We start from the raw sequence: 72,089 nt of genomic DNA on the forward strand, positions 1-72,089 counted from the left end.
ATCTAATCCACGTGACAACCATCAGACGTTTCGATTTCAGAGATCACCAGGTTATTGCTAGTGCACTAAGGCTTATAGGTTCTTTTTGTCGTGAACATATGGTTTTTATGGAGTTTCATAGTTAATCGACACTTTCTTGACTCTTTATTACGAGAAATGAACTTTATGTGATGGAAATTCTACCCTATAACACTCTTTTTGGACAAATTGAATAGGGAATATAAAGAGCCTGTCCAAATGGGGTGCCATAGAGTCCAATTCTCGTCAAAAAATTCACTACAAATATGAATGAAATAAAAAAGTGTCCCACAACTATGAGAACCCCTGCATTGCTGAACATTTTAGGCTTCTTTATATCTATTATATTTTTCTTTTTAATTCCTCTAGCAGTCGAGCATCAAATTCTAATTTTAGTTTTTGTTGCGTGGTAGGAGATAATTGTGTCAGTTTATCGTGGAATCCCGCCACGTAAACACTGTCTTCAGATTTGGATAGCTCAGCAACTCTTTCGTTGATTTTTGTGACAGACTTTAAAAAAATTATTCATAGTTTCGTCATAAATAACGTCCACATTCTTCCTCTTTCGTGATGTTCATTGGCATTTAGTGGAGCCGGTAGCTGATGTCGATTGTGACATTTCAATTTCAGGAGACATAGAATAATTTTCTATGTATTCCACCTCCCAAGCGTTTTCATTTATGTGTATCAAATTGACGGACGAAGCTGGGACTATATAGTACCTATATAGTACTAGTAATCACATACGCCTCTGAGACATGGACACTGTCCAAATCTGACGAAGCCCTCTTAGCCGCGTTCGAGAGGAAGATGCTCAGAAGGATACTTGGCCCCGTATGTGTGGAGGGACAATGGAGGAGCCGATATAATGACGAGCTGTACGAGATGTACGGCGACCTCACTGTCGTACAGCGTATTAAGCTCGCCAGGCTCCGGTGGGCTGGCCATGTTGTACGCATGGAAACGGACGACCCAGCCCGTAAAGTCTTTTTAGGCCGTCCACAAGGACAGAGGAGGCGTGGTAGGCCCAAATTGAGGTGGCAAGATGGCGTGGAGGCGTCCGCCATTAAGGCTGGGATAACGGACTGGCAGACGAAGGCGCGAGACCGTGAGCGGTTTCGGACACTCCTGAGGCAGGCCAAGACCGCAAAGCGGTTGTAGCGCCGGATAACAGAACAGTATCAAATTACTACCGTCGTTCATATTTTGTACTTCTTCCCGTGGCTCGACAAGCTAAAAAGAATGTAGCATGCTTATGCTATACTCAGTTCACATAATTCTCATTACACCCGATGTGAAATTCTTTCAGCTCCATCGTTCTTTGCGTGTCGCGGAGATTTTTCTAACGGAAAATGCTGTCAATCGCTGTCAAAGTACGCTATCAGTTATTTTCTCAGCTGCTTTCTCGGTGTATGTAGAAACGGTCTTATACAAATATCGTGTAGTGGAGCTCCGTTTATCCTTTTATCCGTGCTGTTGAAAAATGACAGTTTAATACAAAGGAGAAATGTAGTGCTGAGGAGGATTATTGAAAAGACGGTTATTAGAGCACATTGTCATAACATAAAAGGCTATAATGCACGGAACATTCAAAATATATTCATTGGAAAAACATGAAGTCAATTAAAACTGGCTGGATTTTACCAAAACATAGTATAAATTTAAAAAAAAGTCATTATTTTCTAATAAAAAATATAATTTGACTCATTATCCGTATTATACGAGTAACTAATATGTATAGAAAGAAATCTGCTAGACATTCAATAGCCCCGCAGTCGTTTACACTTGCGAGTTGAACGCTCAACTTCAGTAACCTAAAATGTGAACTTTATTTTATAATACTAATGATTACAAACGGCCTTTTTGTGGATTTTGAAAGAAAAAATATATCAATTCATGTCTTTAACAAGCTACAGATCACTCTCAGCCTCCGACCTGTTCGGACGTGTTCGGTAATAGTGCGATATAGTTTATCTTCTGAGAGAGAAAAACACCAAAAGAGAAACATTCCAGTTAAATTACGCAAACGCCTAGGCGCTCGGCCACCCGAGATGGCCCCGCGAAAGAGAAACGTCGCTCGTCGTGGAGGCTCAACGTACTCGCTGTCCCGTTTTCATAGTATGGGTCAGCGTGCAAAACCAGAGTACGCACCTCAGGTGTCGCTCAATAACGCATACGACATCCTAAGTGAAGACGAAGAAGCCCCGTCATCGCATGTACAACCACTACAACCAAGCACGAAAAAACATCGCGTACCTCCGATCATAGTGACAGGTACGACAGTAGGAAACGTCCATCGACTGATCGTCGCTACAGGTGTAGTGCACTACTACACAAACACCTCTACAAAAGGTATAAACGTTAGCGTATTAGATACGAACGATTTCAAATTAGTGGTAGAATCGTTCAAGAACAACAAAATCAACTTCTTCACGCACCAACTACCAGAAGAACGCACAACAAAAGTGGTCATTTTTGGCCTGCCTGAAATGCCGATAGACGATTTACTCCCAGCTCTAGGGGAATGTAAAATCAACCCCACTACAGTGAAGAAGCTACCAATACGTAAAAAACGATACGATGACCAGGCAATGTATTTGTTACATTTTGCCAAGGGCTCAATTACGTTAGGCGAACTAAAACAGGTGCGCGACGTAAATCACCATAGAGTGTATTTTGAATACTACTCACACAAAGCAGGCCCAATACAGTGTAGAAATTGTCAGCAATATGGGCATGGAGAAGCAAACTGTTTCCGTGTACCGGTATGTGTGAAGTGTGCTGAGCCACATGCGTCTAACATGTGCCCTCTGAGCAAAACAACTACCAATCCAGACGGCAAAATAGCACCGACTAAACTTCGATGTGCAAATTGCGGAGAACATCATACCGCTAGCTTCCACGGATGCCCTGCCCGTAAGGTTAACAAACCCACGACACGATCAGCTCCCAAACCAAGTTTTCAATTAACTAGTGAAAGTTTCCCATCGCTACCACAGGTTAGTCGCACAAACACGAACTATCGTAACTCTACGAGTTACGCAAACCAGCTCAATAATAATGAAAACAATAAGTCTAACCTTAGTGACATTAACCTAGATGAAATATGACAGATTGTGGAGGATGTGTTTGTACATCTATCAAAGTGCAAATCTAAGAAAGACCTAATTTCTGTGATAGTCCAAATCACAGCTAAATACTGTTTCAAAAATGTATAGTGTAGATAAACTTCGAATATTATATTGGAATGCCAATAGCATTACTAACAAGCAAACCGAGTTTTTCAACTATCTATTGAAGGAAAATATTATGATAACAGCTATCTGTGAAACATTCCTAAAACCAAATATTAGATTCTCACATCCCAATTACTCGATATACAGATTTGATAGAACAGTAGGCGAGAAAGGAGGTGTTGCAATCATAATTTCTAAGCAATTAAATCACGAAGTTTTACAACTGCCTAAACTAAAGAAGATAGAGGCTGTTGGTATTAGTGTATCAACGCAAGCTGGTAAATTTAATGTTGTATCTGTTTATAATCCTGGATCCAATTCAGACTGCAATAGTTTTAGACGAGACATTATAGCTCTATGCAATATTCCAGGAAAATTTATTATTTGTGGAGACTTTAACGCGCGGCACCAGCTGTGGAATTGTGTAAAGTCAAATAGGATGGGAAAAACCCTTTTTGAAGAAGTACAAAAAGGAAATTTTTCAATTTATCATCCGCAGAGCCCAACTTATTATCCGTGTGATGCTAAGCGCTCACCATCTACCCTTGATCTTGATCGTCAGTGCGTTTGACGTTTGCGGTGAACGGTCGTGCTTGAGTTTGCTCCGTACAAATCAGATAATATTTGCGTTGTTGTGATCGCGCTTGTAGTATTCACTAGTTTGAGGATTCTGAAAGTAGAGAGTTGGCTGCAGTGGTGTGCTGTAACACTTGATTAGTGGCATTAAAATCGGTCTATTTCGGGTTTAGTTTCCTGTTTTCGTCGTGCTCTGCGTCGTGCTACTGCTCGTCAATTCACCATGACACACTGCCGGATTTGCTCACTGGACACCGAGGAAGCAGTTATCATATGTGGCGGTAACTTGAACATCTCTTCGTGCAAACAGGCTTTCCATCCAAAGTGTCTGAAAATGCCAAAATCGAGCATAAAAAGTGTTTCTCATAGCAATAATATTGTTTGGATTTGCAATATGTGCACCAACAACAACTCCGATAATGGCTTGGTTCTTGGTGAGAAGGCACCCCGCCTCATCAAAATGATTAGTGAGATGAAGAACGAAATATCTCACCTACTAAATGAGTTGAAGAGAGAAATGATTGCAGAGATTGATCTACGAATACGCACAAACCATTCCGAATATCCTCACACACTCACTAGGAACCATGCCACTAACACTTCACAGTTCAACGAAAGATTGGCTTCCACTACTACACTGAACACTACGCCTGTCCATCCCGTCAAAACTATTCACAACACCACGAGCTCTTCGGAAATGCTGCCTGGATGCTCTCATACACGCAATATCACTCACACTCTTTCATCTACTTCACCACGCGAACAAACACAACGAAGAATCGGTGTTGACAGTGCAGCTTCGGCTAATCATTCCTTTCATCATCGAAACGCATTGCTTACCGGTGCAGCAACTGATGCAAGTTCATCGTTTGAAGGCTTCGTTCCAAATGTTGAGTCACGAGTATGGTTGTTTGTCACTCACATCGCACCGCACGTTACTGAAGAAGATATGACAACTTTTATTACCAATCGCCTTGAAAATAAAAATTGTATGGTAAAAAAAATACTTCCTCGTGATCGTGATCCTGCAACGCTTCGATTCATCTCCTTCAAGGTCAGTCTCCCAAATGCACTTAAGAATAAAGCACTTTCACCTGCAACTTGGCCCCGCGGTTTCGTATATGCCGAATTTGAGTTCCGTAATAAAAAAATCAACGATTTTTTTACGCCACATACCCTATACAACTCACCAGAATGACTATGAGATCACAGATCGTCCCGAACACTCTCACACCCGAAGAGAACAACCCGAACACCGAACATCATACTGTTTCGCTCTCCGACACTCTCCCAACGATCACACACTCGCAGCCTCCCCTGAGTGAACTTTCGATATATTATCAAAATGTGCGTGGGCTACGCACTAAAACAGCTGATTTATATGCAGCAAGTTATGAATCAGAATATGACGTTATAGTTTTAACTGAAACATGGCTCGACCATGCTATTTCCTCGACGATGCTTTTTGACGACAACCGCTTCACAGTTTACCGTACCGATCGTTCCACTACTAATAGTACAAAGACAAGAGGAGGGGGAGTTCTTATTGCAGTTAAAAAAAAATTGCCTCTAGCCCTTGCACTCCTCTTTCAAACATAACTGAGAGTCTGTGGATTCAATTGAGAACCCCTACGAATTCTCTTATAGTTGGTGCTATCTACCTTGCACCGGATCGTTGCAACGACACCCACACAATAAATGCTTTATGCTCCACTCTTCGGTGTGTGCGGGATAAATATACCGATGATACAATGATCCTTATGGGGGATTTCAATCAGTCTCAGCTCGTATGGAGCACATCCAATGAAAGTGTTGCAGTTTTAAATACATCGGAATCCCGGATTAATCCTTCCTGTTCAGTTCTCCTCGATGAATTTAACTATGCAAGACTGTCTCAACTAAACTGCTACATGAATCCCCATGGTTCTATACTGGACCTTATTTTGGCTGATGATGGGATTCCTTACCACTTATTAAAGTTGGAGCTCGTTCTTGACCCTTGGATTCAACCAGACTCCTACCACCCGGTGATTGCTCTCCGCCTATTTTCTGAATCAAATCACACTACAACACCACAACATACTTCAAATATTCAGAGTCGGAACTTCCGAAAGACGAATTTTATAGGTCTCTCATCGGCCCTTACCAACGTTGACTGGAGCCATATCACCAGAGACCCGGATCTCAATCAAAACATTTTGTCGTTTACAAATAAAATCACAAGCTTTTACGATCAGTTTGTCCCTCGTTATCGGACCCCAACCAAGCCACCCTGGTCTAACTCACGGTTAAAAGACTTGAGAAAACAGAAAAAAAGACTCCATAAAATGTTCCGTCAACATAAGAACGAGGTCAATAGAAGAATATTTATTAAAGCTGCCCGTCTGTACCAGACACTTAATCGCCGAGCCTACGCCAACTACGTAAGAAAAATAGAAAACCGATTTAAAAGGGATCCAAGAACGTTTTTTAGTTTTGCTCGACAAAAACGAGATAGTAACAGACTTCCATCAATGATGCTTCTGAACGGAAGATCGTACACCGGTAATGTTGAAATCAGTCAAGCATTTGCTGATTACTTTTCATCAACATACGTGAGTAACTCGCCGCCAGTCACTAATGCTGTTACGTCCAACCATATACCTGATGCTGCCGACATTCCTCTTCCTGTTCTGTCTGAAGCTGACATTGCCTCGGCTATCAACGAGTTGAAGCTTTCATTCGCTACTGGGCCTGACGCTATACCCAGTGCTATTTTCAAACGCTGCAGAGATGCTTTAACTCCTGTCTTGACCACATTGTTCAACAAGTCTTTGCAGCAGAAACGCTTCCCTCAAGCATGGAAATCTTCATTCATGTTCCCGGTTTACAAAAATGGAAATAGAAATGACATATGTAATTACCGTGGTATTTATATGTTATGTGCAGTCAGCAAAATTTTTGAGATCACCATTTCGAAACACCTATCAAGTGGTTTTAAAAATATAATCTCCAATGATCAGCACGGCTTTCTACCCAACCGCTCAATTGAAACAAACCTTCTCTCTTTATTGAGCACCTGCTATCCTGCAATGGACAATGGTAAACAGGTAGACGTAATCTACACCGACTTCAGTGCTGCCTTTGACTCCGTAAATCATTCAATGCTAATTTCAAAACTATCAAGCTACGGAGTAAATGGGGCGCTAGTTCATTGGCTCTCCTGTTATTTAAGTGATAGGCATATAACAGTGAATATTTCCTCCTCTATATCTGCACCATTCACCAACACGTCCGGGGTTCCACAAGGCAGTACTCTCGGACCTATTCTTTTTAACATTTTCATAAACGATGTTATTTATGTTATACCAGATTGCGAAAAATTGTTTTATGCAGATGATATGAAAATGTTTCTACCGATATCAGATCAAACCGATTGTTTTACCCTTCAAAACTGCTTAACTCGATTTAACTCATGGTGTAAATCAAATTGTATGCGTCTCAACATATCTAAATGCTCTGTTATATCCTAAACTAGAAAAAGAACCCCCATTGTTTACGATTATAAAATTGATGATAGATCAGTGCCGCGTAAAAATGTGATTCGCGATTTAGGCGTCCATTTAGATAGCAGACTTACGTTACAGAACCACTATGAAGCAATACTTTCAAAAGCCTTCCGTTTGTTAGGATTCATTTTGCGTGTTGCGAAAGACTTCAAAGATCCATTCAGTATAAAAGCTCTGTATTGTGCAATTGTCCGTCCTACCTTAGAATTCGCTAGTATTATTTGGACTCCGACACAGCAATATTTAATAGATAGGCTAGAATCGGTTCAACGTAAGCTCACTCGTTCATTGTTTTACCGTCTCCCATGGTCTCGTAATTCTGTTTGTCCCTCTTACCGTACAAGGTGCCTGCTATTTGGACTAGAACCTCTGCAACATAGAAGAAAGACGGCACAGTGCTTATTTATACACAAACTTGTTACCGGATCTTTAGACGCCCCGTCAATTCTGAGTAAATTGAACTTTCAGGCCCCCAGTAGAATGTTAAGAACCAGGACATTATTTAACATAGAATTCAGATCGACTAATTTTGGATCAAACGATCCTTTATTAAAAATGTTAAGTGCTTATAACTCGCTAGGAAACAATGTCGACTTGAACTCAAACTTAAACAATTTACGGACCTTTTTACATAGCTTAATATGACGCTTCCACAGTTTATGTTGTTTTCTTTATTTTTATTTGGTTGATTGACAGTTAAACTTGTTATGTTTTTTGATGCGTTTTTGTTAGCACTGTTCTTTAGCATTAACTATAGAAATAAGTATGTTATGTAAGCTTATGCCAGCTGGATAACTTTCGGAATAAATAATAATAATAATAATAATAATAATCTTGCTATTACAAACATTCACCATGATTTTTCTGCATTTCAAACTATCACGAATTTTGACTCCGATCATCTTCCAGTTGGTTTTGAAGTTAGTACATCAAAAATATATGTCCGTAATCATCAAAGCATTCCGGATTACCAACACGCAAATTGGAAAGAGTTTAGAAAATTCGTTGATAGTAAGTTAAATGTTACTAATACAAATTTGCAAATAATAACAGATCATTCACAAATTGATTTATTAATTGAATACTTTACCAACTTAATAAGTAATGCACATGACTTATCGGTCCCATTAAAAACACCTGACCACTATAAAATAATCCTTCCCGACATAATTTTAAATAAAATTAAACAAAGAAACTTGATCAGAAAACAATGGCAGAGAAATAGAAGGTGTTTATATCTTAAATCTTGGTACAACGCTTTAGCTAATGAAATCAAGAACGACATTAAAAAAACTCGCAACACTGCATGGCAGAGTAATTTATCCAAAATGAACAAAGGCAAAAACAATGATAGACTCTGGAAATTCATAAAAATAATGAAATCCGATTGTAAAATTATCCCTCCCCTAAGATCCAATGATAAAGCATACTTAACTGACAAAGAAAAATGTGAAGCTATCAAAACAAATTTTGAAAAAGCGCATAACATCACCCACTCACAAAAAAGTTCAATAGAAAATCAAGTGAACCAAACAGTGCATGCTTTTAAAGCCTGGCAACTCTTGGTACCAAATACAGACCCAACTCTATTTTGCAAGCCCAAACATATTCAAACCATAATCAAAAAACTAAAAACAAAAAAATCTACCGGTTGTGATAAAATCAACAACCGCTGTTTAAAACAACTTTCTAAGAAGGCAATTATCTACCTATCATTTATATTTAATTGCTGCTACAAATTAAACTATTTTCCTAATGCCTGGAAAACTGCAAAAATAGTCCCAATTAAAAAACCCAACCAAGATCCTAGTAATCCAGCAAACTATAGGCCAATAAGCTTACTAAGTGGCTTATCAAAAATTTATGAAAAACTTATAGGTAAACGCATCTTAACACATGTTCAAAACAATAACATCATTCCATCATATCAATTTGGATTCCAAAAAGGTCTTTCAACCACAGATCAATTGAACCGATTAACAAAAACAGTTAAAGTGCAACGATGCCTAAAGAAATCAACAGGATTAGTACTTCTCGATCTAGAAAAAGCCTACGACACCGTGTGGCACCAAGGTCTAATTTATAAGCTTATTCAATTAAAATTTCCTCCCAAAGATATTCTCTTGATTGAATCCTTTCTCTTAAACCGAAAGTGTATAATTCAAGTGAAATCAAAATACTCAGAGCCATACACCCTCCCTGCCGGTTTACCACAGGGCAGCGTTTTGTCACCTTGCTTGTTCAACATTTTCATATCGGATATTCCCCCAATGAAATCAGCAAAACGTTTTGCTTTTGCTGACGATTTTGCTATATCGTCCTCAGCCCGTTACCCTAGGACTATATTACAAAACTTAAATCATGGCATTAAAAAATACGTTGGTTATTGCACTAAATGGAAACTAAAACTAAATGAAAATAAGACAGAGGCTATATACTTTACCCGTTTCACAAGTGCCAGGAAAAAACCTAATACAAACCTAAAAATAAACAACTTGGAAATTGCATGGAGCAACAATGTAAAGTACTTAGGTATAAATCTTGATAAAAGGCTAACCTTCAAATACCACACTGAGCAAAAACAAATAAGTGGTGAAAAAGCAATGAAAGTATTGTACTGTTTTATAAACAGAAAATCAAAACTTAGCAGAAAGAACCAGTTTTTACTCTACAAAACAATCATTAGACCAATTATTGTGTACGCATCCTCAGTGTGGGGAAACTGTGCTATTTCTCATATAACGAAGCTGCAAATATTTCAGAACAAATGTCTAAAACGGATCCTTAATTTACCACCTTGGCATAGAACAACAGATGTACACAGACTAGCAAATTTACCGAGTTTGTTTGAATACATAAAAAATACTATGGCTAAATATAATGACAGACAACTAAGACTAAGGGAAACACAATGAACTACTTTAGACGTAAATAAAATAAGTTAGTATAAGTATTAATTAGAGAATAGTTAAATACCTAAGAACGTAGAATAATTCGTTAGTTACGTAAGAAGGAAATTTAAAAATAATAGAAAAATAAACAGGTACCAGGGTTTTTTGTCAATTTTTCCCAAAGGTTGGATCATCCTCCATAATCATCCCATAATAATTAATTTCAAAATGGCATAGCACAAGAAAGGAAAGAGCTAGTATTGAGTTAAGGTGCGAATAATGGAATTAAGCGACCAGAACCAATGTAATGAATTGTGAAGAAAATTAAGTTTATGTATAAATAAATACTACTACTACTACTACTAACAAGCTATAATTTGCGCTGTTAGCACTATTCGCGAGGTGCTCTAATTATAACTGCTAAAACTAAGGGCAGAAAAACTGCTTACTCTCACAACCTGCTTTCATGTGAGGTCACTGGGGCTATGAGCGACTAAACTATGGGCAATTGCGAGGCGTCAATGCGACTGCTCGAATTTGTTGTGCGGGGTTTCAACGCGAGTGTAAACTGCACTTCACACCGAGTGTCGAAGTGTTGTATTCTACAACAACAATATTGTCCTTTGTATGGGAGTTCGAAAACTGCAATTAAGAGAAGCTTAGTGTTGTAGTGTTGAGGATGCATGCTGGTTCTTGAGCTTGTCCTTAAGAATTGACCACAGATTTTCAATCGGATTGAGGTCAGGACTCTACGCAGGCCACGGTAGAACTTAGTGATGGGCAAAACGGCTCCGAAGCCGGAGCCGGCTCCGACCGGCTCCAGACAATTTCGGAGCCGGCTCCGCTCCGACACCGGAGCCGACTCCGGAGCCGGTTTTAACACAAAGGACCAAAATAACTTTTTCAATGAAGTTTCAATCGTGAAAATCCGTAAATAGCGGAGTAGGTCATGTTTAAAAGAATTTATCAAAAAAAACATCGATGACTTTTGAATATTGTTAAGAAAGGCGAGACCAACGAATGCTACACAACGTCATGCATGTCAATACTGCAATCACATCGTGTATTGGTTTCCACACGTGTGAGAAGATATATTCGTTTTTTTATTACGCTATCATACAATGATGTCTTTATTGAACCGTTGGTTCGGAGCCGTTGGTCTGGAGGCTCCGACCGGCTCCAGACAATTTCGGAGCCGGCTCCGGAGCCGGCTCCGCACCCACGGCTCCGCTCCAACGTCTCCGGAGCCGGTTTTAACACAAAGGACCAAAATAACTTTTTCAATGAAGTTTTAATCGTGAAAATCCGTAAATAGCGGAGTAGGTTATGTTTAAAAGAATTTACCAAAAAAAACATCGATGACTTTTCAATATTGTTAAGAAAGGCGAGACCAACGAATGCTACACAACGTCATGCATGTCAATACTGCAATCACATCGTGTATTGGTTTCCACACGTGTGAGAAGATATATTCGATATATATTATCCGAACTAACGAGCCGTTGGTCTGGAGCCGTTTATTCGTCGCCGGCTCCGGAACGGTGGGCCTGAAGCCGGCTCCGCAGCCGTTGGTGTGGAGCCGGCTCCGGAGCTGTTGGTGCGGAGCCGGCTCCGGAGCCGTCGGAGCGGAGCCGGCTCCGGGAAAACGTCGGAGCCGGCTCCGGAGCCGTTAGTCCGGAGACGGCTCCGGAGCCGTTGGTGCGCTCCGAAACGCCCATCACTAGTAGAACTTGCACATCCTGGTTTGCCAAATAACATCTAACTGTTCGTGATGTGTGCTTTGAGTCGTTATCATGCTGAAAGATGTAATGCTCTTCGTCGCCAATTTTTTGTCGAGCGTATGGCAACATCTTACGACTAAGTATTTTTCTGTACCCTTCCGAGTCCAGTGTCCCGATGATACGGACCAAAGGACCCGGACCGTGCCAGGAGAAGCAACCCCACACCATTACGTGGCCGGTTCCGTGACTAAGGGTTTTTATCGTGTTTTTCGGATGATACGCCTGATTGGGAAGGCGCCAGACGTATTTTATGCCGTCCGAAGCATCCAGATTGATTCTGGACTCATCCGAAAAAAATATTTTTATCCACCAAGTGATGGATGCAGTTAGATGTTCTTCGGCAAACCGAATGCGCGCTTCTACGTGGTGCGGCTGCAGATTCCGAATCTTCCGTGGTCTCCGGGCACAGAACCCAGCCGCGTGTAAACGGCGAAACACCGTCTTCGACGAAACTTGCAATCCAAGCTCCTGCTTGATGCGAGTGCAAGTAGTGAAAGGGTCCGCCCTGACCTTTTCAACAATCTGCGCGTCAACGTTAGCCGTAGTTTTTCGCGGACGACCGGTCGACTTACCCGTAGCCTTGCTACGAATGGCGTTGTCCACAAACGTCCGCGAACGGCCGAACGCCTTGCAGATTGTCTTGATTGGGACGTTCTCACGAAACAGCCCCTGAATGTGTTTCCGCCCCTCTGGTGTGCAGTGCTTACCGCGACCCATGATGATTTTGTGGAATTTTTTAACAGCAACCTTACACCTTGACCACTGACTGAAGAATGAAGTGCAAAACGATTTGGCTCTCCTTTTATACTGCCTCGACACGTCATCGGCACTCGTAACTCAGGTTAGTAGCGCATCAAAAATGGGAGTATAAAAGGCAAAAATCGGCGATTGCAACTTCAGTACGCCTCGCACTCTTGTCGATGACACATCTAGCGCATGCATTGAGCCAAAAACAAAAAAAAAAAAACACACACAAATTTTTTTCCTATTTTTATGTCCAGCGGTGAAGGATAATTAATGTATATACTGCCTCATCCTTTCGCAGATATATTTTACATGACACCTCTCCACAGGCAGCAATCATCTGGTTTCCGATACCCTGATACCTTGGTATCACAGTAGTTTTACAAAAGTGTTAGGAACTATAGTAGAGTCGGTAAAGCTAACTGGGCTTCCTGTATCAAAAAGTGTACGCACGCATGTCAACATATAGCTCTGATCATTTTGATTTTCGAAGGCAACACTCGCCTGTTCAAACTCTTCTTAAGTTGTACCCTGATCTTCATTACCCTGATCTTGAAAATGCGCGGCAGTCCATAGGATGATGATTTAATTTGGACTGCTTCGAGCAGCATGCCCAACCTGATTACACTTTCAGCACGATCCTGGTGGTTGACGTGGCATAGCGCAGGAATTCTGAGTGTTTAAAATAAGTTTCGTGTAAGATTTTTCAATTAAAATAGGGTAAGTGTACCAATTATGGATGTAATATGTCATCAAGATACCGATTTTACTGCGGTAAAAATAATTTATGAGGTGCATTGCAAAAAACTGATCATTTTCTGGAAGCCTTAAATGTGTAGAACATGTGGATATTTTTTATTTTGACTCACTGTTCATAGAAATCGGGAAAAAATTAAATAACAATTGCATCTTTAGGTACCCATTATGGCTATAGTGTTCCGTACCCATTAGTATTCATTTCAGTTGAATTTGATCGCAAAAAAGAAATAAAGTAGTTTTTCCATTTTATAAACCATTTTTTTTTTTTATTCAAGAGTAAAAGATTTTTTTTAGTGGCAAGTAGGTAGTCTTAATTCTACACACAAGAACCAAAAATATCATAATCTATAATCTATGTAGAAGTCAAATTCATTAATTGCTAATCATAACTAGTTCTGGTTTTTGTTTTGCTTTGATTTTTTTGGTTTTCCTCCTTTCTTATGTTTTTCGCGTTCCTCCAATCTTGCCCGTTTTGCTTCTTCTCTTTTTTCTTTGGCTTCTCGGCGTTCTTCAGCCTTTCTTTTTCTTAGTTGCTCCTCTTTCTCTTTTTGTTCTTTTTTCTGGCGGATTGCCTCCGTACGCTCTCCAGCCGTTAGTACGGGGTGAATATTTGTTTTGTAATTTCGATGTTTAATACTACGACGCGGCGTTGGCGGTAGAGTTAATACCTCGGGCAGGCTAAGTGTAGTATTATGTCCGTCCAAGATGTCTATCTCCACTGTAATTACAAAATTAATATCAGTTGGGAAAATGTTCTATAGTTCGTTTGGCAATTTTTTTTTGCAAACGTCAGTTTTTTACTTACCATGCTCGAAATCCTTAGGCTGTTCTAACATAATATTGCCAGTTCGTGGTTGATCGAATAGATATTCATTTAAAGGCAATATATTTGGCAACATTTCACTGTCTTCAATGTGAACAATTTCACATTTGCTTACATCGATGTCCGTAGAATTGGTCTCAAAGATATTCATTGGAGATCTTTGTTGATCGAATACAACATGAGGACGAACAAATTCTCTGTAAAAAAAATCGAATGACACGTTCTTCACGAGACAAGAGGTTCACAAGACAAGAGGTCTCCTTCGATTTTAGATCTCATATCAACACCAATCAGGTCGTATGCCTCAATTATACGTTCTATGCTTATTTTGACGTTGTCCTCACCGCTATCTTCCTGTCTAGCTGTGCTATTTGGCTCCATAATTGATGTATGAAGAGCTTCGCAAGAGTCATCAACTTCAGAATGTTCAACTTTAAAAGCAGCTGCTGTCTTGGCAATGCACTTGGAATAGTCTACCGCATTAGCATCAGATGGATGCAATCCGCATGCCCGAAAACCATTGATAATCGATGGCTTTTGAATTCCTTTTTCAATAGCCTCACATAAAACTGGCCCAAAGTGCAAGATGTTAAGAGCACAACCTTGATTTTTCAATCTCCAACCTTCTACTGCACGCTTCCATTCGTTTTTTAATGGCTTAAATATAGCCACGTCTGCGGGCTGTGTAATATGTGTGGTATTAGGATATAGGCATATCAAAATTATGCTCAGTGATTTGCAGAGCTCGGCTACTTCTAGTGCATTGTGCGATGCATGGCCATGAAATGGCCATAATATTATAGGAAATTTCACCCCTTGTTTGATGACAAAAGGGTGAAATATTTTATGAATAAATCCTTTAAAATTAGGAGAATCCATCCAACCGCGTTCGCTTTGACCAAGACCCCATTCGGAAGGAAAACTTTGCACTAACTCTTGCCGCAAACGTTTACCTGGCAGTATCACAGTATCACACGTTCACCTGGCAGTAACGCAAACGTTTACCTGGCAGTATTGGCAGGATGTACAATAAAATGGCTCCGAATGCAAACATAACTGTTACATTATGTTCGGCAGCAGCTTGCTCTGCTTCGTAAACATTGCGGGAACCAGTACGAGCAATAACCTCTTTTGATTTTGGATGAAGGAAAAATGAGGTTTCGTCTGCGTTAAAAATTCTAGCTGGATCATTCAATATTTCTCGCATTCCATTCTCAGTTAGCCAACCATCTATCAAATTAAACGATCCGCGGATATCTTTCTCACTAACTCGGCTACTAGCACTAGACAAAGCTTCCGGCATACGGAAGGAAAAACTGTTGTTGCGCCTCATAAAGCCGCGTAACCATTTGCGACCTGAAGTGAGGAGATATTGTAAATTATTGGTATTTAAACACTGACTCATACGCTTCTTACCCGGTTTGTTGTTACGAAAAGGAGTCACTCGATCTGGATTAGCTTCTAGAAATTCTTTTAACTTAAAGAGCAAAACTCTTCGAGTGACTGGAAATCCACGATCCTGCATTTCGTTCAACCAGTCAGCAATGTTTTGTTTCTCATCTGCTGATAGTACAGACTGTGGACCCGGTTTAAACTTATTTCTCCAATTACCACTTATTCTGTAACGGATGGTGGACATTGGGATACCAAATTCCTTACAGGCAGCGTACAATGTTTTACCGGCATTAATAGAATTAATACAGTCGCTAATCGCATCTTCGGTGTACGTTTTCAAATTACGTGATGGAGCCATTCTAAAAAAAAAACACAACACATAAATTGAACAAACGTTTTCTTTTCAATCTAAACTCTACATACAGTATCGGACATAAAGATAGAACCCTGGTGTTTTCAACGCAGCATGCACCTGTTGGGACAGGTTTATGTGTGGTTTGTGTGTTTGTGTTTGTGTGTGTGTGTGTGTGTGTGTGTGTATGTGTGTGAATATGTGTGTGTGTGTGTGTGTGTGCATGTGTGTGTGTGTGTGTGTGTGTGTGTGTGTATGTTTGAATGTGTATTGGTGTGTGTGTGTTTGTTTCACAAGTATGTCGTTTCGTATAGATTTGTTAGTAGTTTTTCTGTGTTTTGGGTAAGGTTTTTGATGTAATAAGCAGAACCACCGCCCTCGCGATCAGTGTTTTTTCGATCTATTAACAACTTTACGGTCTTCTTTCGCCGTGGTCTTCTGAGGACGTCCGGTTGACTTGCGCGTTTCGGTTGTCCAAGCGCGTTTCAGTTGTCCAAGCGCGTTTCGGTTGTCCAAACACATTTCGAATGTCCGAAGCGCGTTTGCGACAAAAGTGCGCGATCGTTCCATTACAAACTCGATCGTTTTGCGCTTAATGCCAGCAGCCGCCAGTCGCTTTATTATATTTCATTTCATTTATTTCATACAATATCCGCCATCAAGGCTAAATATAATAGACTTAAAACTAATTTAATACTAACAAATAAACAAAAAAATTCATGAAAAACTAAGCCTAACTAACCTAGTCTTGACCTAGCAAAAAAGAAAAGAAAAAAAACAAGAGTAGAGCGTAGAGACTATCATAAACTTAACAAAAACAAAAAAAAAGAGAGTAATAGAAAACTAAGGAGAATAATTAAAGGGAATTAGAAGAAAAAATACGGTTACGGAAAGAGTTAAGAGAGGAGTCGAAATCAAAGAGATAGTAAAAGTGGTTAAACAACCTGAAACAGGACAGAAGAGGGTCATTGAAAGTATAAAGAGTATGACGTGTTTCAATTGACAGAGGATCACGTGGACGAAGAGAACGAGAGGGAACATACAGCGAGATGGACGAGAGTAAATCAGGAGCATCAGTAGCAGAAAGTAATAAGCCACCAATAAAACAAGCCTGAAACACTTGGCGGCGGAAGCTTAAGGAGTGAAGATTGAATAACTGCAATCGCGTTTCATAGGGAGGTAGTGAGGCAGCACCGAACAAACGACGAAAGGCAATCCTGGTAAAGAGGCGCTGAATGCTTTCAATTCTCGAACAGCCATCAATAGTGGGAGGATTCCAGATGATACTTGCATATTCAAGAATAGGCCTTACCAAAGCACAATAAAGGATTCTTAGGATGCTTTGATCTCTAAAAATAGAGGTAAAACGTAAGATAAACCCAAGGGTTCGATTTGCTTTTAGTAGCACCTCATCAAGCTGCAGTTTAAAGTTAAGACGACAGTCAAGTATAATACCAAGGTCACGGATGGACATAACACGAGAGAGGGAAGCGCTAGAGAGAGTATAGTTAAATAAAATAGGAGAAAGAGAGTGAGAGAAAGAAATAACAGAACATTTTTCGGGACACAGGCGAAGTAAATTGGATGAACACCAATGAGCAAATGCATTGAGGTAATGCTGAAGTCTCAGACAATCAGAAGAAGAAGACACAGGTAAAAAGATTTTGATATCATCCGCATAAAGGAGATGACCATCAGGAGGTAAAACATTACAAACATCATTGATGAACAAAGAAAACAGAAGTGGACTTAGCACACAACCCTGAGGGACACCTGACGTACAAAAAAACTCCTCAGATAAGTACGACCCGGTTTTAACCCTGCATGATCGATTACTTAAATATGAGGACAGCCAGCTAATAATGCCATCACCAAAACCAAGTTTAGACAATTTAGCTAATAATAAAGAGTGAGGTAAACTATAAAAAGCAGCATGAAAGTCGGTGTATATTGCATCAAGTTGGGTACCGGCCTCAAAAGATCTAAAAATATTGGAAATAAAAGACATGAGATTAGTTGAAGTAGACCTACCAGGCATAAACCCATGCTGTTTAGGGCTAATAGCGGAACTACAACTATGAAGTATGGTTGGAAGGATACATAGCTCAAAAGTTTTGGCTGTGGCGCAAGTTTGGGTTATCCCACGATAATTAGAAACAATGCTACGGCATCCCTTTTTGTGTACCGGAAAAAGCCAACAGGATTTCCAAAGAGCAGGAAAAACCCCAAGAGAAAGTGAAAGGTTGAAAATTTTAGCAAGGTGTGGAGCAAGCACGTCCTTACAGTTTATTAAAACAGAGGCAGGAATGCCATCTGGACCAGGAGTAAAAGAACGTTTCAACCCAAATAACACCTGTACAACTGTTTCAGAGCTAACCGAAATATCGGAGAGATTAATTAAGTTCTCTGGCGTGTAGAGTAGCCCACCCTCAATAAGGTTAGGGTCACTAACCGGTGGCTCAAACATTTCGGAAAAATGTGCAGAGAATAGCTCACAGATCTCAACAGGCGTAGAGGCAGTTCGAGAATCAAGTACCATTTCATTAGGTAACGTATTGCACCCTCTTCGAATCCTAACAAATTGCCAGAAGGATGCTGGATCAGAACGGAAACGCGATTGCAGTCTACTCGAATAGGCCTCAAAACGAGCCCTGTTGTATAGTCGATGCGCAGAGGTAGCGTACTTAAATAAACGAAAGTTGAAAGCAGATCGGTTCAAACGATACCTCCTAAGATATTTCATTCTATCCTTTTTCAGGTTGCGAAGAGTACGATTGGACCAGGGAGGATTAGGAGGGGAACGAAAAATAGGTGTACATGAAAGGAGTGCAGAGGTTAACAAAGCATTAAACGATTGGACAGCCTCGTCGACCGATGTACATTGATAAAAAAAAGACCAGTCAGAACGAGATAGAATTGAATTAAGTTTACGATAGTCTGTGAGCCGAAAATTATAACGAACTCTCAATGAATTAGGAGCAGAAGGTAATACATTCATAACCCTACTAGCCCTAAATAAAGAAGACGGTAACGCAATTTCTAGAGCAGGATGATGGGCATCCTGGGGCAGGAGCAGTGACGAAGCAGGATACACAGAACAACAAGCAGCTGCAGCAGAGTTGGAGAGCACCAGGTCCAAATAATGATTTAAATGGTTATGCACCCCGTTCAGCTGATAGAGTTCATGCAGGTTTAACATATCCAAAAAGCAGGAACTGGATGTATTCGAAGAAATATGTGGCACATAATGTCTTATAGCTGAAGATGAATCTGGCCTTACTGCGGTAGAAAGCGACCACTCTAACGCAGGTTGATTGAAGTCACCCAGAAGGATAAGATGATCATTCGGTTTCATTTGCATGTATGCATCACTGATGAAAGCAGAAAGGGATTCCAAATAGTTGCGGTCGCTGCTCAAATACGGTGGCACATAAACAATCCCCACATAAAGACGAAACTTAGAAAAAGAAACACGTATACATAAAGCTTCAAGCGTGGGTTGATTAATGTTAAGTGCCACAGAAGGATATCGAACGGAACATGCAAGTAGCACACCACCCCCACGCGAACGATCGTTGTTTAACCTGCTTCGATCACAGCGGTATATGTTGTAGGCATCACTATCAAGGACCATGTTGGATGGAATCGATTCATTTAACCAGGTTTCAGTAAGGGCAAGCATTTCAAACCCTGATTCATTCGCAGAAAGGCGCAATTCATTGTATTTGGTGCGAAGGCCTCGAACATTTTGGTAATATATCACAAATGGGTCTATTAATTGTGAGCTATCCGTTTGGCAAACGGGCTGATCTGTGGTGAGCGGTTCGTGTTGCTGAGATTGGATTGTGATTGAAGCCCCACCCCCGGTGATAACTGAGGCGGTGTGGGAGGAAACTCCAGTTGAATAGTCTCTAGGATCTCGGTCATCTGGGATGGTGATAGAATCACGCGCTGTGGGGGTGGCGATCGATGATCCAAAAAATTATCCGGATGAGCGGTAGTTTTTGGCACAGCTGAAGAGCAATTTTCACTATTTGTACGATGCGAAATAAGCTCAGAAGGGTCAAATCGAGCCCTTTCATGTACACGTTGCTTTGGTAGGCCACGAGCAACAAACTCCCGAACAGTAGGTGAAACTGGCCAAATAGTAGACTGCAGCGCAAGCTCCTTAAGAGATTTAGGAACACTCACTTTGAACGATATGAAGGACATCGAGTCCAGGTTCACACCCTTTTTCGTGAGACGGTAAACATTAATGTCGTCCGTTGGTAGCACAGCTTTAAGCCACACACGCATATCATCAAGCCGAGACATGCGATTTGATGTTCGTGAAGTATAACCATACTTTCTCGGCTATGCCCGTGTTGGTGGTGTTTTGGTTCAAAACAGGATCAGAAGATGCTTGTGTATTTGTTCGATAGTTTCCAGCACTAACATCACTAGTCGGCTTAGTACGATGATTGTAGTGGTTACAGTTGTCAGAATCATCCACAGTGTTGGTATCGTTCGCAGCTTGGATATCATCAGTGAGCTCCGTTGAGTTAGTAAATGTACGGCGAGCGGAAGCTGTTTTAGTCGTTCTGGATGTATTTGTGGCATTGAGCGACGATACATTAGTGGATGTGTGCGATCGCGATGCGTTGCTAACAGACGGCTTAGCTAATATGGGTGTTAGCGCTCGCTTATCAACGAGAGCGAGGATCTCAGGAAGCAAATCGCTCTTGATAGCCGATCTAAGAGAAGAGAGAGATGCGTCAATTGTGGTGAGAATATCTGCTTTCACCAATTCGAGTAGGGCTGCTATCTCACTTGTGAGAAGTGAATTTGTGCCAATGCGAAACTCGTGACATGTTTTGCACAACCACAACAATTGATTATTACGCCCAAGCTCACGAGTAGAATCACGGGACAACCCCGTGCAATGGGTGTGATGCTTGGAACCACAAACACCGGCACAGGACACCGAATTAGCACTATCGGTGGGTGCATTGCAGGTTGAGCACTGCATAACGATGACTCAGCACAATCTGATGAGTGACAGGAGCAGAAACGAAGCCAAACACTTTCTCGGCAAAAATGTTGAATAAACAGAGGCAGCTTTATATTAATCGAAGGCACGCACTAGCCAGTACGAACAACTCAGCAGCACCACTGTTGCAAATGTTGAGATTCCAGAAATAACACGGCAAAACAGCGTATAAAATCAGGAGCACGAGGAAGGCACATCCACTCAGTTTGACAGTCAATCTCTCTCTGAACATATGGCGCTGATCATCGGTACAATGTTTACCTCGACCCATTGTTACTAACATTGCTTGCTTGGACCGTCAAGAACGCGCTGGTTAAAAAGTTGGACACGGCTGATCCCGTGCTCAGCCTGCGTTCTGCTTCTACACGTGATGAATTACATTGTTGCAGAGCAGCAAAAAAAGCGTATGGATAAAAAGTATCAATGAGTAAGCGAGTGAGTGTCTACCCATTTAAATCGAGAACCGAATACTGCCGCGCTCATGAAACAAAACGCCCATTGAAAAGAACAACTGCGCGCCAGCTCAATGTACGCACAAAGTTTAACATGCGCACACAACGTTCAACGCAGAGATGCACGCAGGCATTTCTATGGCGTGCACTGGAGAAACACCTGTAAGGGAATGCCGAGTTCATTGCTGTTGTGCGCGTGTCCATTTCACATCGCTGCGCATGCACATTCATCAACCAGCACACCTGCGGTTTCTTCCGAGGAACAAGCGCTGCTGTCGATGCAAACTTTAGCTTTTATCCAAGTGCAAACGCACGCTGTCTCACATGATAACACACATTATCAGAATACTTTCCATGCAATATGAAACCATAGCAAGCTACGTTTTTCAAACACAAACCCGCGCACTTGCAAATACACATTAAAAAGCACACTCTCTTTCTACTACACACACACACACACACACACACACACACACACACACACACACACACACACACACACACACACACACACACACACACACACACACACACACACACACACACACACACACACACACACACACACACACACACACACACACACACACACACACACACAAATAGCTACCATCTCTGCTGGCGTACCGCAAGGATCAGTACTTGGCCCCACCTTGTGGAACATTATGTACAACGGAGTATTAACCCTGGCCCTACCCACAGGAGCTGAGGTCATCGGGTTTGCAGACGATATTGCACTGACTGTCGTAGGAAATAGTGTAGAGGAGGTCGAGTTGCTGTCTACGGATGCTGTCGGCAGGATTGACTATTGGATGCGAGAAATGAAGTTGGAAATAGCACACGCCAAAACGGAATTTATTCTCATAAGTAGCCACAAGGAGGTTCAAAAAGCGCACATAATGGTAGGCACTAAGCAAATAGAATCTATAAGAAGCCTCAAATACCTTGGAGTTATCATAGATGACAGATTAAAGTTCCGAAAGCACCTTGAGGAAGTTTGCATAAAGGCCACAAAAACTGCAAACGCGTTGGCTAAATTTACACCCAACATAGGTGGTCCAAGCAGCACAATAAGACGCTTACATGCCAACGTAGCCATTTCTAATATAAGGTATGCAGCACCAGTATGGGCACACATACTAAGAAATAAACAGAACCAGTACGCTATAAATAAGGTGCACCGAAAAATGGCCATACGCGTTGCTAGCGCGTACCGTACCATCTCATATGAAGCAGTATGCGTAATTGCGAGTATGATGCCCCTTTGCATCACCCTAGAGGAGGACTCCGTAAATTTCCAGAGCTCACGCGCGGCAGATACTCGTGCTATATCCCCAAAGGAGGCAAATGAGGAGTCCATGCGAAGATGGCAGGCGGCTTGGAATAACGCTTGTAATGGGAGATGGACCTTCACGCTAATCCCCGATGTAGCAATGTGGATAAACCGGAAACATGGTGACGTGGATTATTTTGTCACGCAGATGCTCTCTGGCCACGGGTGTTTCAGGAGCTACCTCCACAAATTCCGGCACGCTTCTTCACCTCGATGCCCAGTATGTAAGGACAATGACGAGACTGCGGAACATGTAATGTTCTACTGTCCACGTTTCCTAGAGGAGCGCCAGCTGCTTGACACGAAGTGCAGAACCGCCGTAAGACAGACCAACCTAGTGCAGCTGATGCTACATAGCGAAGAGTTGTGGGAAGCTGCAACAACATGTATGAGACTGATCCTGACAAGGCTGGACCAGCTGTGGAGAGGAGATCAGGACCTGGGACGCGTGTGAACGTGGTACGGTTTGGAGTGTTTTGTATGTGTGCCCCATGGAGCAGTATGCGAAGTGTGAAGTGCTTGGTGTATTGATTGTGAGCTCTATTGCTGTGTGATGTTTGATAGTACTTTTGATCTGTCTCGCGAACTCTGGTTCATTGTGCAATAGCGAGGATGCAATGCTAATGCATAAGCCCTTCCCCAAGAAGCATACCGAAAGGTGAACCCATGGGGAAGGGTATATGGCCCAAGGAGGGGGTTTACTGGGTAAGAATCCCATGTCAACACCCGTGCGACAACGGGAGTCTTTCGAAGATTCCCCCTCCTTGTAAAACAAAAAAAAAAAAAAAAAAAAACACACACACACACACACACACACACACACACACAAACACACACACACACACACACACACACACACACACACACACACACACACACACACACACTCACACACACATACACACACACTCACACACACACACACACTCACACACACACATACACACACACACACACAAACACAAGTAACGTGGTAAAACAAGTGCAAGGTGCGTTGAAAACACCAGGGTTCTATCTTTATGTCCGATACTGTACCTGGTGATTGTTTAGCAAATTATACAAATTTTACGGAAAACTGACACGAACAAAGAAATTGCAACACTCGTTAGCTAGAAGTGTCCAAACCGACAGTATTGAAAAATGCATTCATAGCATGCTGCGATAATTGGTACCCTGATGTTTAGTTTGTGGCGACCACGTTATAGCCTCACCACAGTCCGGAGCTGACGTCAACCGTCAATTCAAAATATCGGGCACTCTAATTCGAACACCCTAATTCAAGCACCCTAATTCAAGCAAACTTATTCGAGCACCCTAATTCGAGCAATAGTTACCAACTTAGCCAGACTAAACTATTTCCCGTTAAAAAAGATTATAAAAGCCGTCGTTCCCACCACGCATTCTCTTCTCTTTTCTTTCTCATCCGCTAGTGGACGTGCTCCCGTAACTGCGTAACCCGTGATAAAAAACATTGTAAAAAATTGTATTTTGTGACATCTTGGGAATCCAAATAAAAAAGTGGTCTACCCACGAGGTAGCCAAAACTGGTGACCCCGACGTGATTCCCGAGATTCCCCGATCGACAGATTCATCATCGGCCCGCTTTCGCCTTTCCACGCTACGCGGTTCCCGTTCGCCCAGGTCCGTCAACGCCGCGAGTAAAATCGGTACGTGTAGTGTGTGTATCAAGCGTCGCCGAGTGTCGTGCCTTTTTTTTTTTTTTTTTTTGCAAGGACAAAAACCGTGTTCGATCGAGTTTCCGCGCGTGCATATAAGTGTCGCGAGTGCCCTACACGCCCGCGTGTGCATAATCGTCGCGAGTGCCCCTCACGCCCGCGTGTACATAAGTGTCGCGAGTGCCCTACACGCCCGCGTGTGCATAATCGTCGCGAGTGCCCTACACGCCCGCGTGTGCATAATCGTCGCGAGTGCCCTACACGCCCGCGTGTGTCCTTCACGCCCGTGTGTGCGTAATCGTCGCGTGTGTCCTTCACGCCCGTGTGTGCGTAATCGTCGCGTGTGTCCTTCACGTCCGCGTGTGCGTAAGTGTCGCGAGTGTCCCGTCCCGAGTGCATTGTTCTCCATACGCACCGACGTGTTTCCCTTGCATCGTGAACCCGCATCGCTACACAGGATCGAGCCGCGGGTTACATCGCCGTCCCCAAAGAGAAGGAAGAGCAACGATCCCATCGTTCCAGCCCGGACAAAAGAAAGCGCTCCTTGTAAAGCCGTTGACTGCCGCCATTTTGCACGTTCGACGCCATTGACAGCCGCCATTTTTGTCTCGCTGAAGTAAGCCCAACTCTCGACTACCACGTCACTTCTTTTGTTCTCGCTTCTCGTGAAACCACGTGCTCGCAAGCGAATAAAAGATGATGCAACATAGTCCAGAACGTCAACCCGCTCCCCAAGCGGCAACGCACGATGCACCCCCGGTGAACACGGAGAAAACTGGCACGTCCCAAGCAACAAATGCCATGCCAGCAGCAGAAACGGCAAGTGATCCTCGAGTGGAAGCAGCACAGGCCGTTCGACTGAGTGTACCCGAAATGGACCTGCACAATTTGCCTGCGTACTTTTGTGCACTGGAGCATTGGTTCGCCGCGACCGGAATCACCGCCAAAATGGACCATAAGCGCTACCACGTATTGATGGCCCAAATTCCTCTTCGAGTGTATAACGAGATCCAGCCGATAATCGAGAATGTACCTGCAACGGAACGGTACAATTACATCAAGCGGAACATCCTCCAGCATTTCGGGGAATCCCAGCGTAGCCGTCTCCATCGTCTCCTATACGGCATGGACTTAGGGGACCGCAAGCCATCCCAGCTGCTAGCTGAAATGCACCGAGCCTCCAGCGACACGTTGGCCAGTACGCTCCTCACCGACCTTTGGATCAACAAGCTTCCGCCACATGTGCAATCGGCCGTCGTTGCTGCACCCGGAAGTGTAACTGAGAAAGCTGCCGTCGCCGATACTATGGTGGAGTGCCTGTCCGCATCCAACAACACCAGTGTGCACCATGCCGTAGCCGGGGTGCGCACCACACCGAACGATTTCGAGCAACGCATTTCGCGCCAGGTGGACGAACTCACACAGCAACTTAACGACTTCATCACAGAGTGTCGTAACCGTGACCAACGCCAAAGTCGACCGCGCCCACGTCCACCAGTGTCATCTCGTGTCGGTACAGAACCATCTGAAGGAGAGTGCTACTACCATCGACGTTACGGGACAGCCGCCCGGACCTGCCGCCAGCCCTGTTCGTTTCCAGCCCCTGTCAGCCAGCGCGTCGGCCAGCCGTCGTCTTCAGCCTGAGGATACGCTGGAGATATCGGATCGCAGGTGGCTACCATCTCACCTGTGAGCAGTCGGTTGATGGTGATCGACCGACGAACCAACCAGCGTTACCTGATCGATACTGGTGCCGATGTCTCCGTGTTACCGAAGCCAGCCAACTACACCCCCCCGACGCCGTCCACCATGCGACTGTTTGCAGCCAACGGTACTCCGATCATGGTATTTGGTGAGTCCCTCCGTACACTTGATTTTAGTTTACGCCGCCCCTTTGTGTGGAATTTTATTATCGCGGACGTAAGCTCTGCTATCATTGGAGCGGACTTTCTTCGCCATTACCATCTTCTAGTAGACCTTCGACAGCGCTGTTTGGTGGATGCCCAAACCAATCTACGTGTGCCAGGACTTCCGGATACCACTCGACAAACCGCCGTCAAGGTGTGCGACGCAAATTCACCGATGGCCGACCTGCTGAACGAGTTTCCTACACTCATCACAAACTCACCGGGTGTGCGGATGCAATCCGAGGTGGTACATCGTATCGAAACAACGGGTCCTCCAACTTTCGCCCGTTCGCGTCGTCTTCCACCCGACAAGTACCAAGCAGCCAAAGCAGAATTCGACTCCCTCGTGCAGCTAGGAATTTGCAGACCGTCCAGTAGCAGTTGGGCCAGCCCGCTGCATATGGTTAAAAAGGCTGATGGTTCCTGGCGTCCGTGCGGTGATTATCGGTCCCTCAACGCGCGTACCACCCCTGACCGGTATCCATTGCCTTATCTACAAGACTTCACGATGCAACTGGGAGGAAAAACCGTTTTCTCAAAGGTGGATCTACAGAAAGCCTACCACCAGATCTCCATCCATCCAGAGGACATTCCGAAGACAGCGATCATCACTCCTTTCGGCCTATTTGAGTACGTGACGATGCCCTTCGGATTACGCAATGCGGCGCAGACGTTCCAACGGCTAATCCACGATGTGCTACGCGGCTTGAACTTTGTGTTTCCCTATATCGACGACATTATAGTGGCCTCGAAGACACCAGAAGAACATCGCGAACACCTGCGACTGCTATTAACTCGCCTCACGCAGTACGGTTTGACCATCAACCTTGCGAAGTGCGAGTTTGCCCAGCCTGAGATCTCCTTCCTGGAACACCGTGTTACGTCTGCAGGCATCCTACCACTGGAAGAGAAAGTCGTCACCATACGTCAGTTCCCGAAGCCAAACACTGTCATGGAGCTTAAGCGATTTTTGGCGATGATCAACTTCTACAGGCGCTTCATCCCTCACGCACTGCGAGCACAAGGACCGCTCCTGGAGATGATTCCCGGCAACAAACGGCGAGATAAGTCATCGCTGACGTGGACCCCAGCTACCGACACGGCCTTTGAGGACTGCAAACGGCAACTTGCACAGGCTACCATGCTGGTACACCCTGTACCATCCGCCGAACTATCACTGTGGTGTGATGCTTCAGATTTCGCTGCGGGCGCCGCCTTACATCAGGTCATCGACGGGCAGATGCAGCCGCTCGGTTTCTTCTCCCGAAAGTTCGACAATGCACAGCGCCGATATTCCACGTACGATCGCGAACTAGCAGCTGTTTACTTGGCCGTCCGGTATTTTCGTCATCATTTGGAACGACGTTCTTTCCATATTTACACGGATCATAAACCTCTGGTTTATGCTTTCCGCCAGTCGCTGGATAAGGCCTCTCCTAGACAAGCACGGCACCTCGACTTTATTGGCCAGTTCACCACCGACATCCGACATGTTGAAGGCCAGGAAAACGTCACTGCCGACTTGCTGTCCCGAATCGAACCCATCCGGTCATCAACATCCATCGACTACGAGAAATTGGCCGAAGACCAGACCCGAGATCCCGAGCTCGCTGACATCCTCAGCGGGAAAACAAGGACGGACCTGGTCCTTCAACGAGTTCCAATACCTGGCAGCAGCATGGCTTTGTACTGCGATTGCCCCACCGGCATCATTCGTCCGTATGTCACGAAACCGTTTCGTCAACAACTACTACGCGCGGTTCATCAGATGAGTCATCCCGGAGCGAAAACTACCACGAAGCTGATGACGGAGAGATTCGTCTGGCTGAACATCCGCCGAGATACGCGAGATTTCGTCCGCCACTGCTTAGCGTGTCAGGCTACGAAGGTGCAACGCCATACCCGCAGCCCTCTAGGACGCTACCCGGTACCGGATGCTAGGTTCGCACACATCAACCTGGACCTGGTTGGACCGTTCCCGATCAGCAATGGACACCGTTACTGCCTCACCATCATCGATCGCTTCACACGCTGGCCAGAAGCTATTCCCATCCCTGACATAACATTAACGACTGTAGCCGCAGCCCTACTCAGTGGATGGATAGCTCGCTTTGGCGTTCCATCGTTCATCACCACGGATCAAGGCAGGCAGTTCGAGTCGACGCTTTTCGCGGAGCTGAACCAGTTACTGGGCATCAAACATCTACGCACAACGGCTTATCATCCGCAGGCCAACGGCTTGATAGAACGATGGCACCGTACGCTGAAGGCAGCTATTTGTACCAAAAACACCGCTCATTGGACCGACCACCTTCCCATCATACTCCTTGGATTGCGCACAGCGTACAAAGACGACATCAAAGCTTCGCCAGCAGAGCTGGTTTATGGAAGCACGCTAAAGATCCCAGCGGAGTTTTTCAATAGCAGCCCGATGACCAGCCTGCCAGACACCACCGAGTTCACCAAGTCGCTTAAGTATGCCATGAACACCATTCGCCCAACACAAACGGCCTGGCATGACAAAGCAACACCCTTCGTCCATTCGGATCTTCGGACATGCAGCCACGTCTTCGTCCGGAATGACACCGTCCGCCCAGCCCTTACCCCGCCGTACCAAGGGCCTTACAAGGTGCTTAGGCGTAGTGACAAGTCATTCGAAGTCCTGATCAACGAGAGGGCAACTAACATCTCTATTGACCGCCTGAAACCGTGCTACTCACTCCAGCAACCCGAGCCAGTGACACAGCTTACGCCACCATCTGCAGCAGAGTATACGCCACCACCACCAGCGCTACCACCACCAGCTTCACCACCATCAGCGCCACCACCACCAGCTTCGCCACCACCGACAGAGCCGTCACCTCCGAACGACTTCTCGACCGGAGTTACGCGTTCACAGCGACGTGTCATCCCCGTTCGTTACCGGTAACTCCAGTCTAGCAGGGGAGCACTGTGGCGACCACGTTATAGCCTCACCACAGTCCGGAGCTGACGTCAACCGTCAATTCAAAATATCGGGCACTCTAATTCGAACACCCTAATTCAAGCACCCTAATTCGAGCAAACTTATTCGAGCACCCTAATTCGAGCAATAGTTACCAACTTAGCCAGACTAAACTATTTCCCGTTAAAAAAGATTATAAAAGCCGTCGTTCCCACCACGCATTCTCTTCTCTTTTCGTTCTCATCCGCTAGTGGACGTGCTCCCGTAACTGCGTAACCCGTGATAAAAAACATTGTAAAAAATTGTATTTTGTGACATCTTGGGAATCCAAATAAAAAAGTGGTCTACCCACGAGGTAGCCAAAAGTTGTTCCAATTGTGGACTATGGAAAATTACGCCCTTTTTCGATGAAATGTGAGAAAAATTTGAAGTGAAGTGATTAAATAACTAATATTTTGTAAAATGATGTTGTTTTTTCGAAGAAATACTGGTCTCTAATACTAAATATTCCTTATTACTCAACGGTATTCCCCTTAGCAAAATGGTAAGAGATGTCAAACATCTTGGCAACACATTTTAAAAGGGTGATATTTAAGAAACGGAAGTGCCCAGCATGGAACTAATGAAGCACAAATGTTTTAAAATGATCATATTTGAAATAAAAAATACTACCGTGGTTTCAAAACGCAAATTGACTGTTTTAGAGCCAAAATATTGTTCGTTATAGCCATAATTGGTGACATAGCCACAATTGGTACACTTACCCTAAATGTAAAGGCAAAAGCTGTAGAGAGAAATAGAGAAATGTAGAATTAACTGCGGTCGTTCAACATGAGTATGGTCATTATAGTAAGCTATACAAAAAAAGCATAGTCCCCCGATCTTTTTAGTATTCGATCGTCAGCAATTGACGTCGTATTCCAGCTAGCACCACGAGGAAGTAGGATTCGGAGTTTCAAGACAGCGGTTGCATAATAATACATCTGCTTCCTGGCATTAGCTAGCCAGCTGGAACGAGCGCGATGAATTTAAAATGTAAAAATAAGAAGAACAACATATAAATACATACTCAACCTCCTGAACTGTTTAAAAGGCACGCAAGATGGTTTGGAAATTGTTTGACTGGGATCGCTAAGTTGGTACTCGCGTATATTTCCTATCAATGGTCCCGGGTTTGTGCCTTTAGAGCTTAAAAAGGGCTTGACCCAGCGCCATAAATTCCTGATGGTCTGAGTGTGTATTGATGGAACGCTTGGGTCGACAACTCGCCAACTCGACATCTCGCGCTCATAGCCTTTTCCGTCCAATCCGATGTATGCGCGCCAACCATCCGTCACAATTGTCGTGCCGGGGGCCACATTGTTTATGATGATTTCCTGCAAGTTTCCAGCGTTGCGTTTCCGAACCAGCTCCAGAAAAATCTCCTTTGTCTCCCGACAAATACCACCGACCAGCCAAACCTGGTTGTTATCGGCGATCCGTCCTCTGTGGTACTTCCGTTTGGTAACGACGGACTCGTCGATCTCCACTGTGAGCTATTTGCCTCCAATCGATTGTCGGTGGGTTTCCACTTATTCAGCGCTAATTTCTCGGAGTATTTTGAACCATTTTAGAATGGCTGTCTTACCTGCAATGAGATAAAAATAAAACAGAACAAAACAATATTCAAATCAAATAATATAAAAAATCTTATAATAAATTGCCGGCTGCACATTCAGCTTCCGCAACCATTCGCGTCGTATCACGAGACCACTAGAAGGTTATCTCTATCAATTGTGATAGAGACAGCCTCGAATTTTTGAAAATACTATGCGTGCGAACAGTACATTCTCAGCCGGTGCAGCTCGATGTAGGCTTGAAAATCCATTTGCAAGCATTGAAGCGCTTGGTTACCTTTAGTTTCATTTGCCTATTCTATTTGCTGTGTTGTTGTGTTGGCGGCAAACCAACCGAAAAACTCTTCCTCATCCGCGGTTATTTTCTTCAGGTCACTTGAATTGTTAACTGCTGCAAATACATCCATGGTAAATGGTTTGTCCTGAAAATAAAACTTTCAAAAAGAGAGAATCTTTAATCAGTACACCACTTGTTGATCAAAACATTCAACTACATACGGAACGATATTTTCTCGCGCGATCAACACTTCCACACATAACCGATTTTACTCATTCGTTAGTACAATACATTTAAAAACACTCAACTGATCTCGAAGATTGATAGTGTGATATGTGAAGTAGTGATTGTTGTGTCTTTGATTTACCACTCAGGTACTTTATTAAACACTTAAATAAATAGTACACATAATAAATATATCTGACAAGCACAATTACACATTACAATATTCGGCCGCGCCAGCCGTACCGTGCCCTGCCGGGAGCTCTGCTCGACTTGCTGCTCGCAACAGCTGCTGCTTGTTCGAGCGCACGACACACACTAAGCAGCCCGCGCTTAGTGTGCGTACGACAGTGTGCGTGACACACTGTCGTCCCCTGGACATTGACCAGTGGTAACACAACTACCACGGCAAGTCCAGGGGTCGGCACGGCTGCCCACAACATTGTGATGTCCTGCTCTATCCGCACCGATCTGATTGGAGACATCTGTAAGCAACCCGGAGTCATTCGGAACGACCATTCACTTGGCGTTCACCATTCACTTGGCGCCCTGTAATACGGTTGGATCTTTTAGTTTGGAGTTTGGTTGGAGTTAACAGTCAATTTTAACTCGTCCAGTTTTATTTCGTATTTCGATTTTCGATCTACCACAAACTGCACTTTGTTTGCGTTTTATACAAAAAACAAAGCGTCGCGTAGGAAACAAGGTCCCAAATGACAGTGGCCAAAAAATGTCAAATTTTGACAGGATCGGATTTTGGATCGGATTGAATAGAAAATCCGATCTTCTGTCAGTCAGGCGAGCCAGTTAGTGAGAAGTGAAGAGCGAGTAGTGGGAGAATGTACACTCTCACATGATAATGAAAGAAAGTGAGAAAACACGAGGTGGATTGAAAGTAATGTAAAATTACAGGATTGCTAACCGAAAGAAAATATTTTTATTTTGCTTTTTCGGGAATTTTACATTTGGATGTTAGGAGCCAAGTGCTGTGTGTCATCTAAGGAGTTGTTTATCAGGAAGGTAAGGTCTAAGGCGGTGAGGCAGGAGCTATTGGAAGAGAAGAAGCATACATGTATAGATTAACATCAGAGGGACTTACCTTTTTTCTATAGATATCTCCGTGAACCGAACCTCGTGTGATTAAATGCTAGTCCAGCATCTTGCGTGTTACACCATTCCAGATCGTGCCAGATGAGCTGCATAGAGCTATAAAAAGGAGTTGCAGCATAATTGTCCAGTGCTTTTGCAGTAGCGTGAAATTGTTAAATATGAGTTGATTCTGAAATTTGATGTTCGAAAGCAGCAGTTAGTGTTTTGCGTATGTGAAATATGTATGATAATATCTGACTATATATAAAATCGAAAATCGCCACAATGACGTGAGAGTAACCATTCAGTGAGAGAGAGAAAGCGGTGAGAGCAGAGCTCTCTTAGCAACGCGCGTTGCTGCGAAAGGACTTGCTCCATGCCACACTGCCAGCCCGCGGGTAATGAGGGCAATGGTTACTTTGATTTTTTGTTTACACAAACCGATTTGAAAACACATGGTATTGGATATAATGATTTTTTTCAATAATTAAAGTTGCAAATTAGCCACCTGGTGATAAAGTGTCCCATCTCATACCCCTTCCCATTATAAATCAAGATATTCAAGGCAATATTAAAAAAAAACATGTTTGAAAACTATGCAAAATAGCTTAATTGTGAAATGGTTGATAGTCCATTTCATTGAATCATTAATAAAGCCAACCATACTCATTATTATTGCTTAAGCACCTCGAATACTACATACACCGTCGTCATCGGCAGATAAGTGTGGTACATAATATCCTGTAAAACGGGTTGCTATACCCAGGACGTCGAACATGTACACTCCCTCAAATCTTCTTCTTTTTGTCGTAACGTCCTACGCGGACATGCCGGCCTATACAGGTTTTCGAGACTTAATTCATTACCACGTAGCCGGATATTCAATCCTTGCTACGGGCGGACGGTCCATTCTGGGTTTGAACCCATGACGGGCATGTTATTGAGTCGTTCGAGTTGATGACCACGTACCAAGGGACCACCCCAAATCTACTACTCCCTCAAATCTACTACTCCGCAATATTGGCTGAGTCGGGACAAGGACAACGCATGACAATAAGAGGCAGCTGTAGCCGAGAGACCCTAAGCGGCCATATGCTAAAAAGCCTTGCTGAAATTCCGAGCAAGAAAGCGGAGGATGTTGATGGCTTGAAAGTTAAAATTCGATATGTAACGATTTGCTCGCGGGCGGGAAAACTACCTATTTCAGGAAGTCCGTCCGGAACAAAGCACTAAAGGGAGAGATGGTTCATTGTGCAACATAACTGCAACATACTGCGCGTTAGGTGAGACAACCGTGCGCACTGCATTCAGCCGGATTAGCATCAACTGCAGAATGATTGACAATGAAACTATGCTCAATGTAACGTGCTCAAGAGAGCTGAAAAGATTCTGACTGTTTCTATCAAGAGTGATGGCGAGTTCGATCAAGAGTGATATCTACCATGTGATGCTATCACCGTACTATGGTGTTGATCAAGAACAACCACGTTATAATTAAGGACACGTCAAATTAGAAGCAAAATCTGAAAAATGTGGGGCGGCAAGAGTAAATGAAGTAGTTAATTGGTCTAGAAAGGCTATAACAGTGTTGAACCATTCTTTTCTATAACAGTATAGATTGGAATATTAGAACTACACCTTTGGAATGGTTATATCAGGGTTATATGGTATATATGTTCACGGTTGAAATTTGATATTTGGCGCAACAATAACATTTGTTTCATACACAAATACCAATTGCATTCTTTACTTCAAAACCAGTTTCAGGATAATAAAATAAAATTTTGACGGTGTTTTTGAAAATGAACTTTATGAAATTTAAGACCGGGAAAATTTACATTGAAAATGTTCTAAGCATCTATTACTTATTATCTAACGTATGAAACATAAGTCGAAAAAAAGAGTAGAAATGGAATTCGAACCATGTGCGATATCATATTTTTATAGTTCAATCTTACATTTATGGGCACAAAAAACACAAAATGGATTGAAGCAGAAGTGAGCATTTCAAAAATTGTATGTTTTTAAGTACACTATTTGGATTGGATCCAAACATGTTGTATATGTATTAGCGGCACCCTATTTTTTAATCCACTGCACGTTATTCAATGCACACGTTGTTGAGGTTTCCAAAAAATCACGCCGATAACTAAAAAATAATAATCAAAAAATTATACATTTGTGTCAACAGAGGCATGGAATGTATCAGTTCGAAAATTACAAAATTGCGTGACTTGGCTCAAAAGTAGCCTCATCGATATTTAACGGTTCTGCAAAGTACAGTAAGAACTGTCCAGGAAGTTACAAGGTTAACGCATTTGTGGTGTAACGCATAAGAACAAATAGGTGTTTGAGTTATGGTTGTTGCCACTGAACGTGTAGAGTTTGAAAATAATTCCAAATTTGAGGACATCCGGTAGATTTTACCGGGCCTTAACTAGTCGTGTATAAAATATTGCAATTCACAGCGATTTATGACGGCGCGCGAGGGCTCGCACGCCATACAAGTTCGCAGCCTCAGAGCCCTCGCATCAAAGAGCTTGCGAGCCTAGGCAGTTTTTTCGTCCCTAGTTTTAGCAGTTATAATTATAGCATCGCGAGATCAGGTTTAGCAACGCGATTTGTAGCAGACTAAACACCTGAATTTTGACATTTTATTTTGCAAAAGCTAGTAAAATTGATAAATTGATCTTTTCGACGAATAACATCGCAAAAAAAAATTATGGATAAAAAATAAATATTATTTATAATACCTTAAAATTTCGAGCAGATGATACCGCATGCAACCCTCGTAATGTTTAACGGGTTTTAATATCTCGTATAACAACTGTTTTTGTTATTCTTAATAATTTTAGGAAAAATGAATTCGAGTGATCCTGGAGCTATTAAGCGTCCACAAGAATGGGGAACATATTTTATCAATAGACGATTTGGAAGATGAATTGATTGTCTGCGACGAAGATAAGGACCCATCATATTGTTCAAGCGATGTTATGGGACTATTAAATCAAATTAAAAAAAATCAAGCAGCTATACTTGATGAATTGCGCAGTCAGAAAGAAGATTTTTTGGAAATGATGGTATTATAGAAAGTTTCTATCAATCGTTTCAAAGCAATCGAAAAAAAAACCCATGTTCAAGTTTTTGTTGAACAATTAGCAACGTGGTGTGGTATGTGTAGGGAAAGGTGTAGAAGCTCAATCAAAAGTCCCAGAAGGGTTTCAAAAACTAAAAACAAAAGATGATATGGATAATTTTAACCAAAGTTTAGGAACAGAAGATAATTTCAAGAATAATATACACAAATGGCTGGATGAAAGCATAAAGAAAGCGGAAGTAAAAGACAGGGTGCACAAAACTCACGATTTGATTTTTGATCCAGAACTGTTGACAGGTTGCAACTGGAAAGGTGGTCCGTCTTATAACCCAAAAATTCCCTTAGTCACATAATCAAACATATTAGAACTGTTTGGAGCCATAGGTAGCAATTTCTTCCTACAGGCCACTGGAAAAGACGTGGAAGATTTTTTTTTAACTAAAGCTTCGCAATGGCAAAGATTGCCTGAATTTAAAAAAATCTAGCTTTAATCCTTCTAAAATGAATTGAATATAAGGAAGCTAAGGAAATGGTGGGAAGATGACGAATCTTCATTCTGACTACAATACGATAAGTGTTTTACGATAAGTAATCTAATCACTTGCCTCGTATATCCTGTTTATGGCTATCATTATAAAATCATTGGCTTTTTTAAACATATTGAAAAAGAATAGAAACAGAGCAGTACAAAATTGATGTTGAATAATAATAATGTTGTGGGAGCGATTAAAAGACGATGTAAACCGTTCTAAGAGTGAACTAAGACTAACTACATTTATTCGATATTCAGTGTAACCACCGTTGCTGTAACCAATGGCTACTTGATTACAACTAAGACATTGCTATAAGCAATCCACCACAGAGTCCCCCTCAGTTACGCCAAGAACCGAACACGGTGACCGGATGGCGTAACTTTTGTTCTTTCGTTATCTTCATTCGAATCCTTTTCACAAATTTGTTTGCTGGTTTAATACGATCAATCGAAATCCTTCGTTTCTCACCGTTCATATTTAAGTCCATATACTTTTCATGCCTTTCGATTATTTGAAAAGGTCCCTCGTATGGGTGTGTAAGAGGCCGCTTGACTGAATCGATTCGAACAAAAACGCTTTTGCAACTTTGCAAGTCCTTCGGAACAAATACCGATCGTTTGTCATGATGCGAGTTTCTGATTGGTCCAATTTGTTGCATGGTCCGGCAAAGCAGTTTGGCAAACTCTGAGCGACATATTTCCGTCTTCGAGGGTTCCAAAAAATCGCCAGGAATTCGCAGTGGCTGTCCGTATGTCATCTCGGCAACAGAACAATCGATATCTTCCCTGATAGCAGTTCGCAAACCGAGCAGGACCAACGGCAGTTTATCGCACCAACGTTTCGAATCGACACAAGTGAGCGAGGTTTTTAACGTTCGATGAAAACGCTCGATAAGACCGTTAGCTTCGGGATGATACGCTGTAGTACGAATACGGAGAGCCCCAAGAAGCCGCGTCAATTCCGTGAACAATTCGGATTCAAATTGTCGTCCTTGATCGGTCGTGATTGTTTCTGGAACACCAAACCGAGAAATCCAACATTCGCAAAATGCTTTAGCGACTGTTTCAGCTAGTATATCTGGCAAAGGAACTGCTTCCGGCCAACGACTAAACCGGTCGATCTTCGTTAATAAATACCGCTTTCCGTTCGACGTCGGAAGTGGTCCAACCAAATCGATATGAACATGGCGGAAACGACTTTTTGGAAGCTCGAATTCGTTGAGCGCCGCAGATGTATGCCGATGGATTTTCGATCGTTGACAATCAATACAAGATCTGACGAAGCGGGCGACGTCTCGATTCATTGAGGGCCAAACAAACCTTCGCGCAACCATTTTTCTCGTTGCTCGAACACCGGGATGAGAAAGGCAATGGATGTTGCGAAGAACTTCTAACCGTAACTTCTCTGGTACATACGGTCTGACATGTACATTATCCGACACATCACAATACAACAATTGATTAGTTGAAACAGATGATCTTAACTGCAAGTTCATTGATGTAGTTCGATCAGCAAGTAGCTTCTGTAGTTCTGGATCGTCATGCTGCGCTTTCGATAATAATTCAAAATCCACTGTTGAAGGAGCTGAGATGGTGTTGACTCTGGATAATGCGTCTGCAGCAGAATTGTCTTTGCCACTAATGTGCCGAATATCTTTTGTAAAACTCGAAATGTACTGCAAATATCGTTCTTCATGAGGAAGATGATTTGAATTAGAATTCAGAGCATACGTGAGCGGACGATGATCAGTATAAATAGTGAATTCTCTCCCTTCCACTAGATGTCGAAAATACTGCACCGCTAATTTCATGGCTGTTAACTCGCGACCGAAGACAGAATACTTTTTCTGTGAAGGGGAAAATTTCTGCGAGAAGAACCCCAGCGGTTGCCATGCGCCAGCGACATTTTGTTGTAGAGTAGCTCCTGCCGCTGTATCCGAAGCATCAATCATCAGTCCCATTCGTTTTGACGAGTCAGGATAGGACAATAAAGCTGCGTTTGCTAAACTTTCCTTGCATTTCACGAAAGCTTCGTCTGCTGCGATCGTCCACTGAAGTTTTCTTTTATCGTTTTTTCGATTCCCAATAATGAGTGCTTGCAATGGTTGTTGCAATGAGACAGCATTCCGGATGAAGCGTTTGTAACCATTCAGCAATGCCAAAAATCGTCGAAGATCCTTCACCGTAATCGGACGACTGTAATCAACAACGGCTTGAACGCGATTAGCTTGAGGTTTGATACCAGATGCATTGATGTGATACCCCAAAAAGTTGACTTCTGTTTGGACAAACTTGCATTTGTCCAAGTTCAGTACCAAGCCGTTTGATTTGAGACGCTCAAAGACAGTTCGCACGTGCGATAGGTGTTCCTCCTCATTAGACGATGCAATGCATATATCATCAACAAACACCTCCACAAAATCCAAATCACCGAAGACATGATGCATAAAGCGCTGAAATGTCTGGCTCGCGTTGCATAATCCAAATTGCATCTTGGTAAATTCAAAGAGCCCGAACGGAGTGATTACAGCAGTCTTTGGAACGTCGCTTTCCTCGACCGGAACAAAATGATATGCTCGTACCAAATCTAGAGTGGTAAAACAATTCTTACCTAAGAAATTGTTTAGCAAATCGTGAATATGTGGCACAGGATAACGATCTGGCACAGTTATCCGGTTTAAACTCCTGTAATCTCCGACAAAGCGCCATTGACCATTCTTTTTCGGTACGCAATGAAGTGGACTTGCCCAACTGCTTTTGGAAGGGCGACAAATCCCGAGCTCCATCATGGTCTCAAATTCTTTTTTAGCGGCTTGAAGTTTGTCTGGCGGCATTCTACGAGGTTTGGAAGCAACTGGAGGTCCAGTGGTTTGAATATGATGGGTTACATTATGTCTTACCTCAGTGCGCATTGTCGGCGGGCGGTGATTTCTCGAAATTCGACCAGCAAGTCTCGAAAAGGATGATCTTTTGCTATAGTTGTTACACCGTAAACCGAAGATTTCGATAATCCGCAAACAGTGTGTAATTTCGTACCACCATCAATAAGTTTTCTGTTTCCAAGATCTACAAGAAGACCAAAATGCGCGAGGAAATCGGCACCAATAATTGCAGAAGTAACGTCGGCTTGCAAAAAATTCCACGAAAACTTTCGGCGTAGTCCGAGATCCACTGAAACAAACTTGCTCCCATACGTTCGTATTTTCGTTCCGTTTGCTGCATGGAGTAAAAACGGCGATGGTTCTCGAGTCTTCTCTATCTTGGATGCAGGTATTATCGATACATCCGATCCCGTGTCGATTAAGAACCGAATACCAGAAGATTTGTCGAAGATTTGCAGACGGCGACTGATTCTTAATCCGCCCACCGCGCGACCATCGGCGACGATTTCGGATGGGCGGAAATCTAGTTTTTTGACTGATGATACTGGCAAGGGCTTCGACATCGCGTAGCTCGATTTCCATACTTCCGGTGATACCAACAGATGTTTTCATTGGTACGATTTTGAGAAGTGGAACGCAATCGACCGCGCTCAGGTTGCCGTGCTTTCATTTGGCGTAGCTCTACTTTCATGGCAGCAACTTCTTCTGCTAAATTTTCCGTCGTTTCTTTTTGCACAGAAGCATGGATAACTGATGTTTGAGGAGCCATTTCTATCATTTTATCTGCCATCTCCGCTAGCTTCGAAAGACTTCCATCGTGGATGCTAAGTATTGCACGTATATTAGCTGGAAGTTTTTGCAGGAATAGTCTTTTTAACAACGAATCATTCACATTCAATCCGGCAGCAAGTTCCTGCATCTTCGTTAAAAGATGCGTAGAACGAAGGTCTCCAAAATCGTACGATCCAAGTAGCTGATCCATTTTGGCTTGTTCCGTGAGCTCGAATCGAGATATGAGGCGCTGCTTAACGGCTTCATATTTTCCCGTCGCAGGAGGCTGTTTTACATAATCGGCGATATGACAAAGCACGGATTGTTCGAGTTTAGCGACAATATGATAAAATTTTGTTTCATCCTTATGAACGCCAGCCAACAAAAACTGAATTTCAGCTTGCGAAAACCACAACGATGGATCGTTCTTCCAGAATTCCGGAAGTTTAACCGAAACGGCTGCAGTAGCAGGGGAAGTTTCTTCGTTAGAAACGTTTTCGGTAGACATGTTCGTTCACAAATTTTCAAATTAGGAGAACTAATAACAATCCGGAGATCACGTCGGGGTCACCAATGTGGGAGCGATTAAAAGACGATGTAAACCGTTCTAAGAGTGAACTAAGACTAACTACATTTATTCGATATTCAGTGTAACCACCGTTGCTGTAACCAATGGCTACTTGATTACAACTAAGACATTGCTATAAGCAATCCACCACAATGTATTATGTAAAAGTTAGAACTTTACTGATTTCAATAAGTAATTGAGCTGCCTCAACTTATAATGTTTTTTCGTATTAAAAATGTAACTAACATTAATAAAAATGTTAGCTATGAACTCTGTACAGTGTCGGACAAATCAATAGGACCACTTAATAATGTTTTATTCACTTATCACATTTCATTACCGAAAGTCAATAAATATTTACCAAATTTTCATGAAAGCACTTTTCGGATGTTGGCTTAAAGTCTGCTTTGAAAGTTTGTTGATAAGTTAACAAACAAAAAAGTTATTATAAGAAATGTGAAAAAACCCCAAAAATCATGCGACAAAATAATAGGACCAGTATAGAAAATTTTATTATTTTAACCATTTATCATTATTAAATAACAGCTCCGGCTTTTAATTCGTAATGTGGCCAGCCCGTACATTTGAAAAACTAAAGAAAATAACAAAACAGCCTTATCCTGGGCTAACTTGGCAGCATTTAATATTTGGTAGCATGTCCATTGTTCCGGATGACAGCTCGCATCCTTTTAGGCATGGATTCCACCAAACTTTTGCAAGTCGATGGCGGAATGCTGTACCAAGCATTCTCTATTTGCTTCCACAGTTTCTCTTTAGTTCGAGAACCTGCCGGTGGAAGCTTAGCTTTAACAATCTTCCACAGGTTCTCGATCGGATTCAGGTCAGGCGATTGTGCAGGCCAATTCATGACGTCAATTTTTTGATCAACAAACCATTTTTTAACCGCTTTTGCGGTATGTTTTGGATCGTTGTCATGCATGAATTGCCATTTCAATGGCATCTCCCACTCTGCATGAGGCAGCATGACAGTTTGGATGATGTTTAAGTATCGGTGTTGGTCCATGATATCTTTTATCCAAAAGATAGGACCGACACCGTACCAAGAGAAACATGCCCAAACCATTATGTTGCCTCCGCCGTGCTTCACGGTTTTTAAAGTGTACTGTGGCCGGTAGGCGGTATTCTTTGGACGACGCACAAAGCGTTTCCCATCCGAACCTACCAAGTTCACTTTGGACTCGTCCGACCACAGTACATTTCGCCACTTGTTCAGGTTTTCACCTGCCCAGTCGTAGTGCTCTCGAGCAAACTGCAACCGGGCTTGAACGTGGCACCGTCGAAGCAACGGAACTTTGCGGGGATTCCGGCCGACCAGGTTGTTTTCAAATAGGCGACGCTGCACTGTCCGATCACTTACGGAAAGTTGCAGCTCGTCCCTAATTGCCCTGGCCGACTTGAAAGGATCAGCCTTGCACAATCGCGTCATCCGAGCATCATCTCTAGCGGATGTCTTGCGTGGCCGACCCGTTGGTATTTTCGTGCCCGTGCTATGCAGCGCGTTATACACGAATGTTTTGGATCGGCCAAGTATTTCCGCGATTTTACGCTGGGAGTACCCAGCAGCGGACAAACGTTTGATATCTAAACGCTGTTGTTGTGTGGAGTGTGCACTACGGCCCATCGTTGGAATTCCTTCAATCAAGCGCTTGAAGTAGTGCACCCAAAAATACACGAGCTAATGGATCGTGTGAAGTGTTCTAGGCAACGGCTTAGAACACAGTGTAAGCGATCCAGCGCTGTGACGCGCTTTTATACCCGTAGACGAAGGTACTCACCACTATTTCGTCCCTCAGTGCAAAGGGAGCTCAAAACCCTTAAGCGAGTGCCGTAATATTCTTGCATTAGTAAATTAGAGCATGTTAATTAAAAACACAGCGAATTGCCACTGCGCTAAGCGTTTCTACAAAAAAAAATGAATACGCATTAGTTCACTAATTTAAGTTAAGTTATCCGACAACTCAATAACATCAAAAACTGTGTTTTAACAATAATAAATGATAATTATTTTAAAATTTTCTGAACTGGTCCTATTATTTTGGCGCATGATTTTTGGGTTATTTTTACATTTCTTATCATAACTTTTTTGTTTCTTAACTTTTCACCAAACTTTAAAAACATTCTTAAAGTAAACATTCTAATAAAGCTTTCATGAAAGTTTGGTAAAGATTGATTCACTTTAAAACATGAAATATGATAAGTGAATAATAAATTGATAAGTGGTCCTATCGATTTGTCCGACACTGTATATCCCGCATGACAAAATGTCGCGCGACACGCATGCTTGAAATCGATGTTTGTTATCATTTTATTTCAAGAATCGTGAGTGACCCAGCGTGATTTCCGTGAGCGTAGACTATATTTTCCGCACCGAGTCTGAACTCGTTGGGAAGCGCCAAGACAGGAGGATTTTACCGTCCGACTTGGCTTGGAACAGACAAACAACTTAGTCTTTGAGTTCTTGTGCTTGAAAGTCGATTTATTCATGCTTAATCCTAACTTATATACTAATTTTCTGCTGATCGATCGCGATCAGCAGTTTTTATTTGGTCGATATTGTTTACATTAGATTTGCTTACAATTGTTTCGGTCGGTCAGTTCCCAGGCCGTGATGACCTAATTATGCGGCGCTGTCATCAACATAGACCGACCAAAAAAATCCAGGAATCCGAAAGTAAGTGTGCATTTTTTTATTCACAGTTCTATTTGGCAAAATATCTATTCTTGATAGCGCGTACTGGGCAATCAAATCGTTAGCTGTTTCCACCTATGGTGCGTGCCTTTGCAAGAAAAATAAGAAAGGTTATACGTGTAAAAAATATTCGACCGCATGTCCTCGGCGCAGAACAGTGTGTTCGAGAAATGTGCCGCAGATTCAGCATTGCATCCGATGAATTCAGGTATCATCAACGTTTTCAAGCATCATACCGCAGTCTTGGCTTTGGCTAAGACAGATTCGGGAGGATTCGGCGGTCTTGAGATAAACAGGCCTATTGTTTTACTCGAATGACATTCGTTTCCATCGGGAGCATTCGAGTCGAGTGGGAGAAAAATTGGTATCGTTTTCGCCATTCGAATCGATGAAGGTTTCATCGACATTTTTGTTCTAGCTTCTGTGTGTTTGACAGTTGGTCGAAGCAATCGACGGTCGGAGGAGTGTAAACCGGATTCAGCAATTCTTTAAAATCATTTTTTTCATAATTTTGTTTGAAATGGGGTAAATATGAGTAATGAGAGTGTTGATAAACTTATGTTAAACTTAATTACACACGTAAACAGTGGCTTAAATTCTTTGTGAGGTTAAATTTGCGCGTTTCCGACAGCTCGAGCTGCCGGCAGAAAATCTCTCGAATGCACCTTCCCAAGTAGCAGAGCCGAAGTTGTTGAGAGATTTTTCTGTGTGCCAAAGCGAGATGCCCTGTCTTCTCTCTCTAGATTTTGGACAGCAAACCGCCGCGCGTGTAGAGGTGTGTGTGTGTGACGAAAAATGATGGATGAAAAACGCGAGGAGCGGGGTCTGAAGTCTTTCGTTGGTCACACACACATGCATCTACCAGCGGATTGCGCTACACCGAGTCTACCCATCTCTCTCGATCTACCATGATTTTTTCTGCTATCGCACTCATCCGGGTGTTAGGCATCCTCAGTCTGTCCAGAACTTTCGTTGTGGAAGGATGTGCGGGAGTGATGTGCGATTTCTTGTGTCCCCTACTTTCCTTGTTTACGTTTTGCGCAGTGTTGCTTCTTATTCCATTGTGGAATGATTTATCCTAGGTAACTTGTTGAGGTAAGTTTCTTGATTTCATATTTGCTGCAATGTACCAATTCAACTAATGCTTATCGTTTTCAAAGTTACAGGTGCATGCGCCATTCATCAACGCCTACGTGTTGGCATCATCAACAATCTTCAAAATGGGTGACGGAAGGAAATTGTTTTCCAGTTTTAAAATATTAAGGTAAGTGTTGCTCTCATCATTTTCGCAAAACTATCCAAAGTAATACGTATTACATCCATTAATTATCGGTTTATTTTTATTAACAGCGTTCAGCACAACTCAGCCACAAAACAACGCACTGGATTGCGCTAAAAACCTGTCGAAACGCGCGCAGCCCCCGCGCGCGGTAGGAGAAAGGAAGAATGAGAGGAGGAAAAACTAAAACCAGCGCGCAGCTCTGATGGTACTCTGGACGCGGTAAGAAGAAACAAGATCGAGAGGAGGAAGAACGGTAAATTTGGAAGGGGGAGACCGTTCTGCCGTCTACATAGTGTGAGTATGCCAAAGCACGTGTTGGAAGGGAGAGAAAAAGTTGGAATAAACCGCATGCGAATGTGTGCATACAGCAAATGTAAAGATGTGTGCCTCATCATTTCTATAAGCAATCCGAAAAGGGGGTGGAGCAAACACATTTGTATGCGTGAGGTGCAGAAGAAATCAGAGCGTTATAGTATGTGTGAATGCGATTGTTCGGGTGGAATGTTTCTATGTGTGCGTGAGACCACATTTACACTTCTTCTGCAAGTGGGTACGTAAGTGCCCAAGGACGCAAAAACCGACGGCGGCCTGTGTAATCTGAGCTCCCTACAAAGCTCTCCACAAAGCTCTCGTTTGCAGTCTTGTCGAGAGCTTCGCCACAGGCGCCCGAACCATCCGTCACGCACACATCTAAACGTTCTGGTTTCTTCAGCCGCTCACGCATACCAATGTGTTTGCTCCACCCCCTTTTTCGGATTGCTTATAGAAATGATGAGGCTGTTCACATTTGCTTTATGCACACATTCGCATGCTGTTTATTGAATAATATCCCTCTCCCTTCCCACATGTGTTTTGGCATACTCCCGCTGTGTAGACGGCAGAACGCTTTCCCCCTTCCAAATTTACCGTTCTTCCTCCTCTCGTTCTTCCTTCCTCCTACTGCGCTCGGGGTACCATCCGTGCTGCGCGTGTTCAGCTGGCTTGAGTTTAGTGATGACGTCATGAACAGGAGCTGCGCGTGTTGAACCGGCTTCTGTTAAGTAATGACGTCCTCACCGGGGGCTGAATGAAGCAATAATGAATGTATGTAGTATGCATTATTATGGAGAGTTTAGCGCTTGGGATTAGATCAAAACTTTCTTTAATATTTTAAAACTGGAAAATGTTTTCTTTCCGTCGCTCCTTTGAAGATTGTTGACGACGCCAGCAGGTAGTAGTTGATAAATAGCGCACACACCTGTAACTTTTTAGACGCCAAGGGTTAGTTGAATGTACCTGCACAAGTGCACAGCAAGAAACTTACCTCAACAATTTGCTAGGATAAATCATTCCATAACAAAGGAAGAAGGAACACGGCACAAAACGTAAATGAACAAAGTACGTCGCACAATAAATCGCACCTAACTTCAGTACATCCTTCCATAGGGAAAGTTCTGGACAGACTGAGGATGCCTAACACCCGGATGAGCGCGATAGCAGAAAAATCATGTTGGATCGAGAGAGATGGGTAGACTCGGTCCAGCGTTATCCGCTGGTAAATGCATGTGTGTGTGACCAACGAAAGACTTCAAACCCCGCTTGCCCCGTATTTCATCCATAATTTTTCGTCACACGCACACACCTCTACACGGGCGGCGGTTTGCCGTCCAAAATCTAGAGAGAGAAGACAGGGCCTCTCGCTTTGGCACACAGAAAAACCTCTCAACAACTTCGGCTCTGCTACTTGGGTGGCTTTGAAGCTGAGTTGGCGAAATTATTCAACCGATCCGTCGGGTCCCGAAGCCGAAGTAAACCCGAAGCCGAAGCAAAACCCGAACGGGGTTCGGCACGAACCTTCCCCACCGGTCACCAGCACTCAGAGATCCGCTGAGATTGAAGCTGCCCAGTCCGCAAAAGCCGAAGTTTTGTATGGGATCGTGTCGTACACATATGGCCCCACTTACGTACCCACTTGCAGTAGAAGTGGAAATGTGGTTTCACGCACACATAGACACCTTCCACCCGAACGATCGCGTTCACACATACTATCATGATCTGATTTCTTCTGTACCTCACGCATACAAATGTGTTTGCTCCACCCCCTTTTCGGATTGCTTATAGAAATGATGAGGCACACATCTTTACATTTGCTGTATGCACACATTCGCATGAGGTTTATTCCAACTTTTTCTCTCCCTTCCAACACGTGCTTTGGCATACTCACACTATGTAGACGGCAGAACGGTCTCCCCCTTCCAAATTTACCGTTCTTCCTCCTCTCGATCTTGTTTCTTCTTACCGCGTCCAGAGTACCATCAGAGCTGCGCGCTGGTTTTAGTTTTTCCTCCTCTCATTCTTCCTTTCTCCTACCGCTCCCGGGGGCTGCGCGCGTTTCGACAGGTTCTTAGCGCAATCCAGTGCGTTGTTTTGTGGCTGAGTTGTGCTGAACGCTGTCAATAAAAATGAACCAATAATTAATGTATGTAGTACGTATTACTTTGGATAGTTTTGCGTATATGATGAGAGCAACACTTACCTTAATATTTTAAAACTGGAAAACAATTTCCTTCCGTCACCCATTTTGAAGATTGTTGATGATGCCAACACGTAGGCGTTGATGAATGGCGCATGCACCTGTAACTTTGAAAACGATAAGCATTAGTTGAATTGGTACATTGAAGCACAATGAGATCAAGAAACTTGCCTCAACAAGTTAGCTAGGATAAATCATTCCACAATGGAATAAGAAGCAACACTGCGCAAAACGTAAACAAGGAAAGTAGGGGACACAAGAAATCGCACATCACTCCCGCACATCCTTCCACAACGAAAGTTCTGGACAGACTGAGGATGCCTAACACCCGGATGAGCGCGATAGCAGAAAAAATCATGGTAGATCGAGAAAGATGGGTAGACTTGGTGTAGCGCAATCCGCTGGTAGATGCATGTGTGTGTGACCAACGAAAGACTTCAGACCCCGCTCCTCGCGTTTTTCATCCATCATTTTTCGTCACACGCACACACGCGCGGCGGTTTGCTGTCCAAAATCTAGAGAGAGAAGACAAGGCATCTCGCTTGGGCACACAGAAAAATCTCTGAAAAACTTCGGTTCTGCTACTTGGGTCTCCTCATTCTTAATGCCGCGTTTTTGGTTAATCCTCGCTCCCACCCTTTGTTTCCTTCTCCTCAACGAACCCACCATTCCCGCGAGCGTAGACAGATCAAAAAATTCCAGGAAATTCGGGCAGTAACTGTGCAGTTTTTTATTCACAGAGCTATTCAAGAATATTTCAATTCATGATGGTGCGTGCTGGGCGAACAAAATGTTGCCTGCTTGCTCCACCGATGGCGCGTGCTGTTGGAAGAAAAACACTTGCTGTTTGATGCGTTTTCCAGAGGAATGAAAGATAAATTGAGAATTAGAATGGTGAACAAAACTAGTACTATTTAAAACTTACCGATCACGAAGATATTTTAAATTAAACGGCGACTTTGTAAGCCCGCTTTGATCTGTTATCAGGAGCTTTGGTAATGAAATAGCTAGGTGTGATGGAAAATAACAGAAGAATAAATAAACATTGTAAGCAGTACGATTGTTAGAAGACAAACATCATTTGGATCATTCTTCGTTTTATGCATACACTTACCCGTAGATCAAGTAACAAAAAAATGGAATTTACGCGTGCGTTGACATCTGTCACGATTAACTTTACCACTTTTCTATTAACACTTAATGATATTCGCTGCATTTGACAGGGTCTCACGCTCAGAGCAAAACTTCTCCCTTCTTCGCAACGGTGGGAGCGATCGGTTATGGAGGGCTGGAGGAGTGCTAGTGTGTGTCTCATGCACACAGCGAAATTTTGGTCAACACCTCGATGGTGGGAGCGTTTTTCCAAGGGATGGGGTAGTGGAGTGCGAGTGTGTCGAATGATTCCTTCAAAGCTACCACGCAAACAATGAGTCCCCAAATTTTGAGTGATTCAGGCCGAGGGGTATGTGGAAGCTTGAGGAAGCAAGGAGAAACGCGCTGCGATGAGAGTTCGCATTCTGTTTTACACGCGCGCTTCACTAACACCAATACAAATACCGTGCTTTGACGAGCCGTCTGTGAATGTGTGTGTCTTCTTTCAGCGAGCTCACCAACTTGGATCTGCTCGTCACATCGTGTTGTCTCGCTTACACTACAGCATCGAACCATCGCTCCGTATGTCCCCCCCCCTCCTACGCGTACAAAACCACCAGTACCCCAACCAACCAAGCCGAGCTCTTTCGAAGCAAATCCTTCGTGATGAGCGAGAAAGCATGTCACGCATCTCACGTGTTGCCATGCGAACAGCTGCGCGTGTAGATGTGTGAGTGCGTGGAGAAAAATTGATGGATGACGAATGGAGGAAGGGGAGGAGCTTCACTCTCTCGAAGCATTTGAAGGGGGGCCGAACGCTCTCTTCACATTTTGCGAATTAGTTCAACTCAAACGCTTGGCAAAGAGGATATACTACTTTGAGGCACTAAATATTTCAGGCAATGGAGTCGTGGTCTATTAGTATTAGTATAAATTATTTCCCTTACCCCATTTATGAATTAATTTAAAGGAATAAACATTAATCTGAGTAAAATTTCAAAAGTCACTTTTAGCAAAAAACTTTTTCCAAATGTGTTTTGAAATTCTGAATCGATCTTGTAAAGACGGGTTTTTCATACAATGCGTACTTTTTAAGATATTTGGAAAAGTACGGTTCATAGGGTGCGCGGATGATATACTAGCAATGCTATTCCAATGAAATGCTATTCCGCTCTATCAAATTTTCAGCTGAGCGATTTTGTCTGTTTACGTTAGAACCGCTCCATTATTATTGCGCCTTTTACGTCCTCACGCGCGAATTCACAAATAGTTAAAGTGTTAGGCCCGCTTGTGATGAACAGTAGATCCACCATGTACCATGTTTCAATTCTCTGATTAAATCGCACGTTATAAATAAATCGAATATCTCTCCTTCCAATTTCAATTAAAAACACATAACCACTGCACATAAGGTAGGAAGATAGATGAGAGGAGGAGGAGGAGGAGGAGGGGCTATAAACACGTACGTAAATAAAAGGGGGCAGGGCGCGCGTGTGAGCGAAACGCGGCAGCAAACGAGAGAATTTTTTCTTTCTCTTTTGTAACATTTCGGCTAAACACCCGAGCTTAACTTCGGTAGGAACTGCCTATCAAAGTTGGTACACCTTCGGTAGAGAACTTCTATCGAAGCTATATCGAAGCAAATTTACTTCGAAAGAGCACGGTTTGGTTGGTTGGGACAGCGCGACGCTTTGTGGGAGATGGTTGTGCGCGTTTTGTTCTAAGTCCCGCGCGCAGTGTTTGTGCGTTGGTACGCATTTCGTCAAAGTCTCATGCGCTGGTGTGTTTTGGTGAAGTGTGAAGTAAAAAAAAAAACAGTGTGCACAGACGCACATGCAGTGCGGGCATCGACAGGTAAGGATTAGTGATGGGCGTTTCGGAGCGCACCAACGGCTCCGGAGCCGGCTCCGCACCAACGGCTCCGGAGCCGGCTCCGCACCAACGGCTCCGGAGCCGGCTCCGCACCAACGGCTCCGGAGCCCGCTCCGCACCAACGGCTCCGGAGCCGGCTCCGCACCAACGGCTCCGGAGCCGGCTCCGCACCAACGGCTCCGGAGCCGGCTCCGCACCAACGGCTCCGGAGCCGGCTCCGCACCAACGGCTCCGGAGCCGGCTCCACATCCACGGCTCCGGAGCCGGCTCCGCAATAACGGCTCCGGAGTTAGCTGCGCAAAACTAGCGTTCTTAAGTCCTTGTGCTCATACGAGGGCTGTAATTGTATGAGTGCGATGACTGATTTGTTTACAATTTTAAATCGATTCGAGCGATTCGGACGGATTCAATGTAGTGGGTTGAACCGAGAAGGCTGTGGGCAGGGTAGTTTAGCTGCAATATTTGTGAATTTTCAATAATGATTACGTGGATATTGTATAAACTGCAATCCGTACGAATTATGTAACATGTAAGCTGCATATAATTAAAGCAAAATCAAACAAAAAAAATAAAAATATGTTTTAAGAACAAAATTGTGTGTTTCAATGACGTTTTAATAAATTCTAAATTTAGTGTCGTTTGATTCTTTGTTAATGTGATTAATATCAATACACATCTCACCAGATATTGTACCCGTACGTAACATTTATAGGCGAAAGGCCATGGGAGTAACAAAATGCTGACAATTTTTTTAAAACGTGCGCTTTTGCCAAAATTTTGTAACCTGGACTAGCCAGAAAATAAAGTTAACAAAAGTTGACAAAAAGTGCCAAAACGTTCGCGAAAAAGCGTAAACAAACAAGCTATTCGGCGCAGTTGAGACCCATTGCTATGATAATAGTGCTAAAATGCATGTTTCTAATTGATTTATGTAACTATTTAGTACTTTTTAAATAAAATATCGATGACATTCAGATGTTTGAGCATTTTGATGTTTATGTGTAGATTTTTGATGCGGCCACGAAAAAAGTCTTTTTTGCATTTGATAAGCAGTTTTAACAAAGCTGATTTTTTTTATATTTTGTCACCTGCGTGGGCACGCGCCATATGGTTTTTTACCGTATCAATAAACCATGCGCAATCTCAGATTGTGCATTGATTCGTTTTGTCAAAAAATATATCAATTCGCGTAGCCAACCCTGAGCTATAAACGTCATTTCCATACAATTTCAGATTGCGCCAAGATTGCGCATAAATTTTCAAGATTATATGTCCGAGATATATAATTTTTTTTGACGGATAAATACAGTAGAACGTCGATTATCCGGCGATAGCCAAGAGGGCAACCAGTTTTTTTGTACAGCTCTGTAGTGTCTAGAGGTGTTTTCGAAATTCATTTTTGTTCATGAACAGTTGTCAAACCTATAGTTATTGATTGAAATAATATTCTACTAACGATTAATCGATTGATTCAAAGTAAATTAATTATAAAACTAGTCAATTCTATAATTTTTATATGAATTTGACATTCTTTGGACCATTATCCGTGCAAATCGATTAACCGGCAACCGTCCGGTCCCGAGCTACCCGGATAATCGACGTTCTACTGTATATCAAACCGACTCGTTTGACAGATAAATATATGCGCAATCTGAGATTGCGCATCGTCTATTGCTACGGTCAAGATCAAGGACCGTAAAGATATCAGGTCAAGTTATAAGCCCGTTTTGACAGCTAGGTGGAAGAAGAATCGACGAAGAAAACTGACAGTTAGTTTTCCGCTTTTGGCGAACGCTTCAAGTTCTCGAAGAAAAATTTCCATTTTAAATCACGGACTGTGTTCTAATAAACTAAAATATTCACCCAAATTGATCTCCACCAAATGTTGACCATGCAAAACGTAAACAATCCATCAATACATATACAAGCGGAAAACCATCTGTCAAAATCGGAGCCCATGGGGGGGGGGGGGGGATCGCCAAAAGCGCTACAACTACACCTCATTACACATTCCACCTTGTTCAAGATATAATTTTTTTTTGACAGATAAACATATCAAACCGATCCGTTTGACAGATAAATACAGTAGAACGTCGATTATCCGGGGCCAGATTAACCGGCGGACGGCTTAACCGTGCGCATAATTCTGATTAAATCTGATTATCGGCACACGCTATAACTTAATAGACCTTGCTCGGTACAAACGGCTCCGGAGCCGGCTCCGCACCGGCCATTCCGGAGCCGGCTCCGCACCGGCCATTCCGGAGCCGGCTCCGCAACGGCCCTTCCGGAGCCGGCTCCGCACCGGCCATTCCGGAGCCGGCACTGAACCAACGGCTCCGAAACAAGGTGTGTAATGCGTTGCACATGCGTAAGATAACAGCGAAATTGAGATTGTACCCAAGTGACAATTTTTACAATGGTGAGCCCGACGACAGCTTGACGTTTCCATACTGAGACGCTACCTTGGACTGCCTTCTCCATACTGAGAGAGCATTGTTTTTCTCATTGCCATCGTGAGTTTTGAAGGTTTGTTTGGCGAGTTAACTGGTAACCGAAAATTGTACTCATGAGGCGATCTGGCACGTCTGGCCCATTCAATTAACTGTTTTAATACATAATAGTGAGGTCAGATTTTGGATCGGCTCCCGTTCTTGCTCTTGTGAGTTGAACTATCTGCCGTATGATGAAAAAGATGGGTACCGTGATTACAGGGTTGAGTGACTGGGTACCGTGTGTGTGTGTGATATATAATGACACATGAAACGGCGAAAAAGGTTCGTAAAAATGGTGTTGTGTTGAAGTCAAAACTTAAGCAGTTTTGTGTTAAATCTACCGTTTTGAGGCAATTAACCCTTTGATAGTCTCGTGATTTTGCAAAAAATGGATAAAAAATTGTCACCAGTTTTTATTTCAGATTTTGAAGGTTCCCGCTTAATATATGTAAAAAAAATGTTCATGTCGATTTTTTCCTCTTTTCTATTGATACATGCTTGAAACTTGTATTACTTGTAGTGACAATAAATAGTTCAAGTATTGGTGTTTTCGAGGTTTGTGTGTTGTATGCTTTTAGCAGCGTTGCGATTTTAATAAATTTATCGCATCACGTCTGCAGTTATCATGTCGTGAATAAAATTGTGTCTTAGAATTTCAGTTTCAGTGCAGACAATAACATCAAAAAATATCGGAAGCGCTCGTGAGTCATCACACAGCTGTTTCACAGCTAAGCGCGACGAAGAACGCTAACAACGGAGAAACAAATCAACCCGAGTCTCACTCGGGTAAATCACTACAAAAGCGATCTGCTACCCTGAGCGAGACTCGGGCAAAACACTGCATGGGTTTAAGTTTTCAATTGGTATTTTTTTACCAGTGTGCAAATGTTAGCAAGATTTATTCGTGTCATTCCGATTGTAAGAAAAAAGACAGGCTTAAGGAAAAGGGCGTGGGGCAGTGTAGTGCAACATCTGTCCAAGGTAAGTACTACAAATTATCCATCCATCCAAAACAATGGAAGTGTTAAAGAAAAATAGTTGTAGAAAGATTTACAAGTTTTATTTTTAGCCCTTTAGTCCTTTCAGGTAATCCTTATTGATGATTGATTGATTTGATGAGAAAAAATGACTAAAAACAAATCAATTATGAACAGAAGACATTCGCATACTCGATCAAATTATCGCTATTGCAGTACCTACAACTTTAAAAGACTTGTGCAAGTTAGAATAATCTTTTCTTCTTCTTTGGCACAACAACCGCTGTCGGTCAAGGCCTGCCTGTACCCACTTAGTGAAGTGAGCTTGGTTTTCAGCGACTTATAGAATAATCTAAAAAATTAAAAATTGGGTCCGCATAAATTTAAAACATGAGACGTGTATACGTACAGTGCAAACAAACCATTTATTTAATTGCTGCTCTTTGGTATGCTATTACAATTCACAGCAAATTAATTTAAAAGAGGATACACACATTAACACTGGGGATATGGGAATAGGACGACAGATCTCTGTCCGGTCACGATCCTTACTCCAGGTATCATTCGCTGACAGCCCTGCTGTCAACGGTGAGCCCTCAGAATACAGGGTTTACCTAGCCAATCCGGCATCGTCAAAGCGTTATCGGTCGCCGTAAATACTTTTTCGGGCAACGTCAACCCTCAATTGGGCACTGTCATTTCTATTCGAGCCTTGTGAAGTATGAATCGGGCATAGTACAGAATGAAAGCGTCCTACTCTAATCGGTCGCTCCGGTGTGTTTGGTCCATCAAGTTGTTTAAAAATACGTATTTTGGATGTTGTTTAACTTATTATGTATTATTTTAAAATGTTTACCTAATTAAATCACCAAACATATTACAGGGTTTACCTAGCCAATCGGGCGTCGTCAAAACGTTATCGGTCGCCGTTAATACTTTTTCGGGCGACGTAAACCCTCAATTGGGCACTGTCATTTCTATTCGGGCCTTGTGAAGTATGAATCGGGCATAGTACAGAATGAATTGGGCCTACTTTATATTTTGTTGCTTTCTAGCTGCAAAACAATACTTTTTTGCGAGTAGTTTAACTGATATGTAATAAAATTCACTATTTTTAAGTTTATTTACATAAAAAATTATTCAAAATCCTTTTTTTTAATTTTTAATTCAACGCCATACAATGCAATTTGGTTTTAATATTTAATATAATATTTTTGGTGTTTTAATTAGGTAAACATTTTAAAATAACACATAATAAGTTAAACAACATGCAAAATACGTATTTTTAAACTGCTTCATGGATCAAACACACCGGAGCGACCGATTTGACACCTTCAAGAGTAGGACGCTTTCATTCTGTACTATGCCCGATTCATACTTCACAAGGCCCGAATAGAAATGACAGTGCCCAATTGAGGGTTTACGTCGCCCGAAAAAGTATTAACGACGACCGATAACGCTTTGACGATGCCGGATTGGCTAGGTAAACCCTGTAAGGCAGCTGTCTGCACACAACAATAGGTATTTACCCAAGTAGCACAATCCTGTTAAGAAACCGTTAAAAGTATGCCTAAAAGTATTACTTTTAGTTTTCCATACAGCAGTAATTTCAGGGCTTAAAACACTGCGTAACGCTTTCCTGGCTTCGTCAATGCTTCGTTAAAAATTAAAATTTTGCCGGTATTTTTAACGAAAAATATCAAACTCAACGAACAAATCGACAGAGATGGCTGTATTGCTCTTTCTCATTCTATATGCATTTTCTAGATCTTCGTTAAGTAGCAACAAAAGGTTTTTAAATTGCATTGAATAAATGCATAAATTCACCACAAATACTTTTATTCGACATTTCATCGTTTTGTCGCTGCATATTGTCACTGTATCACATAAGTTTCTTCCATTCCATGGGTTTCTTCCATTATATCAGCATGGAGGTCAGCTGCAGCCTTGGACGAAAAACATGATGTCCAAACGCTATCCAAATCAAATATGCTGCGGAATATAAAACTTATGTAGCTCATGTGAAGATAATGGTAATATCGATAAACTGACCTGTTATAAAATCATGATGACACACAAATTAAACAATAGCTGATAGAAATTGTCGCAGACGCTTGGTTTTGTTGCCATCTACACACAAGCTACACACACGAAGCTTGACGAACTTTTTGACATAAGAAATGGAGGCGCCATGTACGTGACCATGTACAGTATGTCTCAAAAATTATCGTCATCAAGAGCATATTATTTTGCCCAAGAAAATATATATTTTTATGAAAATTTTTCTCATTTGCAAATATTGCATACCCTTCATCAAACTCTTCACATCTATCATTTGAAAATATGAAATGTAAAACCTCGAATTTTACCAATTTGAATTAAACGTTCAAGTTATAACAAAGCACAAAATCGCAAAGTAGAAGAATAAACAGAAGGCTGAAGGTGTTGTCAGTACAACGATCCGTAAACGAATGATCTTTATTTTGACATTCAGATTATCGCACAGTTGTCACGGTGATGGTCATATTCTGATCCGGCATATTGGGCACTATGGTCTTATCAGGGGTCAAATCTCCAGGATATTACAGCTCGGCTATTCTGACAAACAAATTGACCTCAATTTGAGCGGCTTTGCTGTAGAAATCTTCAATACTTATTGAACAGAGCTGGCATGAGAATAACTCACATACTTTCAATCACAACTGCTTTTCTGACCAACATCTCCTCCGGAAGTCTTGCTGAAGGTTACGGAAGTTACAGCCAAGCATAAGGACGATGATGATATCGAAAGGTGTTGATCCGGATTGATGTCGTCATATGATGCGTAAAGTTGGGTCAACTTCAAGGTGGGTGTCAATTTCAATCACAGCTGCTTTTCTGACCAACATCTCCTCCGGAAGTCTTGCTGAAGTTTACGGAAGTTACAGCCAAGCATGAGGACGATGCTGATATCGAAAAGAACTGATCCTGAATGATGTCGTCATGTGATGCGTGCGGTTGAATCAATCTCATAGCGGGTGTAAGTACTGCTGCCGCTGATCGGCATCTCCTCCAGAAGTCTTGCTGACGTTTACAGAAGTTACAGCCAAGCATAAGGACAATGTCGATCAGGATGAACCTGAATACTGAACGACACCACGATGATTGTTGTTCAACAGTTCAGTAGGCTACAACCGATGCCACAGCACTCGAACATGACGCGGCGGTAGAGGGTGGTAGCGGGGTCAATCCATAAAGTGGCGGAAGGCAATACACACGATGAATCGGAGGCGATGACAACACGGCATGCGGTGCACATGCAATAACAGAAGTGATGCGCGAAGCTTTTCCAGTATTCCAAGTATGAGCGATGATGAAAGAATAGCCAGCGGCCGTATTCATACTAAATGGCGGCGTCGTCATTGTCGCGCAACATGAACAAGATGGCGGCCACACAAAATGCAAATGCTGGATGGCTGGTGTCTATGCGGTTGCAGGGATCGAGATCGTTGCGGGTGGTGAATCTGGCCATCTACCCATGAGGCAAATCGTGCCTAATCATCGAATTTGCTGCCTATACCGGCAAGCACACACAGAAGCTTCTCGTTTTTGCGCATCGCAATGGCAGATGGTAGCGTCGTCTCACACACAAACACACAAACTCTTTGATACACAATCTTGTGCCGTGCTGGATTGGACAGAAAAGCAGGTGCAGGCGATAAGACGTATCCCACTTCTGAGATGTAAAACCTCGAATTTTACCAATTTGAATTAAACGTTCAAGTTAGAACAAAGGCACAAAATCGCAAAGTAGAAGAATAAACAGAAGGCTGAAGGTGTTGTCAGTACAACGATCCGTAAACGAATGATCTTTATTTTGACATTCAGATTATCGCACAGTTGTCACGGTGATGGTCATATTCTGATCCGGCATATTGGGCACTATGGTCTTATCAGGGGTCATATCTCCAGGATATTACAGAAATATATTTTTTTTATTTTTAAATTCTTTTTTTATTATCACCGCAGATTCAAAGAGAGGAATAAAAGAAAACACATAGTTTTCAAACAGTTAATAAAAAAATAGTATGGTATAAAAATAAATACGCATTATTACATAAATAAGAATGAAAAATGATTTTCCGAATATTGAATAAATTGGAAATGGTGTAGATAAAATTTGAAAAACACTGTGTGTTATACAGTAGAACGTGGATTATCCGGGGGCGGATTAACCGGCGGGCGGCTTAACCGTGCGCATAAATGTGACAGCTGTTCAAACGTACGGCGAACATTTGCAGCGATAGTCAAGTGGGCAACCAGTTTTTTGTGCAGCTCTGTAGTGTCTAGTGGTGTATTTGAAATTTATTTTTGTTCATGAAAAGTTGTTAAACCTATAGTCAATAATTAAAATAATATTCTACTAACGATTTTTCGATGGATACAAGGTGAATTTATCATAAAACTAGGGGATTATTAAATTTTTATATGAATTTGACATTTCTTGGACCATTATCCGTCCCGAGCTGCCCGGATAATCGACGTTCCACTGTATTAACCCGAATAGAAAAAAAACGATTGTAACGGTATACGTCGTTATGATGTAACGCTGGCAAGTGTCATATTCTCTTAAGAAACACTATTTGATTTTTTAAGGCTTTAAAAAACTGTTAATAATCAAATAGAGTTTCTTAAGGCTACTTGGGTATTTATTTATTTTATAATTCTTGTCCGCCAATGATGGCCCCACAAGATATCGTAAGTTATTATAGATTAATGTAGCGCAGACCTTCACTAATAGTGGACATAGATGTGTGAAAATCAACTCCTGCATGGAATGAATTTATACTGCGTGCCATTGCTGATATCGGTTCATTTGCCGCATAATTAGTGTTATGCCTATCTACATACAAAAGGGACGATGAACGAGGACTACAGCGAGGAACGTGTATGTTCACTTTGCTTAATAAGCGAGGTGCGTCAATTTCTCCTTTTATCAGTTTGGCCATAAAGATTGTTTTTCTTCATTGTTTCTTCAAGATTGATTCTTCACCTAACAATAACCATCTTGTCCTATAGGGTAGCGTGTCACCATTTGGTCATCTAAGCTTTTTAATCGCGAAACGAGTCATTTTCCTTTGTACACTTTCAATGCGTTATCATGAAAAGGTAGATCATGAAAAGGTCAAAACAGTAGTTGGATTGGATAACATATGATCTAAACATATGTCCGGCTTCCTGCTACACGACTGCAAATACAGCAAATCACGACAATTATAGTGAAGCAAAATAGAGATTTACATAAGCCTGCCAACTACAGTTGTTCAGTCGATTACGAGCAGATAGGATAATATAGGAAACTAGTATATTTTGAAAAATGAACACATCACATCCAATACGAAGATTTTCGCAAATAGTTACATTCATCTACGATAGTCAAACAAAAATTGTAGCGAACGTCTTCTAGGCAAACAACGCAGTGAGTTTCAAACAAGTGAGTTTCAACAAAAGAGCCGAGAATTAAGTGAAGTTATAATTATTTTTTTATATAAAGGCCGGGCTAAATTGATCGTACTCGCAAGCGTAATTTTGATTTTCACTAGCGCATCTGGCGGCGACTGGTGGAAGCTATTTTTGGTCATCCAGGGAATGGTCATGCCGGATCTCAAAATTAAGTAGTTTTTCCATCGTTTTCCATTGCAAAAATGGATGCAATGCGTGCAAAACATGTGTATCTACGTTTTACAAAACTTTTCTCCTCCGTTTTTAGTAAAAAACATAGAAAAATAACGTATTTTCTGGAGCAGTCCCAAATTGTTTGGCAAAATGCTTCGGTCAGCCGCCGCCAGATGCGCTAGTGAAAATCAAAATTACACCAGAGAGTACGATCAATGTAGCCCGGCCTTAACAGTTTTTGTGTCATATAATCTCAAATGCGTTATGTCTATTCCTATGTATAACTGTTTTTATATAACAAATCCTTCTCGTAATTTACTTTTCCTTCTGAAAATAACTTTATTTATTGTATAAATTTTATTCAATGCAATCAAAGAATTATGCTAGTACATTTTAAACCTTTTTCAATTTTGCATATCATGGAATTATTTCTTAATTATTAAATTATTAAATGCCTACTTCCGAGCAATTCTGTATCTCGCTGAAAGAGTCTATTATATGCCTGAACAAAACTATAACTCGCTGAACATGTCTGTATAATATTCGAAAACCCTGTACTATAAAGACAATTAGGCATTTTGATTTACCACCATTATTTTCTAGGGGGCGGTCCCATGGCTAAGTCGTCAATTCGCACGACTTCACAACAGCCCCGTAGAGGGTTTAAGCCCAACATGGACTCTCGAAGGATAGTCTGACCATCCGACTGCGTGGTACTGAATAGGTCTCAAAAGCCTGTTTAGGGCGGCATGTCCACGTAGGACGTTACACAGACACACACGAAGCGTAAACTTTGGTGCGAATTAAATTTCATCCATACAATCCTATAATCTTTTGACAGGAAGTTTACGCTCTTCCATACAAATCAAGAGTACACTTTTTGAGTTTACGCCTCGTGTGACGTCCGTATTACGCCAAACAGAAGAAGACCTGTGTGAATTACGATGGTCGTCGCGGGTTTTGTGTTGCAGTGTGTGTGAAAAGATGCGTAACACAATCACACCCACACCTATCAAACTTTCGTTCCAAAGCTATAAGCTTACCTTTATATCCACTTTGACTTATTGCGAAAACTTCACACAGCTCGCTTATTCAAAAATATTAATACATTTCGTGAAAGTTTTCAGTCAAAATAAGGAAATGTCTTTAAAATGATTTTTTTTTACAAAATTGCGTTTATCTATAAATCGTGAAAATATACGCAATATAAAATCAAATCAATCATATAAAAAATCACTTTAAAACGTTATTCAATAGTTCGTTCTCAAGTGCGGACTAAGTAGCGATAATTGGTCGTGCGTGCATGCAGACGTATTCGTTTTCAAACTGACATCATGCACTGCAGCTGTCAAAATCTTAACATTTTCAAAAAACGCCCGAATCCCACAAGGGCGATCACTGCTACTTTTCCAAGCGTGCGATTGATCATAACTTTACTTCACGTTTTCCTTCTCATTATGCCTGCATTTTCTCATTACTGAACTGCTTCTCACCAAGAAGATAAGAATGTATCCCATCCGATCCCCAATCCGATCCCCAATCCGATCCCCAATCCGATCCCCAATCCGATCCCCAATCCGATCCCCAATCCGATTTTTACTCTTTTTGGCCAAACTTCAAGGTGTCCCATTGTCATTGGGCGATATCAAGAGAAAATAAGATTGGCGGTTCTTTTTCAATTTGACTTCACATGAAACACTCGGACACATCAAGATTTGTCTCTTCGTAGTTAATTCCTGACATATTTTCATTTCTACTCCCACCGAAATAATTCATTACGTGCGTTTTTTATCATCTGTGATGGTGCGAACAAGGAACGAAAAGAGGTAAGTTTAATTTTAAGACATTAACGCGATATATTGTAAAGTGATTATAAGTGAGAATTAGTATGTGTATGAGTGCATGGAAATTCATGTTTCATGGTGTTTCAATACAAAAGTTGATATAATGCGCGCCTCTGCTTTGTTGTGTGGATATGAATACATAGATTGTTGGTTAACACGTTCAGCCCGGTGGCAGGCCCCAGGACCTGCTAGTGAACTTTCCCGTATGTCGGTGGTCTTTTGCTAGGGAAACATACAACATAGCGAACTGTACTGTTCTCGCATGAATAGCAGCAGTGGGCAATAAAAATGGGCGAAACAATGGTGTTCTAAGAATTATTGCGGTTGATGAAAAAGTTGGTGAAAATAAGCGCCGGGCTGAACGTGTTAACTGTGTTGTCTACGACCAGAATATTTTATGTTACTATACTACCGCATACCTTATGTAAATTGTGTATAGATAAATTATATTTTCCTTGTTCGAAACAATATGGAGTACGCAAAAATAGAAAATGATTTTACATCGACTTACAGGGTATCCCACGATTTATTGGTTGATTTTGGGATTGTTTTTTAGCTCGTCTTACGATTTATTCACCGTTTCCCATAGATTTCCAAAAATTTCTGGATATCAACCAATACATTGTGGGAACACATAAAAAATTTCTGAGAAGTAACCTAATTTTTTAAGGAAATAACTAAAAACTCTTAAAACCCTGTACAAGTTAGCCGGCTCCGGTTAAATTAGTTAAACAAATTTGTTAAACTAAATCAATGGATTGTTATTATTCAAATCAGATGACCATTACAAAATATTCGCTTTATATACGCTTCAAAATAAAATGCGTGGTTGGCGGTTGTAGAAATGACGGTGCGGTTTCTTTGAAATCAGCTAGTTAAAACATGTTCGTTCACTGGTTACGGTGAACTGTTGGCAAAAAAACAACAACGTCGTGTTAATACAATACTTTCTGGAAGTATTGTTTTCTACTTTCTACAATACAAGATTGGAACAGGCAGACTGCCTTGCGAACAACTTTACTCTAACCACATGAATAGCAGCGGTGCGCCGGTAAAAGAATCGTGTACTTGGAAATATTGCTGTTGACAAAAATCTCTTCGCACACACAATGGTATTGATGGACACAGAAGAGTTGAATTTGCTTGCGTTGGTTATGTCGCTGAAATGGAAATTTGACGAAAATCAGTGTCAGGCTGAACGTGTGAAAGATTCTATTGCTTTCTTTACACTCGAGTGTTAATGTGTACTTGTTTGATTTCTAACGAAATAATTGGCATATGAAACTTTAATTTGATTTGAAATTTTGATTTGATTTTTTGATTTGATTTTTTGATTTGATTTTTTAATTTGATTTGAAATTTTGAGCACCCACGTGCCGCTGCACACCACAAACCACGATAACAATATGTTCATCAAATGTCCTCCAGCGGCTTCTAGAACGTTAACAGTTGATTTTGAACCTATCATTCATGTAACAAAAATTTTTTTTTTTTTTAACTTAATTTCAACTCTACTCTGTGCATCAATGCGGTGTGAATTGATAGTTTTGACAACCGTAATAATTCTTCGAAAGCTTTTCTTTTAACTACGCATTGCTGCTACTCATGTAGCAGTACATTTGTGAGCAATGTTTGTTGTTTTTCTAGCATAAGACCCAGCGGCGGATCTAACGGTAGGCGGACTAGGCGGTCGCCTGGGGCCCCGCCGATTTAGGGGCCCCGTAGATCGCCATTCTATAGTATGCCGTATGGACAGAGTACTAGCGACAAGGGCCCCGAAAGGATGGCCGATGGGGCCCCGAGGCTGGCCAACCATTTGCACCCCCCCCCCCCCCGTCAGCAAAAATTTTAGAGTTTGCGACTAAAGGGGCCCCGAGAGTTAATCGAAGGGGCCCCGACGGCATTTCATGTTTACTGTTCAATCTCCCAACAGCAAGTTTAGTGCCGCTAACCCCCCCCCCCCCCCCCCCAACAACATTTATCATTTACAGAGGGCCTCAACTCGTCGTTCCGCCTAGGGCCCCCGATACCCTTGATCCGCCACTGATAAGACCAAGAGCAGGCCGCACGGTTTGTCGTTACGGTTTGTTTGGTTTTGTCCGGTGTGCTGGCTGCCACCTCATAGTTTTTTTTCTTCTCGTTTTTTTCCCATTTGTATTGGTATGTTCATACACATTGAAAACTTTATTTTTGTTATAACTGCTACTTATGAAAAATCATAACTGAACATAAATACTAAGCATATTAAATGTTCGAAGTCTGCATTGACAGGTTTTGACAGTTTTTTGGAATCGCTTCCGGATAGTAGGTTCGGAATCAGCTTTCGGAATTAATTGCGGAAGCGGCTCCAGAATCGTAATCTATTCCGCAATTGGTTCCGTAATCGGTTCCGGAATCGGAATCGGAATCTGAATTGGTTCCGGAATTTGAATCGGTTCTGGAATTGGAATCTGTTCTGGAATTCGAATCTGTTCCTGAATTGGAATCGATTCCGGAATTGGACTCGGTTCAGGAATTGGATTCAGTTCTGGAATTGAAATCGGTTCCGGAATCGATATCGGAACTGGAATCGGTTCTGGAATTAATTTAGGAATCGGATTCGGAGTCGGAATCAGTTCCGGAATAGGAATCGGTACCGGAATCGACATTGAAATCGACTCCGGAATTGGCATCGGCACCAGAATCGACACTGAAATCGACTCCGGAATCGGAATCGGTTCTGGAATCGACTCCGATATTGGCTCCGGAATCGGCTCTGGAATCAATTCCGTACACGGAATCGAAATCGGGTAGGTCCGATTCCGAGCTCCCACCACTAGTTTCGATGGAGTAAAACTAATGAAAAGATGGAAATAATTGACTATTGAAAATCCAAAGACAATTCAAACACATTTAACAAACTCTAAGCAATGTTATTCTCTTATTTAAAACCTATTAAATGTAGTCTAATAATTGCACAATGTTTTTACAGATCTATGAAAATGGCTGCAGTAAATAGCGACATCTGGCAACATTTTACCAAAGATTCTGAAGGAGCGAAATGCAACTACTGTAAAAGTTTAATGGCATTCAACAAAGGATCAACATCAAACCTAAAGCGTCACTTAGAACGTAAACATCCTACGGTCCCCGTAAGCCGAACCATACCGTCAGTGGAAGCAATGGAATCAAATCAGTCCGTCAGTAACACACGCCCAATTTCAGCATTTTACTGTTCCACTAAGCCAATTACAGCATCTAAAAAGCAAGATCTCGATCATTCTTTGCTTCTAATGATATGTAAGGAGTACTATCCTTTTTCAATCGTAGAAGATAAGTATTTTATAAAATTCATGAAAAATGCTTGCCCTAACTACGACCTGCCAAGTCGCAAAACCCTTTCAAATGCTGCTCTTTCTCGATTGTACGGTGAAGCACTTGAAGCCGTAAAATTGAAGCTAGATTCAGCGTCACATATTTCCATCACTGTTGATGCCTGGACTAACATCAATCACGACAGCTTTGGTGCAATGACTGCTCATTTCATCGACAATGATTCTCAAATCGTTTCATTCTTGCTTGAATGTTCATAATTTTCATTAAGTCATACAGCTGCGAATATTGAAATATGGATAAAAGAGATACTACAAAGCTTCAATGTACACCAAAAAGTTTTTGTAGTGGTAACAGATAATGCAGCAAATATGAAAGCAGCTGCACACCGTCTAAATTTTCAACACCTTCCATGTAGTGCCCATTCTCTTAATCTTGTTGTCCGACACGCTTTGCAAGCATCTCTAAAAGAAATAATAGAAGAAGTCAAATCCATAGTTCTACATTTTAGAAAAAGCAATAAATCTTCAAAGAAACTGTTAGAAATGCAAATAAACATGAAATATCCTCCTTTAAAGCTAACACAAGAATGCCCAACAAGATGGAATTCCACTTACGAAATGATGGATCGTGTAATTAAAAATAAAATCCCTGTGGTATCGTGTTTGGCCGCTGAAGGATTTAATTATATACTACAAGAAAGAGAATGGGTGATAATGGAACAGGCTGTTACAATTTTACGGATGTTTGACAGGGTAACTACTGAAATTATGGGAGAAAAAAGTGTGAGCCTTTCTAAAATGGGAGTTTTGATACGTTCACTAAAATATCAAATTATTTCTAAAAGAAGCAGCGATACATTTAGCGATGAAATCTCTATAATGTTAGATGAGCTCGAAGCGGAGCTCGACTCAAGGTTTTCTGATCTATTAAATTCTGAATTGGTCTCTTTTTCAATAATGTTAGACCCTCGATTAAAAAAAACGGGGTTTTAGGGAAAGAAGCGATTTATGAAACAACGTATGAAAAAAATATTAACAAAATTATCAATTCTGAAAGCGGCACAAATAACAACGAAAATGAAAATATTAATGACAATAGCGACGACGAAATTTGGGATTGCCTAAAACAATACGGCACAAACGGAGAAAGAATGACTAATCGGTCGCATGCAGCTTCAGAGCTAGATTCTTTTTTTAGCGAAAAAACTTTAGGAGTTAAGGAAAACCCCCTTAAATGGTGGCAACAACGAAAAAATATTTATCCAAACCTTTTTGAATTAGTAAAAAAATATTTAAGCGTTCCGGCAACATCTGTTCCTTGCGAACGGATTTTTTCTAAAGCTGGACAGATTTCGACTGAACGAAGGAACAGACTAACTTCAAAAAAGCTTAAAGAAATTCTGTTTATTCAACACAACTACGAATAATTTCTCAGACTTGCATTTATAATCTTTCATTTCATTTATTGAATAAATGAATTTTCTTGTTACCAATATAATAATGTTTTACAAGTATGTATAAGTTGTAATATTATTTTATATTTAGTTCATGTAAGCATTAGTTGTTTCAGAATTCATAACCATTTGTTTTTCGTTGAGTTTATTAGTTATAAGTTTAAATTTGTATGAATTAAGAACTTTATAAATAATAAACTAAATCGGTTAAAACAATAATTGATTGAAATAATATATCTGAGTAGAACTTGCTCCAAAATCGACCATGCTTTATTTTTTGGCTTTTGAAAATGTACCATGCAAAATACAGATAATAAAAACATAATATATGTAATAATTGATTCTTCTTCTACTTTACCTAACGTCCTACGGGGACATGACAATCGAGACTTATACAGTAACACGCAGTAGGCCCTTGCTGTTATTTAGTCAGTTAGCCCTTGCTAAGGGAGGATGGTCCAAATAAGACTTGAACCCACCATGGTCATGTTGTTAGTTGTTTACCGGCCATGCTGATAAGAAATAGTACAGTAGATGATGTAAAATAGAAGAATGATTAAATAGTAAATTCCAATTACATATATTGTAGAAATTTATAAATTTCGTGCCCAAACGTCAACCTCTGACAGCTGAGAGTGAAGCGAAGTGATGCAACCCGGTGACAGTTGTTATGTCAAATCGTAGAAATAAACCGGCTCAATTGCCACTTGAAAACCGAAAAAGCCAAACGTGTTTTCTGTGTGACCCCAAGTGTGAAGTGAGATTTAGCTACATTTACAACCTCAGAAGTGGGATTTACTCACGAAAATGCCTACAAAGGACCAAATGGTGTGTGTTTTATCGGATGCTGGCGTAGATTGTCCTGCCAACGCTACAATTAACCAAATCCGGAGTCTGTATGACACCGTGATGCCGGTGCAAGCAAAAACAAAATGGAAAGCACACTGTTGGACACTGCTGAAGAATGTTCCGGTAATAGCTGTGCCGTTCAGAAGAAAATTGATCAGCTGGAGTTGGAGAAGAAACTGCTGACCTTGCAGAAGGAAGTTTCGGAGATGAAGCTGCAGAGTAATGCTGAGAAAAACATTCCCAACCTTACGACGATTGAAAGCTTGGTTCCGTCGTTTAGCGGACAAAATGGCGTTGACATCTCTATGTGGTTCGAGGAATTAGAAAGAGTCTTTCAATTGTTCAGCATCGACTTAAAGCAAAAACTGGTGATAACGCTTCGACTGCTTTCCGGGACAGCTCAAGTATTAGCTCGAGCTTCAGGTTTATTAGAATATAATGCTCTGAAGCAAACACTCATCGAAACATTTCAACAAACATATTCCGTTGAAAGTGTTTATCACGAGCTACGCAGTCGCCGCCTTTCTGCCTCCGAATCGACCATAACATACTTCATTGACATGAAGAATATTGCCAGGAAAGCGAAAATTCCCGAGGGTGAGCTTGTTGACATCATAATCGAAGGTATAAATGATCTGGTCAACACCGCCGCTATGCGTTATGCTGCTCGTCAGATGGATGATCTCCTACCCTTGCCGAAAAGATATGAAGAGATGCGGACACGTCACCAGCCGTCAACATCTGCACCCAAGGACAGACGATCTACTCGCGACGTACCCATGAACATCGAGCACGTGAAGTGCTACAATTGTCTGCAACAAGGGCATTATCAAAGCCAATGCCAACGACCCCAACGTCCTCATGGATCGTGTTTCCGGTGTTCGAAGACGGGACATTCACATCGCGAATGTCCGAACCGTAACAACGTACCAGCCGGTGCGGTGCATTCAATGGATATGGAAACGGGTTATTTACAACAAATTCCAGCCATGCAGAAGGTATGTGTGACGTTTGTAGAATTAAGTGGGCCGAATAGTTTTCTTCCACGTGTGTTTTCTCTTTTCGATTCAGGGAGCCCCAGAAGCTTTATACATGAAAATTTGGTGCCCATAAGCCTCTTACAAAAACCGGAAAATTCGGGATACTGCGGTTTAGGAAATAGTGCGTTACTGTCACTGGGACGAATTAATTGCCGAATGAAGTATCGGAAAAATGAAATAAAACATGAATTTATTATTTTGCCTAAAAACTGTATGTTATGGCCCATTATTGTAGGTAGAGATGTTATGCCAAAATTTAAAATTACTCTAGCTATATTGCAACATCAAATTTATGATAAAAGCACATTATTAAACCATAAATTGAGTTCCATAATACCACCCCTGAAAACACACGTGGTAGAGAAACTTCGCGATCTAGGCATTCTAAAAGAGCTAGGAGGCGATGTACAAGTAGGTAAAAAATTGTCGACTAAATTATTGACCTCTCCTCAAGATGAGGACCTCTCCTCAATCAATACATTCTTACAATTGTGCGCTATTGATACTTCGTCTGATAATGACACTTTATTTGACATAGGTAAAGATCTCCTTGATGAACAAATCTCGTTAGTAGCTAGAACTGTTGAAGAATGTTACTGCAAGTTTCCTTTAGAGAAAATTATTCCACCGGAGTATGGTATGAAAATTAGCTTAATGCACGATACTCCAATATTTTCCAAACCGAGACGGTTGTCTTACGCCGAACGGAACCAAGTGAGAGAGATTGTTAAAAATTTACTCGAAAAGAATATAATCCGCCCTAGTAATTCACCCTACGCCTCGCCCCTTGTGCTGGTGAGAAAAAAGAACGGAGAAATCCAAAAGTGTGTAGACTACAGGCCTTTAAACAAAATCACAATCCGTGATAACTATCCTTTGCCACTGATCGAAACGTGCCTCGAGCATTTAGGGAACAAGAATTATTTTACGTTACTTGATTTGAAAAGTGGTTTTCATCAGGTTAAAATGGATGAAAATTCGATCAAGTATACAGCTTTTGTCACGCCTGACGGGCAATACGAATACACTGGTGGACATAAAAATAGGAACTTTTTTCTGTGACCGAAAGACATAGTTCTTGTCAGAAATATTTGGTAGCCCTGAAAAGGACTGTTTAAGTGGTTGTTGGGAGGAGGTGTTGCGGTGTTCCACTGAGCGAAAACACATTCTAACGGTCAATCTGGTGACCGTTATTCGCTATCACTTCCTGACAGCGTTTGGCCATATCGCCGATGAGATTACGGCATTCGCTTCTGTCTATGCGTTCCCACATAAACTTGCAGCGTGTCCATAGATCATCGGCTGAACGTGCAGGCTGGTTCTTAAGCTGACGCTTGAGAGTTGACCACAGATTTTCAATCGGGTTGAGGTCAGGACTCAACGCAGGCCACGGTAGAACTTGCACATCCTGGTTTGCCAAATAACATTTAACTGTTCGCGATGTGTGCTTAGAGTCGTTATCATGCTGAAAGATGTAATGCTCTTCGTCTCCGAATTGTTGTCGGGCGTATGGCAACATCTTACGACTAAGTATTTTTCTATACCCTTCCGAGTTCAGTGTCCCGTTGATACGGAACAAAGGACCCGTGCCGTGCCAGGAGAAGCAACCCCACACCATTACGTGGCCGCCTCCGTGACTAAGGGTTTTTATCGTATTTTTCGGATGATACGCCTGATTAGGAAAGCGCCAGACGTATTTAATGCCGTCCGAACCATCCAGATTGATTCTGGACTCATCCGAAAAAATGATTTTGCTCCACCAAAAGATGGATGCAGCTAAATGTTCTTCGGCAAACCGAATGCGCGCTTCTACGTGGTGCGGCTGCAGATTCCGAATCTTCCGTGGTCTCCGGGCACAGAACCCAGCGGCGTGTAAACGGCGAGACACCGTTTTCGCCGAAACTTGCAAACCAAGCTCCTGCTTGATACGAGTGCAAGTTTTGAAAGGATCCGCCCTGATCATCTCAACAATCCGCGCGTCAACGTCGGCCGTTGTTTTTCGCGGACGACCTGTCGATTTACCCGTAGCCTCGCTACGGCGTTGTCCACAAACGTCCGCAAACGGCCGAACGCCTTGCAGATTGTCTTGATTGGCACGTTCTCACGATACAAACCCTGAATGTGTTTTCGCTCCTCTGGTGTGCAGTGCTTTCCGCGACCCATGATGATTTTGTGGAATTTTTAAACAGCAACCTTTCACCTTGACCAATGATGGAAGAATGAAGCACAACACGGTTTGGCTCTCCTTTTATACTGCCGCAAAACGCTGCCGGCACTCAAAACTCAGATAAGTAGCGCACCAAAAATGAGAGTATAAAAGGCAAAATTCGGCTATTACAAATTCAGTACGCCTCGAACTGTTGGCGATGACACACCTAGTGTATGCTAAAAAACACACAAATTTTTTTTTCCTATTTTAATGTCCACCAGTGTACCTACGTATGCCATTCGGGCTGAAAAACGCGCCGGCCGAATTTCAAAGGTTTATAAACAACGTGTTGAGAGATTTCATTGAAAAGGGTAAGCTGGTCGTATATATTGATGATATCATTATAGCATCAGTTGATTTTTATGAACATCTTGATATCATTAAAGAAGTTTTATATACATTGCGGAAAAATGGATTGGAATTGCGTTTGGATAAGTGTAAGTTTGCGCATGAAGAATTGGACTACCTAGGCTATCGTGCAAATGCTGCTGGTATACGCCCCAGCGATCATCATATAAAAGCAATAACTAATTACCCACAGCCACAAAACAAGAAGCAATTGCAGCAGTGCTTAGGGTTATTTTCCTTTTTCCGTCGTTTTGTCCCATCCTTTTCTATGCTGGCCAAACCTTTAACCAATTTGTTGAAAGACAAAGTTACCTTCGTCTTCGATAATCAATGTGTTACAGCTTTTGAAACTCTGAAGAAAAAATGGGTTGAAGCACCTTTATTATCTGTATACGATCCTGCAAGAGAAACAGAACTGCACTGTGATGCTTGTGCGATAGGCTTTGGCTCAGTTCTATTACAGAGGCAAGAAGATGGAAAACTTCATCCAGTTGCCTACTTTTCGAAAACAGCATCTTCAGACGAGGCAAAATTGCATAGTTATGAGTTGGAAACGTTGTCCATCATTTATGCTTTGAAACGTTTTCATGCCTATGTTCATGGAATACCATTGAAAATTGTCACCGATTGTAACTCCTTAGTAGAGACTCTAAAAAATCGAAACACTTCGGCAAAAATTGCTCGCTGGTCGTTGTTCTTGAAGAACTACGATTATTCAATAATACATAGACCAGGTAGTTCGATGAGCCATGTCGACGCGCTAAGTCGTAAACAGGTAGCGATAGTAGTCGATGACAAAGATATTGACTTGCAGTTACAGATCGCTCAGTCTCGTGATTCATACATATCAGAGCTGAAGGAAAAAATAGAAGCGAATTCAATTGATGGTTATTTGATAAAAGATAATGTAGTGTACAGGCAACCTTCCCAGGATAAATTGCAATTACTGGTACCAAAAGAAATGATCAATAACGTCATTCGCAGTATTCATGAAAAAATGGGTCATTTAGGCGTAGACAAGTGTTGTACTTCAATTAGTAGACAATATAGGTTCCCTACAATGAAGGCACGCGTTGAAAATTTTGTACGAAACTGTTTGAAATGTTTAATCTATTCTGAACCTGCACGTAAAGACCAGCGAAATCTCCATAGCATACCAAAAGTTCAACTTCCTTTCGACACTGTACATATTGATCACTTGGGCCCTTTACCATCAATCGCATCGCAGAAAAAGTATATTTTAGTTGTGATAGATGCATTTACTAAATTTACAAAGCTTTATGCAGCAACATCAACTAGCAGCAAGAGCGCATGTAGTGCTCTAGAGCAGTACTTCTCATACTATAGCCGGCCAAGACGAATCATTAGCGATAGAGGGACATGTTTCACATCGAACGAATTTACCAAATTTTTGTCGAGTCGTGGCGTTACCCATATTTTAACGGCCACTTCATCACCACAAGCCAATGGCCAGGTGGAAAGAGTGAATCGAGTATTACGACCCATGCTTAGCAAAACGACTGACCCATACGATCACTCAGATTGGAGCACTAAACTTCGTGCGTTGGAATTCGCGTTGAACAACACAGTACATTCTTCAACATGTTTTACCCCTTCAATGCTACTGTTTGGAACGGACCAACGTGGTCCCCAAGTTGATGAATTAACAGAATTTCTCAAAGAAAAGTCGACCCAGGTACAGGCAAATCTAGTTAGCATACGACAAACTGCGTCAGAAAACATTATTCAATCACAAATAATCAATGAGGAACAATTTAGTAAAAAACATCGCCCAGCAATTGAGTTTCAAGTAGGAGATCTTGTAGTCATCCGCAATGTCGACAACAGCACTAATGTAAATAAGAAACTGATAGCTAGGTACAAGGGACCTTACATAATTCATAAGCGGTTGCCCAAC

The 72,089-nt window shown here is 42.0% G+C and overlaps 2 protein-coding genes and 1 long non-coding RNA gene across 3 annotated transcripts; 1 reads left to right on the forward strand and 2 right to left on the reverse strand.

The window, feature by feature from the left end:
* Positions 1–20,408: 20,408 nt before the first annotated feature.
* On the reverse strand, positions 20,409–22,056 carry LOC125907256 (uncharacterized). Its single transcript, XM_049608465.1, has 2 exons — positions 20,933–22,056; positions 20,409–20,856 (listed from the first exon to the last, which is right to left on the reverse strand). Exons 1-2 carry the CDS (start codon positions 20,971–20,973, stop codon positions 20,424–20,426), a joined length of 474 nt encoding a protein of 157 aa, XP_049464422.1. The 5' UTR covers positions 20,974–22,056; the 3' UTR covers positions 20,409–20,423.
* Positions 22,057–45,296: 23,240 nt separating this feature from the next.
* On the reverse strand, positions 45,297–47,558 carry LOC125907261 (uncharacterized). Its single transcript, XR_007452530.1, has 2 exons — positions 47,026–47,558; positions 45,297–46,939 (listed from the first exon to the last, which is right to left on the reverse strand). It is a non-coding gene; the product is annotated as an uncharacterized LOC125907261 (long non-coding RNA).
* A 16,018-nt stretch (positions 47,559–63,576) lies between these two features.
* LOC120958180 (E3 SUMO-protein ligase ZBED1-like) lies at positions 63,577–65,748 on the forward strand. The gene is made up of 2 exons (XM_049608931.1): positions 63,577–65,232; positions 65,265–65,748. The coding sequence occupies exons 1-2, from the start codon at positions 64,641–64,643 to the stop codon at positions 65,696–65,698; spliced, it is 1,026 nt and encodes a 341-aa protein (XP_049464888.1). The 5' UTR covers positions 63,577–64,640; the 3' UTR covers positions 65,699–65,748.
* The last annotated feature ends 6,341 nt before the right edge of the window (positions 65,749–72,089 follow it).

This window comes from Anopheles coluzzii, chromosome 3 (genome assembly GCF_943734685.1).
Source record: "Anopheles coluzzii chromosome 3, AcolN3, whole genome shotgun sequence".
NCBI lineage: Eukaryota > Metazoa > Arthropoda > Insecta > Diptera > Culicidae > Anopheles > Anopheles coluzzii.

Bases quoted from the DNA above. Each gene is read 5' to 3' on its own strand.
- LOC125907256 (XM_049608465.1), bottom strand. From the start codon at position 20,973: ATGTCACGAGTTTCGCATTGGCACAAATTCACTTCTCACAA. The intron at 20,857-20,932 runs GTGAGATAGCAG...CTCTTCTCTTAG, and splicing joins CACAAATTCACTTCTCACAA to ATCGGCTATCAAGAGCGATT.
- LOC120958180 (XM_049608931.1), top strand. From the start codon at position 64,641: ATGAAAGCAGCTGCACACCGTCTAAATTTTCAACACCTTCCATGTAGT. The intron at 65,233-65,264 runs TAGACCCTCGAT...ACGGGGTTTTAG, and splicing joins GGTCTCTTTTTCAATAATGT to GGAAAGAAGCGATTTATGAA.